The following is a 72,089-nucleotide window of genomic DNA, read 5'->3' as shown; positions in this document are numbered from 1 at the left end:
TATAAATGCAATATATGGTTAGAAAATTAAATAGACAACTTTTGTAAAATTATTTCTTTACTGTTATTTTTGATCAATTTAATGTGTCCTTGCTGAGTAAAAGTATATATATATACATATATATATATATACATATTTGGCTCATAATTATAATGAGATAATCAAACTAAGTGACTTGACCAAATCCCTTGATCTGCTGGAGGGCTGTAGTGACAGATCTATTTCTGCTCTCTCACACTGAGCCAGGCTAAAGCTCCATGATGGCCAGAATGGTTCAGCTAGAGGGGATTAAAAGAGCTTTTTTTATTTATTTATCTGTAAAAAAAAAAAAAAAAAGAGAGAGACATATTTGGATTACACACCGCTGGACTGTGAAAAGGTCAGGAGGAAAAAAGACAAGAGAAGAAACGATTAAGAATGTCCTGTCAAGTAAATCTACTGAACCATTTCACTTAAAATGCTTTCACTACATCGCATCTCTAATATGCCAACAGTAAGACCATATGGAATCATTTGTAACATGGAATGACCCATTTTGTGACATTCTGAGATTTATGTATGTATGTATGTATTTAAACAAACCATCATATAGCCATATGGTACTTGAAAATTCTTTCCAAAATTTTAGACCAAAAAAAAAAAAAAAAAACACGCCTCAATCATATAGCAGTTATAGCTCTATAAATAAATAAATAAATAAATAAAGTCTCAGTGCCAACAAAACAAAAAGGTTACATACTGTACTTCTGGGTCTGCATGCGTCAACCAGGAAGCTGGCATTTGTGATGAACAGGAACTATAATGGATAGTTCCCTCCAGCTTTTACAAACCTCTTACTGTAGGTCACAGCTATCAGACAGGACTTAGTCACCAAGATGGCACAAACTAATCCTGAAGCACAAACTCTAGGTCTTTGATGTGATGCAGAAAATTGTAAGTGGTGTGGTACATGTGCCATGCAAGAGTGCACATCGCTGGTCTGAATCCAGCTCAATATCCTGCTAGGTAATGGCAGAGCAGTTTGCCCCCCAGCTTCTAAGCACTAGTACTGTTTAACAGCACCCTCTGTCCCCGGAGAGAATGGCACAGAGTTGGAGAATGGTTGTTCTGACAGGAAGTATCAAAGCAGAAGTGTGATAGTGCCGAGCCATCTTACAAGGAGCTTACGTCAAAAAATGTAAATGTGTGACAGAGTGTCCACCTTTTTTTTTTTTTTTTTTTTTTTTTTTGGCCTATTTACTAAAGGTAAAGTTCACCCAAAAATTAAAATGTCATTATTTACTCAGCATAATACCTTTCAAAATGGCTCGTTTTCTTCTGTGGAACACAAAGGAGAAATTTTAAAAAACTGATCATTCCCCCCTTAAATAAGGACAAACAGTTTTCAGGTTAAAAAAAATACACAAAGGCACCATAAAGTCTCATAAATCTACTCCAAACAACTAATGCACTAATGCACTATATGTGCTACTCCAGCAAGACCTTTTATCAAAACCAATCTCTGAACCAATCTCTGGTTTTCAGAGACTGTTCAAGTGTATCTCTGAAAATAAAAATCCAAAAGTATTGGAATATTGGCAGCTAATGCTCTATGTTCCAAGTCTTTTGAAACCATTCAGTAATTTGTGGGAAAAACAGACCAAAATGTACAGCACTGTTAATCTTTTCCTTCTTGCAGTGAGCTGTAAATAATTAGGACTGGTTTATTTATAAGTAAAATTTGAGATTAATTTAAAATTATTTTGGAAGAAAATAATATCTTATAGAAATCTTATAATCTGTGCACATGCTGCATTAAAGGGTTAGTGCACCCAAAAATGAAAATTCAGTCATTAATTACTCACCCTCATGTTATTTCAAAACTATAAGACCTTCCTTCATCTTCGGAACACAAATTAAGATTAAGATTTCTATTTTGATGAAATCTGAGAGCTTTCTGACCCTGCATATATAGCAACGTAACACATGTTCAATGCCCAGAAAGGTAGTAAGAACATCATTAAAATAGTCCATGTGATAACAGTGGTTCAACGTAATTTTATGAAGCTATGAGAATACTTACTGTGCACAAAGAAAACAAAAATAATGCGCTCTGACATACAGTAGAACATCTTTATATTCTGGTTCATATAAGTAAAGTTAAGCAAAAAATTACAACTCATCCTCTCTGTCGAAACCTAACACTGACACAAAAGAGAAGAAATTGTTGAATAAAGTCATTATTTTTGTTCTCTTTGTGCACAAAAAGTATTCTTGTAGCTTCATAGCATTACGATTGAACCACTGATGTCGCCAAATATTTGAACAATGTTCTTGCCTTAAACGTGTCAGTCTATGCAGGGTCAGAGAGCTCTCGGATTTCATCAAAAATGTCTTTATTTGTGGTCCAAAGATGAACGAAGGTCTTACAGGGTTGGGATGACATGAGGGTGAGTAATTAATGACAAAATTGTCATTTTTGGGTGAGCAAAACCTTAAAGTTTACACCTCCGTCTTCACACTGAGCTCATTTTAAGGCAGTTGCGGAGCACTTGCTTTCAGTACATGTCCGGTATACTCTTGGGCAAACGTTGGAAGGCACTAGGGGTCACGTCCCTGTGAAGTTCTGTGGTAATGAGCACATGTTCTCTGGTGTCTGACAAATGACCCTCACGGCAACTGAGATTTCTTAGCATGCCTCCTGACCTGTGAAACCGCAGATCAAAAGCACAGGAAAAGAGAAGGCACTCAAGAGAATCAGAGTGACATCATCATTATTGCTCACAGAGGGAGGGGGAGGCTTGAAAAAGCAAACAGAAACACAAACAGGTCCAATTTTAATTAATCCAACTAAATGTAACAATTTTCAACAGTTAAAATAGCAAAAAAGACAGAGTACATTGATTTAATAGAAACTTAAGTTGTATTACATATTCTCATCCTCCAAAAAAACAAAAATTAACAAAACTGCACAGGGTAAACAACAATGCATAGGGCTATAAAATGTGATCCTGTTCTTTGTATGCTATCGCTATCAATAAAAAAATAAAATAAATAAATCTGTGTTCAAGTATTAGTAGTAACTTTAAAAGCATTCTTATTTTGAACAATTCAGCCTTTCGAATTATTGTTTTCCTTTATATAATTTCATTTTGCCTTTAAAATCATGTTCAGACAGCTTTCAATAACAATGGCTGATGACGGCAAAAGAGAAAATGCTTGACAATCAGTTTGCCTCTGGGCATTACCCAAGACTCATAAAAGATTCATAAAGGATTAAATAAGGACTATGAATAATGTGTCGAATAGAGAGGCATTGTGTAACGACGTCCAATTTCGGCACTTGAGTGATGGCTTTTAGTGGAGGATCACTAATGGAAACTGGATTATACATCTAGAAAGAAACCCAGACTTGATGTTGGAATGCACTTTGTGTTTGCTTAATGGGGTCATATCATGAGGAATCAAATTTTCCTTGATCTTTTGAGATGAAAGTGTACTATAAAAACAGAAAGCAAATTTCAACTATATATACTTTTTAAATGACATAGAACAACAACTGGATTGAAGTGAGTAGTTTTGTTTTAGCCTTTTCAGTTTTTTTTTTAGAAGGGCTTACTTTTGCCATGGTCGTGTTTAACATTTATGAAACTTGCATCTCATGAGCACGCTCTTGACTGTATAATTATATGCAGGTTAAATGCAAATATCTGACCCTCATTGATTTGAAGGCCAGAGATCCGAATATTACCTATGTAGAGAGCCTACACAAGTTTCATGTGTTTGCACACACATGCAGATTCCCTTCAGGCAATGGACATTTCAGTCAAGTTCTCCATGAAAATGTACACAGTGGTTTGCTTTAGGCATTAGTAATGTTACTTGTTTTCAAACTCAATGTCAAGCACATTGTATAGTGTTTGGCTATGCATTGCATTGAGAATATATACTGTATATATATCCCACTTTCAGAATCATTAAAAATGTTCATTATTTGACCAAAATAAAGGGGATCATACAAAATGCATGTTATTGTTTATTTAGTACTGACCTGAATAAGAGGATGTTTACATGTAGTCCACAAGAGAAAATAGTTGAATTTATAAAAATGACCCCGTTCAAAAGTTTACATACCCTTGTTTCTTACTGTGTTGTTACCTGAATGATCCACAGCTTTTTTTTTTTTTTTTTTTTTTTTTTTTTTAGTGATAATTGTTCATGGGTCCCTTGTTTGTCCTGAACAGTCAAACTGCCTGCTGTTCTTCAGAAAAACCCTTCAGGTCCCTCAAATTATTTGGTGTATTTGAACCCTTTCCAACAATGTCTGTATGATTTTTGAGATCCATATTTTCACACTGAGGACAACTGAGGAACTCATATGCAACTATTACAGAAGGTTCAAACGCTCACTGATGCTCCAGAAAAAAAACATGCATTAAGAGCTGGGGAGTGAAAACTTTTGAACAGAAAGAAGATGTGTACATTTTTCTTATTTTGCCTAAATATCATATTTTTTTCACTTAGTGTTGTCCTTCAGAGGCTACAGAAGATAGTTACATGTTTCCCAGAAAACACAGTAAGTTAAATTTACCCTGAGCTTCAAATTCTAAAAGTTTTCACCCTCCCGCTCTTTAATGCATCATGTTTCCTTCTGGAGCATCAGTAAGAGTTTGAAACTAGCATGTTGGAGATGAACAACTGTCAAATACCAATGATTACACAAATATTTGATGGCAGAATGCCACGATTGATCAGATTAATGAATTTTTGTACATTCATAAAAAGCCCTTTGAGTAAATGTGGATTTCTTCGTTAACTTGATGGATGCAAAACTTCTGTTGGCATACTATAAAGGCTGTAGATTGTTATGAAACCACAGAGGAACTACAGAGGTCCACATACAAAGGGATGAAAGGTAGAGGAACAAAGGAAACGATAATTCATCTCTTAGAAACTGAGCTGTTGAGATCGAATATGAACAGTGCCTGCTCACAAACCTCAGAGATTAGATGTATATGATAGCCATTTCATTGATATTACTGGAATGTTTAGCTGCCATTGCATGTTCAGTACCATTATACAAAAAGCAGAATGACAGCTTGCACATTATACATGTGCACACAAACAGAGTTTGTGAAGAGGGAGAGGCTGTGTGTTCTTTAAGGTTTGATGCATTATAAATATTTATGGCAGTCAACAGAGGGATGGAAGATGATGAGAGAGGAAAAATGAGAGGGAGAGGAAAGCAGTACTGACAAGGAGAATAACAGAAACAGACAGTGTGAGAGAGAGTGAAAGAAATGGAGAAAACACTTCATCTTTTGTGTGGAACTGATCGTTCTGTTTTCTGATTTGACTATTATCAACTTTAGATTCTTCCTTTGCCGTCACAAACGGCAGATATCGATGTATTTCGTTTTACTTCGGCAGTGTGATTTGAAACAGGTAGATGAGGGAGCTAAACAATATTTACGGTCACACTTCGTATTTAGTTATCCATCTTACATTCAGTGTTGAATTCAATTTACATTATTCCAGTGCACAGCAGTGTACTAAACTAGATACTTTAAAGTGGCCAAGCGTTGCCACTTCAAAGACCGTCTGCATATATTACAAGTAATTGTGTATTAGCAACAACACTATTATAAAAGACTGTAAGTAGCTTCATTAATGCCTTTTTGTTTAGTGTTTTGCTTTGCATTGTTTCATTCCTCTCGTTTAACAGCTTTTTTTTGAATCTGTGTTTAATAAACCCCAGGTCTATCATCTCAGCTTGTGTTTCTTCCTGTAGACAGATGTCTCTCGCTTTGAGTCGGGACACTTCATGCGATGTCGCCCCTCTCCAGATGTCTGCAGAGTGCTTGAAAGAGGTATCGTGTTCGTCTTTTCTTTAAGGGTGACTCAGTCTCTATAGGCTTTCATCGTGGGGTGTAGACAGTCAGTAACTGCTTTTTACTCTAGGAGAGGAGCTGAAAGGGGCTGCACTCGCAGCAATGTTATCTCTCCCCGACACACGCAATTTGGCCGGCAGTTCCTCCAGCCTCCTTCTGATTCAATCAAAACACAACAGGTTTGTGGCCTCCCTCTCTCTCCCTCTCCCTCTCTCTCGTACCTGACATGACAATGTTCGTTCTTGCTTAAAGGAATAGTTCACCGAATAATGAAACTTTTGCAATCATTCCAAACCTATGTAATTTATGTCAGTTTTATTAAGAAATGTAAACATTAAATGATCTTTTAATGTTTAAATGCATTTTAGGATGAACTATTGCTGCTTAACGTATATGTAATGCACTCTCTCTTATTTTGAGCTTGAAGTCACAATAAGCAATGTTTACCTCAGGAAAAGCATTTAATTTCAACCTCATTTAAGGAAAAGATTCAATAGAAAAAAAAAATGTCATAGAGCATAATAAGTGCTAAAATTGTATTATTGTTATTATTATTCATTTTAATTATTAATTAGTAGTAGTATCATTTTTTTTTTACCCTGTGCTGCTTGAATTATTTTGTTGCTTTGAATATATCCACATTTTGTCAGTAACAACAACAAAAAAATATGAAATCTGCCACTGTTTGAATGATTATATCTCTGCAACATTTTGAAAACTTAAAGCGACAGCTCACCGAAAAATTTTAATTCCGTCATTAGTTACTTACCCTCATGTTGTTCCAAATCCATAAGACCCATGTTCATCTTCAGAACACAAATTAAGATATTTTTGATGAAATCCAAGAGCCATTACCATGTTCAAGACCCAGAAAGGTAGTAAGGATATGTAAGGATATACCATCATGGTACTCTCGTGAACCTGCGTCAAAGAAATTGTTTTGTTTTTTTAGCTTCAGAAAATTACGGTTGAACCACTGATGTCACATTGACTGTTTTATCGATTTTCTTATTACCTTTCTGGACCTTGAAAGTGGTGGTTGCGTTGATGTCTATGCAGGGTCAAAAAGGTCTCTGATTTTATCAAAAATATCTTAATTTGTGTTCCGAAGATGAACAGGTCTTACAGGTTTGGAACCACATGAGGGTGAGTAATCAATGACAGAGCTTTCATTTTTGGGTGAAAAATCCCTTTAAAAATTATATCTTTAGAAGCTAAGACTTTTATAATCAGTGCATAAAACTGAAGTGTTTCTGGGTCAAAACCACTCTTTATTATTTTCGCATGCTTTACATTTACATTTCTGCCGACAGAATGTCATTTTGTGTGAACTTGCTTTTGGTGTTTTTTATGTATTGTGCATTTTATACATCATGTATTTTTATTTCTCAAAAACTGCATTATAGACTTGAAAATGTTTTTACAGATGTTTTTTTAAGCCTGCGGCCTATGCAGTTCAAGTTTTTGCGTCGTTGTGTAAAGTGTCATTGTGTCATTCGTTAGATGACGACTGGAAGCCTTCATACATCTGAAATGCTTTCTAAACGATGAGCATCCCAAGCTCCCAGTTCATTTCTGCAGGCCACTTAATCAAAGACTACGTGTCAAGATTGTGACAGAGGTCAGTGAAATGCAAGGCTCATTAGATCTAATTGCACACAGGCATCCACCCACACACACACATACACACACACAAAAAAAACACCACTGATCTTTGCATGAGCTAGATGTTGCGTGAAGCAGTCTGTCACCTGTTTGCTCCAGAGAACACTCACAGAATAACAATGTTACCATGGTGTTGAACAGTATTTCAGCTTTTCTTCAAGGGTTTCTTGTGCAAAACTCACCACTGCAATGTTTAGATTGTTGCTTGTGCTTGTTGCTACAATGTTCTGGGTGAATGCAAAGGTATTCAGTGTTATTTTGGTATTATTTATGTACTATAGTAGTTTTGATTCATATTTTGAATTAGCTTTCATTTTTATATTTGCAGTTGTATTTTAGTTGGGTTAAATGGGTTTACACTCTTTCTGCACAATGTTTCTTTAAAGAAGTCTCTTATGCGCATCAAAAATTCATTTATTTGATCAAAAATACAGAAATAAGTAAAATTATGAAATGTTACTGCAATTTTAAAATTACAGCTTTCTATTTTAATATACTTTGAAATATAATTTATTTCTGTGATGCAAAGCTAAATTTTCATCAGCCATTACTCCAGTCTTCAGTGTCACATGATCCTTCAGAAATCATTCTCTTATGCTAATTAATTATCAGTGTTGGAAAGAGTTCTTTGTTTTGATGAATAAAAAGTTAAAAAGAACAACATATATTCAAAATAAAAATCTTTTTGAACAATGTAAGTCAATGTGAAAATGTGCTGACCCTAAACTTTGAACGGTAGTGTATATTGTTACAAAGGATTTCTATTTTAAATAAATGCTGTCCTTTTATAACTTTTTATTCATCAAAGAATCCTGAAAAAAAGTATCACAGGCTCCAAAACATATATTAAAGGGGTGCTATTATGATTTTTCACTTTTTGAATTTTAGTCAGTGTGTGGTGTGTGTATTTGGGCATAAAAAAAGATCTACAAAGTTGCAAGTCTGAAAGTCCACTTCAAAGGGAGATATTACGTTTTTAAAAAATCTCTTTCCAAGAACTACAACAAACAGCTTCTGTGGACAACAATGTTTGTTTTCCGCATGAAATGATATCACAACGCGGTCCATTAGAATATCATTAAATTAAATCCCGCCTACAGAAATTCCAATTGTTTTTGGGGGTGGGTAGGGACGAGGTGGAGGATTAGCCAAACTTTAGTGATGCTTCAACCGCTTCAACGAGCCACAGTGCGGCGGGTATAAACACAAGCATTGACTAGAGTGACTGCTTCAGAGCCGTAACATGCCACAGACGTGTGTGGTAAGAGATTTATTCCTCATACAGTGTAGATAGCTTCACTTATAACACGAGTGTTTTTTAAAATGCATAAACTTGCACTAGAATAGGCTAGGCTAATCACTGATGATGTTTCTGATAATGTTAGGCTGCTTTTCCCTTATGCTGGAGCTGGTTTCGGCCAATGAAACTAAGTATGTAAAATAATTAAATATCATGTATCTGTGATCTCGCAGGCTGAGGATGGGACTCAACACTACTGTAGCGTATTATTTACTCACCCTCCATGCATCCTATTTGTATATGACTTCCTTCTTTCAGACAAATGCAATAAAGTCTAATAAAGTGCATCCATCCATAATAAAAAGTGCCTCACACGGCTCCCGGGGGTCTACTGTAGTGAATCGATGCGTTTTCGTAAGAAAAATATCCATATTTAAAACGTAAGATTCACTATTAATCTAGCTTGGGCTAACTGTTTTGACAAGGGGCGTGGCTGTACTGAAACACCGTCTAAGATGTTCGCCAATCGCAGTGCAGTGGGACAGCTAACCAATCAAAACACATTTCCTTTTTTCGGAAGGCGGGCCTTCATTAAACCCGGAACTAATCGAGCTATTTGTGCCAGGCTGGGAAAACGGTATTGTAATGATGTAAATTATGTGAAAAATAATGCGTTTTTCAAACAACCAAGCATGAGAGCATGTTCTAGTACACTCCAAAACAAAATCAAGACTTTGAAAAAGAGCATAATACGACCCCTTTAAGCAGCAAAACTGTTTCCATCACTGATAATAAATCAGCATATTCAAATGATTTCTGAAGGATCATGTGACACTGAAGACTAGAGTAATGATGCTGAAAATTCAGCTTTGCATCACAGGAATAAATTATATTTTAAAGGATATTAATCAGAAAACCACTATTTTAAACTGCAAAAATATTTCACAATTGGACAGTTTCTTTCTGTATTTTATTTTTTATCAAATAAACGCAGCATTGATTAGCAGAAAAGACTACTTTAAAAAGCATTAAAAATATTGCTGATCCCAAGCTTTTGAACGGCAGTGTATATATAATTTATTTATTTTTAAATTACAGTATTATAGTGCAATAACACTGGTTCTAGTCAGTATGGCATTGCTAGGGGTTGTGACGTTGTTTTTTGTTGTTGCTATTCTGATCACTGCATGTATTTTGTGGCTATTTTCTGTGCAATCCTGTGGGATTTCTTGTCCATTTTCCTGTCATTTTATTGATTATGCCTGTAGCCCAAATAGTGGGGATGGAATTTTCCAGAAGAAAACGTATCTGCTGTGGCTTGTATAGTGTTCAGCAAGCACAGTCAGATTTCTGCAATTTCCTCTGTTTTTGTTAATGTTCACAGTCATCAAGAGACACTGGAATTGTCCCCGACTGCATTTGTTGATCATTCATGATTCTCTCACAAGAAAAAAAAAAAAGATTTGAATCATTCCCTGTTGAAATGAACACCTGCCATTGTGCTACAGGGCTTTGATTTCCTGCGTATCAGACCTGCTGGGAAATGAATGCATTTGGAAATTCCCTTAACAAAACTCTTAGGTCCTCTCAAGCTCAGCTTACCTGATGTTGTCAAGGCAACAGCAAAAATGTGCTCTTTCTTGAGGAGAGATTGGGCCATGCTGGGCCACCTTCGCTGTTCTGGCAATATTTAAACATAATGAGTCTGGTAAACGCTTGTGGTTGCCATGTATTTGTCAAAGCTCCTCTCGGTGTTTGATGTCGTGGGTAGGTGGGTGGGGAGATAATTAGTAATTGGCATGAGAGTATGGAAAAAAAAATAAGATAGATAAGAAGCGAGAGTGAACATAATTTCACGATTGCAAGAAAGGTCACCCTTTTGATGACAGTGACTATATCAGGTCTTATCCCACCCATCGACACAACCTTTACAGTTCTGATTGTTCAAATGAATATTTAATTAAAAATTACCATAATTACCTGCCCGGCTGTGGGTGGTCTGCTCGAGAAGAAATTGTGCTTTTTAATTGGACCATTCCAGTGAAATTGCTCTGTGTTTTGAAGTCTCAGGGAGATAAAATAATAATACAAAAAAACTTAAAACAAACCACAAAGAACTAAGCTTCCTTGTGCTGATTACTAATTACTCATTCATGTATTTAATTTTTTAATTTTTAATTTTTTTTTTTTTAAGTTTTTAACTTTGACTTGAGTGGATTTTTAAAAACCTTTTTGAAGATGACTTATGAAATTTGTAAGCAAAGACAAAATTGTGTGTGGATTAGGATATTAACATATATAAATAGCACAGTTTTGATTAATTCAACATGATCTGTGGGAATAAACATTTATTTTTCATTATTTATTTGGATTAAATTGGATCTAGCATATCAAATGTCCAAATACTGATAGGATAGATGCAAGTCATGATACTGGGAACTGATATTACATAAAGGAAAACTCCACTTCCAGAACAACAATTAACAAATAATTTACTCACACCCTTATCATCCAATAAGTTCATGTCTTTCTGGTCTTTTATGGTTTTTGAGGAAAGCATTTTAGGATTTTTCTCCATATAATGGACTGCTATGGTGCCCCGATTTCGAACTTCCAAAATGTAGTTTAAATGCAGCTTCAAAGGGCTCTAAACAATCCCAGCTGAGGAAGAAGGGTCTTATCTAGCGAAACGATTGGTCGTTTTTTTCGGAAAATGAAAATTTGTATACTTTTTAAGCACAAAAGCTTGTGTAGCACAGGCTCTGGGATGCGCGTCCACGATGCTACAAATTAGTGATGGGTCATTTTTGAACGATCCTTTCATTTCGAACAAATCTTTAATGTGACTCAGGAAGAACGAGTCATCATTCGCAACATGCTATTAGGTTCTGTACTGGAATTAGTTCACCTGTTTTGAGTCTTGGGTTTTTCAAGTCATTCGTTCATCTTATGGGACTGTCGCGTGATCAACGAACGACTCAAAAAGTCTCAGATAAGAGGTGAGGTGAGCTAATCATAGACTAAAGACCCAGGTAAACAATGAATTAATCTTTTCTGTTTCTTATAGCATTACAGTTTTGCCTTGTTTGTAGTGTAATCAACGTTTGTGTAAGCAATAGATATGTTAGGGAAGTAACACATAACATTTTAATTATATTTTGCTAAAATGACTAGAAAAAAAGATTAGTTCATTTTGCTGAAGGAGACTCAAAGGTCAGAGTTGGTAAAATTATCCGAACTTCCCATCACTACTACGAATCACGTGTAAGTTCATCGTCTGTGTACTGAGTATGGCGAAAAACTCCATCTTATTTTCTCCTACAACTTGAGAGGAGGACATCGTTGTATCTTTTTGTCTGTAAACAGCATTTGACTTACTTGCACTTTCTTAGTCTTCACGCGTTCGCTTTGTAAACACTGGGTTTACATTCCATGTGAAATTTTGATGTGATTCAATAGTACGTAGCGTCGTGAAGGCACATCCCAGAGTCTGTGCTACACAAGCTTTTGTGCTTAAAAAGTATAAAAAGTGTTATTTTCTCAAAAAAATGGCAGATCGTTTAGCTAGATAAGACCCCTCTTCCTCGGTTTAGAGCCCTTTGAAGCTGCATTTAAACTACATTCACCAATGAAGTCCATTATATTGAAAAAATCCTGAAATGCTTTCCTCAAAAAACATAATGGATGACAAGGAGGTGAGTAAATTATTTGTGAATTGTTGTTCTGGAAGTGGACTTCTCCTATAACCAATTATTAAAAATAAACATACTTTTTCAATAAACAATTGGATGAAAGTTGATCTAATAAACATTGAGCAGAACAAATGACCAAATATTTGATGTCAATAAGAAAAGATCATATAATACTTCAAGTAAGATTACATACCTAATTAATTAAACAGTCTCTAGAATCTCCCCCCCATTTATTTCAGCTGAGTTTGATTTGGTAAATACTAAGCATATCAAATGACTAAACATTTGATGTCAATAAGAAAAGCTATAAATCATGATAGTGGAAATAATTAAAGGGATTGTTCACCCAAAAATGAAAATTAAAGGATTAGTTCACTTCAAGCACAAGAATTTACAGATAATCTACTCACCCCTTTGTCATTCAAGATGTTCATGCCTTTCTTTCTTCAGTCGTAAAGAAATTGTTTCTTGAGGAAAACATTTCAGGAATCATCTGATGGGAGTTTTTTGACATACCCTAACTGTCTTGAACCGGAAAAAACAGAGTTCACGCAGACAAGATGAGCGCTTGAGGTTAAAAAGTACATAAATTGTCAATTTGTTTCGAAAATGTCAGATTGTTTTGTTAGATCAGACTCTTCTTCCTCGGCTGGGATCGTTTAGAGCCATTTGAAGCTGCATTTAAACTGCATTTTGAAAGTTCAAACTTGGGGGCACCTTTGAAGTTCACTATATGGAGAACATTCCTGAAATGTTTTCCTCAAGGAACATAATTTCTTATCGACTGAAGAAAGAAAGACATGAACATTTCTGGATGACAAGGGGGTGAGTAAAATATCTGTAAATGTTTGTTCTGGAAGTGAACAACTCCTTTAAATTGCTATGAAGCTATGAGAATACTTTTAGTGCACAAAGAAACCAAAAATAATGACTTTAATCAACAATTTCTTCTCTTTTTTCTTCTCTGTTATTTTTGTTTTCTTTGGCACAGAAAGTATTCTCGTAGCTTCATAATACTACGGTTGAACCACTGATGTCACATGGACTATTTTAATGATGTCCTTACTAACTTTTTGGGCCTTGAACGTGTTGGATTTCATCAAAAACATCTTCATTTGTGTTCTGAAGATGAACGAAGGTCTTACAGTTTTGGAACGACATGAGGGTGAGTAATTAATGACAGAATTTTCATTTTTGGGTGAACTATTCTTTAAATAATACATCAAAATGAACACCTGCAAACGCAGTCTGTCAAGTGTAATATGGAATTTCTACTATATAAAAGCAGCTTCAGCGTGATTATGGTCAGAATGCATAGCCGTAATATCCAGTGATTTGTGTCTAAATTGCATGTCAGAGAGAACCCACTGAGCTGGATGTTCATTTGCAGGTTCACGGCCAGCAGAAGCCACTGGGGCTGACAGTGTTACAGGTTTAGGAAGGTGTCTGAGGGAAGCTCACCTTCACATCTCATTGCAGCATCTGTTTGGAGTCAGGCCTGCCACGCCGTTGCCCTTTCACGGCGGTGTCTTCCTTAATTAGGCCAGAATGCCCAGAGACAACCAATAATCTGTCATCCCTTATAAACACTTTCAGGGAAGTTCAATTATTTTAACCCCCTGTCAAATGTACCTGCAGGCCGACAGGTGCATTGGTGTGTGTCCACATGAGTCTGTGTGTGTGTGTGTGTGTGTGAGAAAGAGGTGTTTAAATGAGGTGCGTATTAGTCTTTTTGTCATGTTAGGTTAGTTTATAATTGAATTAAGCTCCAATTTGGTATGTGATGTTCTTGTTTTAACATTTACTATGTGAACTCTTAATATTTTAACCACAAAAAATGCATTATTTTAATTATTTCAGCATGTCTTATATATATAAGGCATAAAGATATAAAGATCACATGAAGTTCCATTTATAATTCTGGCTTACATTTTTGGCAAACGTTCAAGAACAGCTTAACATTTACAAACTCAGGAAGATTAGTGCTGTACAGATGCTGTGCTGATTGAAGGTTATACAAAAAATAACCTCAGCTTTCATTTAAAAGCAATGCTTTCAAACTCAAGAGATAAAATAACACATTTTGTCGTGAATGTCTCTTATAGCACCTGCAAATTGTAGTTAAAGGCTGTTAATTTGACAGCAACTGTTGTTTTATGACCAACTTTGCTTTTAAATTTTAAAAATTATAGCACACAAATAGCATACAAAGTGAAGTTCTAAGCACTCAGTGATACCTCAGCTGTGAGCAATTACTCTTTCTAAGGTAATTTTATGTGGAAACCTTTTTCTGCATTAGAGTGAGAAATGAAACAGATAAGGATTAAAAGAAGAGAAGTAACATTGTGTGATTTCAAGTTATACTACCATTCAAAAGGCTCATAGGATTTTTTACATTTTTCTTTTAAGTCTGCATTTATTTGATCAAAAATACAGTGAGAATCTCTTTACTGTAACTATTTTCTGTTTTAAGCTGGCAAAGATGAATTTTCAGCAGCCGTTACTCCAGTCTTCAGTGTCACATGATCTTTAAGAAATTATTCTAATATGTTGATTTGCTGCTCAAGAAATACTTCTTATTAAAGGGACAGTTCACCTAAAAATGAAAATTCTGTCTTTAATTATTCACCCATATGTTGTTCCAAATCCGTAAAATCGTTGTTCGTATTTTGAACACAAATTACAATATTTTTGATGAAATCTGAGAGCTTTCTGACCCTGCATAAACATCAATGCAACTGACACGTTTAAGGCACAGAAAGGTAGTAAGGACAGCAATAAAATAGTTTATATGACATCCAGTGGTACAACCTTAATTTTATGAAGCTACACTGTAAAAAACAATTTGTTGAGTCAACTTAAAATAACCGGGCTGCCTTAAAATTTTAAGTTCAGTCAACTCAAAAAAAGTTTATTCAACATGAAATGTTAAATAATACTAAGTGACAACTTAGATATTTGAGTTGAATCAACTTAAAATTTGAAGGCAGCTGGGTTACTTACCCATCTGTTAAGTTTAGCAAACACAAATATCTAAGTTGTTACTTAGTACAACTTAACATTTCAAGTTGAATAAACTTATTTGAGTTGACTGAACTTCAAATTTTAAGGCAGCAGGGTTACAAATTATTTTAAGCTGACTCAACAAATTGTGTTTTTTATTTTTTACAGTGTACTAGAAGCTACTTTTTGTGTGGAAAGAATTAAAAAGTACAACTGTATTCAACAATTTCTTCTCTTCTGTGTCAGTCTTCACTGATTAAATGATTATGTGAACAGTTTACACAGAAATTTGTTCTGCTCACGCATCATGAACGAGGCTCAATGTATGAAAGAGAGGTTATGTTACTATTCGCAGCAATGCAGTTTATTTCATGCTTCTTATGAATCTGCTTAACCACAACATTGCCGTGGGTGTTAATCATATAACATGATTTGCTATTTCTACCAAACTTCAAACAGATATGTACATGTACAGCCCACTCTGATTTTTTACACAAGGTGTGTGTCTCTGTGTGTGTGCAGATTGGTGTTCAGTGACTGAATGGATGTGGTGCATCCTTACATGATTGATGACTTTCATTTGCTCAGGTTCAGGTGCCGTGCGCTGCTCCTCCTGGGTGCTGCCAGCTTCTGCAGGGCTTTTAAGATCCCACACCATAATTAAGACTGTAGCCAGTGCACCGGTCGGGCCCGGTGCTCCACAGCTGCTGCACGCACACACATGCAAACATCAACATCAGAATGAACATACAGACATCACTTAGTATAAGTGCTACTCAGTGGGAGCCGAGCACTCCAGCTTATTCTAAACTGGTTCTCCATTTGTAGAAATGAGTATGTTTTAAATATGAAACCACTGAAAGGTTGTTTGCCAATTGTCTGGCTCTGAACAGCATTCATGATTCACTGCTTAAATTATAAAGGGTGTCCAAGGACAAGGTTTGTTTTAGAGAGTGCTGATGGATGGCACTCCAACAGATAAATTCATCGGCATTCAGTTGCTAGCTCACAGCATTGGCGACTGCACCGGACCTCTTGTTTAGCGCACACCTTAAATATCCTTGAATATTTATATCATAATGTATTTTTTATTTTAAAAAATAATGTTTATTAATTTTTTTTTAATTGTTAATTGTTTCATAATTTTATATTTAGCTACTTTCATTTGACATTTGGTACACCTTTGAGCTTCATAAAAAAGTCTGTTTTAAATGAACAATCATGAGATATTCTATTATTTGTCAGAGATTAGTGTTTCAGAGTAACATCTATATGGCAGTAGTATGTACAGGTTATGTGGCTCTAGTTAATATCATGTAGACAATAAACAATAAAAGCATACACGCTACTAAAGTTAAAACTACTTCAGATCCTTACCAAAAGGAAGACATTTAAGACTTTTTGTTTAATTTTAAATAAGAGGCTCACTGCTGCTTTAGTTTCAATATTTTAATAACTGAACTCCAACAAATGAGGATAAAAGTGAAACAGAAAATACTAAAAAATGCAACTGAACTCCAAGAAATTGGGGAAAACGTGCTTTATAGCAAAACTGCAAAAAACATTAAATTTCTTGAACTTCAGGAAAAAAGGAGAGGCAACAGGAAGGCCAGTGGCATGTTGAAATAAAAAAAAATAAAAATAAAAAACACACATGTATACGTGTAGGTCATAGGATGTATAGGATACGTGTAATATTTTTTCTATTATAATATACATTAAAATCTAAATTATTCCTTTGATCCTTCAGAAATCATTTTAATATGCTGATTTATTATTAGTGTTGGAAACAGCTGCTTTATATTTTTTTGGAATTGGTGATACTTGTTTTTAGGATTATTTGATGAATAAAAAGTTTAAAAGAATAGCATTTATTTAAAATGGAAAGCTTTTCTAACAAAATACATTACTGCAAGTTTGGGGTCAGTAAGTTTTTATTCTTTCTTTTTTTAAAAAAGGGATTAATAGTTTTATTCAGGATGTGTTGAATTGATAAAGTGATAGCAAAGACTTATTGTTAGAAAATATCTATATTTTGAATAAATGCTATTCTTTTTAACTTTTTATTCATCAAAGAATCTTAAACTGATACATTGATAATTCTAATAATAAACAAGCATATTAGAATGATTTCTGAAGGATCGTGTGACACGTCATCACAGGAATAAGTTATATTTCAGAGGATATTGAAATAGAAACCATTATTTTATACTGTAATAACATTTTGCAATATTACTGTTATAAGAGACTTCTTTAAAAAACATTACAATTCTTACTGATCTCAAACTTTTGGACAGCAGTGTATATATTGTGTGCTTATTATATATATATATATATATATATATATATATATATATATATATATATATATATATATATATTTTTTTTTTTTTTTTTTTTTTTTTTTTTCAGGATTTTTTGATAGCAAGTTCAAAAGGACAATATTATTTCAAATAGAAAGTTTTGTAAGATTGTAAAACTCTTTACTGTTACTTTTGATCAATTTAATACATCCTTCCTTAATAAAAAAGTTATTCTGAAAAAAAAAGTCCTGACCCCAAATGATGTTCTCAATTGTGAGATCTAAAGCAATTATGAGCAATCGTAATTGTGTAGTTGTAATTGTGAGATATTAAGTCTCACAGCAAGATATAATCTTATACAATTATAAGAAACAAAGTTTAATGGCGGCAATACTTTTTCAATCATTTCTCATTATTAAAAAGTGTTGTGTTGTGTTCACAACGTCTGCCCTTGTTCATTGTAGACAGTATACTCTGAAAATAATAAAAACATTTTATTCTTTTTTGCAAGCAACATATATGTCATGAATGTAGTTTCATAACCATTTTCCAGTGTCAGATTATTTTTGGGGTCTTTCAAACAACTGAAATGAATCCATATTTGAGAACCATATCTCATGTTCTTGTGGTGCATCAGCCAGTCACTGTTGTCATCACAAATACAGCTCAAGCTCAAAAACAGTTGTGTCCAGAATTGAATGCCTACGAGCAAAGATGATTTCAAAACAAATTTTGGTGGAGTCCTGTGCCATTGACAATAGGAATACTAACAGACAGCTTTCTTCAAGTCTCATAGATGTAGCAGGAATGGTTTATAGTCTTGCGGGGTGCAGACAGATATGCTTGATGTGATCTGCTGTGTTGTTCTTATGAGGATTCTTACAATTCAACACATGAGGGTGCTACCATCTGCTCATCAACATGTCAAATGCTCATGAGGCCACCATAGATTTGGAGCTTTAAATATTTGACACATACTTCATTTCACCAGTGACTTCACTCTCATGACACTGACTGAATGCTCACACGCAACACCGCGTGTACAAACCTCTGCGTCATGCTGGGCCCTGAAGTATCTCCACATTTGGAAACTCATATCACAAACACATCCAGCAGCTGTGTGAGTGTGTGTGAAGGAGACCAATGGGGTGACTAGATGTAATTACAATGAGTTTGATGTTTTCAGAATGGACAAAAATACCATGTGTCAAACATGTAGCAATGTAGCAAACTTCCTAAGGCCTCTCAAGAATTGGACTTTGTGTAACCTGCTCTCATACACTTCTACAGAGCTGTGAAAATGTAATCACTTAATCTAACATCTGCTATTGGCTTTGCTAATAAACACTCCAAGAAACTAAGGTTTAAAAGGTTAATACACCCCAAAAGAAAATTCTTTAATTAATTACTCAAACTAATGTCATTCCAAAACTGTAAGACCTATGTTTATCTTTGGAACAAAAATTAAGATATTTTTGATGAAATCCAAGAACTTTCTAACCCTGCATAGGCAACAATGCAACTACCACGTTCAAGGCCCAGAAAGGTAGTAAGGACATTGTTAAAATAGTCCATGTGACATCAGTGGTTCAATCTTAATTTATGAAGCTACAATAATACCTTTTTGTGCAAAGAAAACAAAATAACAACTAAAAAAAAACGAACTTTGTTATTGTCCAGAATTGGTTAATCATACAAGTTGAGTGCCGATATACCAATATGCTTTTCACTGTGCAGAGTGGAAGTGGAGTCACCCCTTCCCTTTACACAAACTTTATGCAGTGGCAAGCCCTGACTCAATCAGTCTATCTCCTGCCCAGCCTCAAGAGGGCTGCAGACATGGCTGAGGGAGATGAACTTGACCTCCGCAACACACCGGCTTGAAGATGAGCCAAAGAATCATTTCATTTAGGGCTGGTAACAAAGACACCCCCGTTCCCACTGCTCTCCTTTTTACTTGAATCAACCTGTTGCTAAGTAACACTCATATTCATGAAGTCCTGTGCGTGTCCGCCCATGTTTGATGAACCTGTCAGCAACGTGGATCATCCCTCCCATTTCCAGGGGTTGTGAAGAGAGCATATGAATATTAACCAATCTTGATTGCATGTTTATCAAATCAAAACTGAAAAACAACACCAAGTGACAAAGAAACAAAAAAGACCAAGAAAATAATAGAAATTTGAGTGTGCACTGTTAAAAATGATTAATCCTTATGAAACCAGCATCTTTGTTTCCATCCATTTGACTTATGCCAGTAATTTCTAGCATTTCTACTTGATTTCTACTTGAAGCTTTCAGCGTTTTAACTTGATTCTGTCATATACTGTGTTAGTAAACACACTCAAAGGCAATGAAGATGACAGTAAACAGTCTTTAATGAATCTGCATAGAGGTACTGTAATCCACACAAGGAAGGCTTGACACACATGTACGACATTAAGGCATAAAGACACAAAGACACACTGAAAAGACAAAGGTGTGGATCTGGGATGGAAAAAGGTGGAGGTTCAGGGGAATGGTCAACTGGGAGGAGGGCGATAAATAGAGTCCAGGGTAAAGACGATGGAGGGAGGAGCCAGGGAGAAGACAGGAGGGACGTGGAACAGGAGTCGTCGGGTGAGACCCAGGCTGCAGCCAGGAAGGCGTTCCATGGTGGAGCCAATAGAGGAAGGAGCCATGGTGGAGGAAGGGCTGACAACAACAGAGGGCTGACTGACAGTGACGAAGCAGGTGGGAAAGGAGCCCGAGGTGGAGACAGAGAGCTGATGAGCCAGGGTGACGCTGAGGATTCGGAGGGCCAAGGCGGAGATGGAGATCCGGAAGGCCGCAGTGGAGCCGGAGTGACAGAGGACCAAAGTAGAGCAGGAGGAAAGGAGGAGCCTGACAGAGCAGGAGGGACAGAGGGACGAGGTGTAGCCAGAGGAGTGGAGTCCCGAGGCGGCGGATAATCGACGACTGACCAATACAGAGCTGGAAGGAACGAGGGACCTGTATGGTGTGTTGCCCACACACATCATAAGGCCACTCCCAGCACTGGGAGCGCCAGCGATAGGGAAGCAACCTCCATGGTCGTCGTAGTACAGGCAGACAGTTTCAGGCAGATAGAATCCACATAGTGGTAATCCACACAAGCAAGTCTTGACACACATGTACATAGCGACGTTAAGACCGGACACAGACACACTGAACAGACTTGAACTTGAAGGGCTTATCGGATGCCCATTTTCCACAAGTTGATATGATTCTTTAGGGTCTTTCAAATGAGCTCTGCTCTCTGTGGAGTGACGAGCATGTTTACTTTAGCCGCGTTTAGCTACTTTTAGCCGTTAAACTTGCTAACTAGCACATTATTAGCAAAGGCGATCCCAAAGATTTATAAAAACCCCTTATACTCACTTCTGCTGTAAGTGAAGCTGGATCACGAATGATTTGCGCGAACATAGACGGATATATGTAGATCGGGAGGGGCATTCTCTTCACAAACCAACGTAATCCACTGCATCTTTAGCAGCTCAGATGTCAAGAGTAAATGACGACCACTACGTTCATTATTACATCCAGCAACACAACACCTCAATCGCTCAATTCTTGTCTAACTTACATCCCTGCTCCGGCATCAAAACAATGGAGGTGGGACTGTTGCAGACTGTTGCGGAGACAAGGGATCCCACCGCACAGATGGTGGGGATGCCAGGAGACAGTGGAGGTGATGGTGAGGACTGGTGCAGAGGTGATAGGAGAGGGAAGTTGAAACCAACCAGGGGGTTGAAACTGTGTGTAAGGCCACTCCCAGCAATGGGAGCGCCAATGACAGGGGAACAACATCCGTGGTCGTTGTAGTATAGGCAGACAGTTCGGGGAAGATAGACCATTCGGGGCAGATGGAATCCACATAGAGGTAATCCACACAAGGAAGTTTTGACACACATGTACACATTGGCGTTAAGACCGTACAAAGACACACTGAACAGACTTGAACTTAAGTAGTTAAGAAAATGAGGATAATTAATACGACACAGGTGAACCAAATGACACAATCAAGGGGAGACAGAAACTAGGTCAGGGAACACTTGGGAAAACAAATTTGAAGTCCATGATGTATGACAGATTCAGAGAGGCTAGATTAAATTTAATAAATTTAACATTACAGTAAGTTATAAGTTATAACTGTAAAGTGCCAGAACAGTGAACATGTTATGTCGAGGAAGAAAAAATGATCCTAATTTCCACTTGAACAATGTCTTTAGCTTGAAGAATTGCATTTAATTATGAAAATATTCTGAAGCACCAAACAGGACTGACACACACTGTACAAAAACTGAACCTAATTTAGTTAATTTGCTTAAAAAAAAAGTTTTAATTAAAAACATATTATTTAAAAAAGTCCTGCCTAAAAACTCTAAGTAAAAGGTAAAGGATTAGTTCACCTTCAAAGTAAACCTTTCCTAATAATTTACTCACCCCCATGTCATCCAAGATGTTCATGTCTTTTTTCTTCAGTCAAACAGAAATCAAGGTTTTTGAGGAAAATATTCCAGGATTTTTCTCCATATAATGGACTTCAATGGGGATCAGTGGGTTGAAGGTTCAAACTGCAGTTTCAGTGCAGCCTCAAAGCGCTCTACACAATTTCAAATGAGGAATAATGGTCTTATCTAGCGAAAAACAACTGCTCATCATGTTGAAAAAGGTCATACGCGGTTAGTTCTTCGACTGTGTACTCTGGTTCAAAAAAAGTAGGGTGGGTGAAAAACCTGGAATGTTTTCCTCAAAAACCTTAATTTCTTTTCAACTGAAGAAAGACATTAACATCTTATTATCAGGACATTTTTTATTCCAGAAGTGAACTAATCCTGTAAGTGTTTTACTCATTATTTGAGCTTCATATTGTAGAATAGGCTGAGTTTCTGTTAATTATAATTTAGAATAATATTCTATACTATATGAACAATGTAAGAGCACTGTCGCACATACTGTAATCAAAGTGTATTGATTTAATTTTTCTTCAAGGTGAAGACAGTTAATTACTAAATCAAAGTCGGTGAAAGATTAAATGAAAACAGATTTGAATATAGAGGAATGAATGTATCTATCTTCAGTGTGTATGGGAAGGGGGTTGTTTTTGGAGGTGAAGGGGGTCAGCTGTGTGTCATTCCCAAACCACTGAAACAGAACTAATGAGTGTGTAATAGCTTTCCATCAGCAAATCCACACACACACACACACTTAAGAGACCCAGAAAAGAGCATCAGTGTCAGACTAAAATGTCTGTCTTCATTTTATTTCTACAGGAATATGATTACGTTTAAGTCCAGAACTCATATCTGAATCACTTCCAGCCATATAGTACAAATCTAAGTCTTTTATGTTCAATATATTAAATATGGTTCATCAAAAGGTCGCTTCATTTTCTTACGTAGACCTCTGAGAATAGAGAACTGCTGTGTTTTAGAGAAATTTCCCATTGAAATGACTGTGCTCGGCTAAAAAGCTTTATGAGTCTTAATAGAGTGTGAGTTTGAGAGAGTGATCAGTGATATAATGTCATATAAGCAAGTGTTTAACTTTTAGTGTGCACTAAGTGTTTTATGAGATCTTGCCCACAGGCTTTTTACCTTTACTGCCCCTAAATGACACCAGTAGATCTGTGGGTCTCAATACTTCTCCGTGCCACTCAAAACAGCTCCTCCCATTACTGCAGAGATTCAGAAGACATGCTTAATGTATGTTAATGGAAGATTAGTTGACAGTGAGTGGGCTGAGGATATGCGTTTATATGTCGGAATGTACTTTTCATGCCCGTCTCAGCTTCTAGATGCATTAGATGACCATTAGAACCTATTGAAGTGCATGTTTGTGTAGACATTAACACAGTCTGTTGTTGATCCATCTGCCGTCGGGAGGGTTAACGCACATATGTCATTCAGCAATGAGGTTGTTGGCAGCTCATTGCGTTCTAAATGATGCAACACAATCTGTCAAAGCTCAGACCTACAATTCATTAGGTCAAGCAGTAGCACACACACATTTTGGATGAGGCTTGGTCATGCTTGAGTGCTGCTGGAATGTACTGTACGCACAGATCTGACAGGTGTAGCGCTCACCACAAACACCATCTTCCATCATATTTCAAGTAGATTGCTCTATTTACTCCCTCTGTTTTAAGCCATAGAAAGATAAGATGGCACTTTTCATCAGTTTTAGTATCACGTTGTGTTTTTCAGTTATTAGAGATGCAACTACTTATTGTTGTGATGCACTTTGTTTACAAATGTAAAAGTATCTAGCATAAGAAGTAGCTAAGTTAGTCTCACCTCAGAAGTTTTGACCTTTTTGACAGTATCCAACAATTAAAAGTATGATTTTTAAAATAGTCTGTTGAAGTTACAATATGTTCAGTTAACTGCAGTTATAAACTTTATTTACTTACTTACTTACCTACCTACATTCTTACTAATAAAAAATTCACCAAAATATTGTATTCCTTTAAATGAAGACATAATTTAGACCCTTTCTATTATATATATATATATATATATATTTTTTTTTTTTTTTTTTTCTTTTAACAATCTAAATGTAGTGTTGATTGCATTTGTTGTGCTCAACTATTTAACTATGTTGCTAAAGTTAATGCAAGACAAATATGTTCAAAATGTTTTTAATTTATGGGAAACAACTATATTGATATTTGGGAATATCAGTAACATCAAATCACTACTAACCTACTAGGAGGTACAGTGTTCTTCTTCTTCTTATTATTATTAGAATTAGAGTTATTATTAGTAGTAATAGTAGTAGTAGTAGTAGTAGTAGTAGTAGTATTAACACTATGCTTAAAGTTCAAATGTTTAAGGTCATTAGGATTTTATTACAAAAGAAATTTATACTAAATCAAAACTAAATTAACACTTTAATTCAGCAAGAATGCATTCAACTGACCAAACAGGACAGTAAAAACATTTATAATGACACAAAATAAAATAAAATAAAATAAAATAAAATAAAATAAAATAAAATAAAATAAAATAAAATAAAATAAAATAAAATAAAATAAAATAAAATAATAAAATACAATAAAATAAACTAAAACAAAACATTTTTTTTTATGTTATGTATAAAAACTACAGTTCAAATGTTTGAGGTTATTAAAATTTTATTATAAAAGAAATAAATTCTAAATTAAAATGAAATGAATACTTTAATTCACCATGCATGCACCAAAAGTGTAAAAGCAGGCATTTACAATGATAAAATCAAATAAAAATCAAATCAAATAAAATATACCATGTTGTGTAACATGTGGTGTTATTGTTTTTTTTTTTGTTGTTTTTTTGTCCATAAAAAAAAAAGGTCATTAAGATTTTATTATAAAAGTAATGAATTCTAAATTACAATAAATGCTTTAATTCAACAAGGATGCATTTAATTGACCAAAAGTGATGGTAAAGACATTTATAATGATAGATAAAATAAAATAAAATAAATAATAAAATAAAACAATAAATTAAAAAATACAATAAAAAAGTAATAGATACAGTGTTCTGGTGTTTTTTTATGTAATGCATAAAAACTACAGTTCAAAAGTTTGAGGTAATTTTAATTTTAATACAAAAATAAATAAATAAAAAAAAGAAAGAAATTAGTACTAAATTAAAACTAAAGTAATACTTTAATTCAACAAGGATGCATTCAATTGACCAAAAGTAACAGTAAAGTCATTTATAATGACATAAAATTAAATGAAATTAAATGAAATTCAATTAAATTAAATTCAATAAGTACAGTTTAATAGTTTGAGGTAATTTAAATTTTATTATCAATATTGTATATCAAAGAATCCTGAAACAATATTTATCACGGTTCCACAAAAATATGACGCAACACTGTTTTCAGCACTGATAATAATAAGAAATGTTTCTTGAGCACCAAATCAGCATATTAGAATGATGTCTGAACGATCATGTGATACTGAAGACTAGAGTAATGACCTCTATCAAAGTAATAAATTACATTTAAATGTTAAAATAGAAAACATTTCTTATTGATTGTAATAATATTTCACAATATTACTGTCTTTACTGTATATTTGATCAAATAAATGCAGCCTTTAAGTAAACATAAAAAAAAAAAAAATTCTTTGGAGGGGGGAAAAAAAGTTAGTTCCAGGTCCTATTTTGTAGTCTGTTAATGGAAGGCGGCATGCATAACATTTGCACACAGTCATAAACACACGCATAAGCAATTAATAGTCAGCCTACGTGAGCGGCACATCCCTTATGACTCAATAAATCATTGTCACGTTGCGGGAATTTTATTGTATAATATATATCAGATGCCATAATCATTGAATCATGTGTTCTTATAAAAGGATGGTCTGCAGTTAATGATGCTGTTGAGATTTTAGTTTGGTCTGTAGATGTGATTTGTATCAGAACAGCGCTGCTCGGCAGTGGCCTGAAGACACATCCAGGCTCCATAATGAGCGTCAGCCAACACTGCTTCAAAAACAAGTGAGAAAAGAAGTGTTGGATTTATTGGCCATTCAGCTAATTAAATGGCTGGAGATATATGGATGAGGAGAGGAGAGCATGTGTGAAGAGCAGCTCAGAGAGTGCGAGTGTGTTTGGAGGGGGAATATAGTATAGTAGTTGTGGAGTAATACGCTTGTGAGGCTAATAAATCTCTGTCACTTCCTGTGTTCTGCACATGTCAGTTTGTATATGTGAGAGACAGAAAGAGGGAGCTAGTAATTGGCTAAACACTTCAACATTTTTTTTTTTTTTTTCATGTGAAATCTTGACTTCTATTCTTTATCTATTTCTCTTTTTAGCACTTTTTGGGTTTATTTTTCTCTCACAAACACATCACAAAGACAGAACATATTTCAAATCACAGCATCACTTACAGTATTTTCAGGCAAGAGTCAACTATGTAGTCAATGTTTTAATAAATCAATTTCATTTTCAAAAGTTTGGAGATTTTTTTTATAAATGTTTTTGAATGAAGTCTCTTATGATCACCAAAGCTGCATTTAGTTGTTTAAGTAAATTGTGAAATATTATTACAAATTGAAACAATTGTTTTGTGTTTTAATATATTTTATTGTTGAATTTTTAGCATCAATACGACAGTCTTCAGTGTTACGTGATCCTTCAGAAATCATACTAATATGCTGATTTATTACTTTTATTAGCAGTGTTGGAAACAGTTGTGCCGATTAATATTTTTTTGGAAGCTGTTATTCTTTTTTTTTCAGCGTTCCTGAAAAAAGAACTGTGTTTATTCAAAATAGAAATCTTTTCTATCTTTGCTATCACTTTTTATCATTTTAACACATCCTTGATGAATAAATATATTAATTTCTTTCAAAAGTAAGAATAAACATTTACTGACCACAATCTTTTCAAAAAAGATTTCTATTTTAAATAAATATTGTTCTTTTTATCTTTGTATTTATTAAATAAACATTGAAAATAAATCAGCATATTAAAATGATTTCTGAAGGATCATGTGATCAAATATATTCACATAGAAAACAGTTATTTTACATTTGAAATAATATTTCACAATATTACTGTTGTTTTTTGTTTTTTTTTCTCCCTGGATTTTTTATCAAATATATTCAGAAGAAAAAAAAATCCCAAACTTTTGAATGGCATATAATTAGATTTTTAATGTGAAAGCTTTTAATGTCACTTTTGATCAATTTAATGCATCATTTCTGAATTAAAGTATTAATTACCTTATATGATGCCTACAAACTCATGAATTCTAATTATCTTTCTAATTGATTTTCTTTTATTATTTAAAAAGTAAAAGAAAAAAATCGTACTGACTCCAGACTTTTTTAACTGCTATCTAATTTAGTATGATATTTGATGATCAAAACAGTTTGAACAATTTGTGTTATATAAACTGTTGATTCACCCCAAGCCTCCCCTGGCTCCCTCCTCCTTCTTCTCTTTCTCCTCCGTCTTCTTCCCTTTCTCCTCCGTCTTCATCTTTTAAGTAGAGAAATTGACTTAAAAACAGTTCATTTTTTCCTAAGTGGTGGAAACATTGAGTCCATGTGTGTTATTTGTCTGTTGAGAACAGTGCACCCAGGTGGTGCATGTGTGGATAATATCCTGTGATGGGTCTGGTCTAATTATTGTCTGAATACTCTGGCAGTCCAGTTTGTTTATTTCTGATTTGCTCCACTAGTTCTGCCTGATTGATTCCAAGGTCAGGCGACTTCCAGCGATACTCGAGACTTCCCATCTAAACGGGCTCATCATTCTCTCGTCTGAAACAGCGCTGTTGAAATGCATAAAAGCGAGCCCGGTCAAGGCGGGGAAAGAAACACGTAAATTGTTAATCAGCGTAAGCCAGCGCCAAAGTCACCGTGCCAGCAGAAAAATTCCTTCAGTCTCATTAGGGCTTAATGTGTTCTCCGTGAGATGGGCCTGTCTTGTCCATTGTTTCTCTGTTAGCAACTAATTTCAAAAGAGATGTAATTCGCTTCTGTTTACGTTGTTGATTTAACCTGGGAGCCCTCTTGCTCATTTGCGATGTTGTCTCACCAAATGTTCTCCATTGTAGTTGTTAGGCTGAAATAGGCCTTTTTCTGTCAAATCTGCTCTGTGTTTGAATTATCATAAGTGCTTGTATCAAATGACCGGAGTTATGCTAACGCCACAGTACAGGCATGAAATTTGGAAAAATCCACATCCCATCCCAAATGCACATGACTTTTTTCAACACTATAATGCATTACATCTAAAAATTACATCGTTTTTATCAGAGTTCTCCTAAATATTTGAAAGTTAAATCACAATAGAATTCATCCAAACGTGACTGATACTGATACTGATGCTACTGACTCTGTTACTGGTATATATTATGTAAACATTTTGCTTCTTTTTTTAATAATTTGTGAAAACCCTTTTTGTTTGTTAACTTTAATTAGCTGTATTAGTTACCATGAATAATAATATAGCATTTAATGTTAGTTAATATTATTCAAATTTAAAGTTGTATGTGTTAACATTAGTTCAAAATATAACAAATGTTACACTCTAAAAAAAAAAAATGCTGTGTTATTTTTTTTAATCCAAATGCTGGGTTCAGCCTGTTGGGTCATTTTATTGGGTTATTTTTAATATTTTTGCCTAGGTGCTGGGTAGTTTTTCCTGTAACTAAGTTGCTGGGTCATTTTTAATGCTGGGTTATTTTTTCTACCCATCCACTGGGTTAAGCACGTCTCTGACGAAACAACCCAGCTGCTGAGTTGCAGTCAGAGCACCGGGTTTTTGAGTCCTCTACAGGAGATAGCGGTTCCCAGTGCTGGCGATTTGGTGCACTTCTTCAGTGAAATAAAGGTTTGTATACATATTATTTAATTTATAATGTCTTTACTGTGCTGTAAATTGTATTATTATTAGTAACATAAGGATGAGATGTCAGTCAGATGAGTCAGCAGCAGTCACTTCACATTATGGAAACGCCTTTTGCCTTACTGTATAAATGGATTTTATTCATTACAGTACTGAGTTTAATTTAATTTGATGTTTTAATATGTTCTCTAATGTCAGTACTGTTTGTTTGTGTAAAATTAAAATGCTAAATTAATTTTTTATTCCTATAATGGTTGTTAAACAAGTTTATATGTATGTAATATTGTAAACTATGCTGTATTTACCCAAATTTAATTTGTCTTGTATTTTGTCCCTGTGTTATTATTTAATAATAAATGTTCATCTTTTGATTATTGCTGTTGCCTCTAGTATAAGTTCCAGTGCATTTTAAGCAATATAATCATTTTTAATCAATACTTGACTTAAATAAAATAACCCAGCATGTTTTTTTTAAAAAAAAAAAAAAACATTTAACCTAACTAGCTGGGTCAAAATAACCCAGCATGTGTTCTGTCCAATATTTACCCAGCACTGGGTTGCCAAATAAGTCAAGTTGGGTTGGTTTTAACCCAGCACTTTTTATAGTTTGAAAAATTAGACCTTATTTTACCCAATTTGGTAAAGTAGTAAGTTGTAAGTTTTCCATAGATACTCATTCCTAAACACATATGTGGCAAACACACATTTAAACATCTGCAAAAAAAAAAAAAAAAAAAAAAAAATAGTACAAACTTTAGTAAAACACTTTAGTGAAATTGCCATTTTTAGTCATAAGTTGCTGTTATTTTAGTTGTTAGAAATTTCTTATTGTACTCAGTATATATGACAGTACAGCTAGAAAAAGCCATGACACATTAATAGATTTTTGTAGGTTTAAAGTTCTTGAGAAACTCAAAAAGTTAAATTTACAAAAAATTAATTTTACATGCAATTTAAGAAGTTAGTTCAGTGTTTAATTCAGTGTATTACTTGCCATTTCTTTGTAATTGTTTGTGAAATTTACTAGGAATATATGAATAAAAAAAGGTTTCTACATAAAATGTCAGTGTGTTACGCTCTACAAAGGTGATTTTTTTAATCATTAATTTAGTAGCTAATTTGAAATAACAATAAATAATATTTTTACAGCATTTATTAATTTATGTTAATTTAATGGTAATTTATACATATTTTCTAACAAGTTGTATGCATAAATTAACAATATTCATACGTTAACAGTAATATTATGATTGAATGTGAATTAACAATGAGCCATAGCATATTTATATAATATTAAATAAACTGACATTAATCTAGATTAATAAAAGATGTAAAAGAAAATATATTATTTGTTAGTTCATTATACCTACAGGGACATTAAAAATTGTTAACAAACTGAATATTACATGTCAGTATTTTTTTCATTAAATTATTAATGACAGAACCAAATACAGGTCCAATTCTCGCTATTAACAAACCATTAACTATGACTTTTGCTTTAATAAACTGCTAGTTTGCTGCTTATTAATAGTAAGGTATTTGTTAAGTTTAGGTATTGGGTAGGATTAGGGATGTAGAATATGTGCTTAGTAGTAGTTCATTATTAGCAACTAGTTAATAGTGAGAACTGGTCTCTATACTAAAGTGTTACCCAATTTTGTAAAAATTTATTAGTAATCTGTAGTGAATTGGTCTATTTTTAGGTAACTTCCTTATCACTGCGGACAACCTGAATTCAAATGTGTTTCTGGTTGTTTTTCAATCCCAGTCCTCAACCTCTGCCACTTCCAAATTGATTTCCTTTCCCCTCTCCACTGTCCTATTTAATAAAGTCAAATAAGCCATAAAAATAATGAAAAACAGACTACAGATGAAGGACATCAACAAAGAACACAGGAAAATGTGGACAGTGGACAGGAAAACGACTACAGAAGTCACTGGCACCTTCCCAGAGAACTCTGCTGGTAAAGAGGTTGTTAATGATTCACACATTTCTTGTGGACTCTTGGCTGAACTCTTCAACACTTCATTCCCCACAGGGACTGCAGATGGAGTAGTGTGACATACGCACACAAACACACACATATATGCACAATAGCCACATGGCAGTGTCAGTGTTAATCAAATCACACTCTCTCACATTGTACAGGACATACTAATCATGTCAGTACTTCTGCACAGTGACAGCGCTACACCAGGGCTAGGGGTAGCTATAGCCCCGTCAGAAATTTTAATAGCCCCGCTTAGCCCTCCCAAGCAGTGGAGATGGAAGAGTCCTGTCTTGTGCTGTCATGTGAGTGCAGTTTCCTGCATTAAGCTACATTTAATCCATTATATAATCACTAAGATTGTGATGTGGCCCTTGTTCGACAGCTTATCAGAATTCTTGGTACGAGTCCGGCAAGACTCCGACCTGAGCTTGTCTTTTCCCCCCTTCTCCCAAAAGCTATTTCAGCTATTAAAAGTGTTCAGTTTTATATGTAATGGCAATGTGATTATATTTCGATTAGTTCTTTAGAAAAAACGTTTGGGGCATTTTTTGTTCGTTAAATATAAGTTTTTGATTTTTAAAGTATACACTGTAAAAAATAAAAAACACAATTTGTTGAGTCCACTTAAAATAATTTGTTACCTTGCTGCCTTAAAATTTTAAGTTCAGTCAACTAAAATAAGTTTATTCAACTTGAAATGTTAAGTTGTACTAAGTAACAACTTAGATATTTGTGTTTGCTAAACTTAACAGATGGGTAAGTAACCCAGCTGCCTTAAAATTTTACGTTGATTCAACTCAAATATCTAAGTTGTAGTATAATTTAACATTTCAAGTTTAATAAACTTTTTTGAGTTGACTGAACTTAAAATATTAAGGCAGCCAGGTTACAAATTATTTTAAGTTGACTCAACAACTTGTTTTTTTACAGTGTAGGCCTAACGACCAAGCGGCCAACACGGCAGACAGTGAGCTGATCAGCCTATGTATGATCCATTTAGCCTTCTCAAACGATTTGCCTAAAATAAAATCTATAGATATGAAACAGTTCAAGCATATATCACAATGTTAGTTTAAACGTTTAACCTATATAAATGTGCGCTGTTAGACGCATATCCAATCGTTTGTGCGGACAGTGGAAGCTAAAGCGCGCGTTACAGGACATGGAGGCACCAGCACAATCACTTGCACTGGAAACATATTAAAATATGCTGATGAGAGTAATACATTATTCGTAAGTGTAAAGGGTCTACCTTAATTTATGTGCACTCACAATATTAACTAAATGTTTTGCTTTTATAAAATAAACAAAACAAAGAGGATGTGCTTTCTGCCGTCTCCTAGCTTGCCTCACAGACAAGATATCTATAAAATGCTTTGCATTACTACTTTAAAACGAAATAATTTAAATCGAAAATAAAATCTCTTTCATTATGTGAGATGCATTTATCTCTAAAGGCGCGTCCAATGAGGAAATGGCCTGTCAGGAATGAAAACTTTATCTTTACGACACTGACTCAGAAAACACTAGTTTATTCATAAATAATTTAAATATCTCCTTACTATTTTATCTCAACACGTTCTTGGTAATTACTTTTGCCGTTTTTATGGCAAGCTTTAGCCTATTGCGTGCGCTCGATCGCGGAACTTTTCAAACTGCGCTGAAGGCACTTGCACGTGCGCTCACTCCTGCCCATCAGGCTCAGGCTGAAATGCAGGGCTCTGGTCAGCTTGTGTCTATTTCAATGAACATACATTATTTTGCCAAATAGGCTACAATTTAAAACTATACTTCTGTTAAATGTGGTGTGTACCATTGATGCTTTTATTAAAAAAAAAATGACAATTTCTTTATGAAGTAACATTGAAGTCATGAATATTGATTATTTTTGTTAGCACCCCCACATATTGGTCTAGCCCCACCTTAGCCCTGGTAGACAAAAAAAAATCTGGTGCCGTGCCTGCTTCTACATTTCACACTTAACATGCACGGGAAGACGCTTTTTTCCTTTCTCCTGTTAAAGACAGGAAACATACTCAAAATGTAAATTTGTCAGTCTGCCTTGCATTGCCTGTCTCCATCCTCAAGTATTCTTCAGTCAAAACTGTTGCAAATGTCAGCTTAACTCTGTCAGGTTTGCTCTCTATACATCACTCTGACAAAACATTAACTGAAAACCCGCTCGTGCTGTCGTGTGAAAATGCTGAAAGGTGTTGTATTTAAATGTGCTAACAATCTGGTGCTGTCTGTGAGTCATGGCTGTCAGTCAGGGGCAAATCAGCATCTGTGTAGTGGAACTCTTACACAAAATATTGTAGGAATCTATAATTAAGTCACAAGAGTGTGAGGCTTGGCGGCAAATATGTAAAATACTTAAAACCAAATCAACCTAGCAGTTGTTTTACCCCCCCTCTGGATTTGGACTGATACTTTTGGGTGAAACTTCTTTTTTAGTAATTGTCACCTTGGGCCACGATTCTGAAAACAATTATTTGGCTACTTTTGTAATGCCTTGGCTTTCTGCTGCCCTTATTTGGGAGTGTAAACAGCCTCAGTCACTTTGGCCTATAATCGCAGACAACTGACAGATTGTTGAAGACTAGAGAATTACCATAATCAGACTGTGCCACAGGCAAAGATTTAATGAAAACTTAATTTTTTTTTTTAGTTCTTGTTCTCACAATGCATTTTCGGTTTTATGTTTTTATTGGAAGTGGACAGTTGGGTAACATGTCAGTCAGTAAACTGTGTTGTCCCCTTCACTGTGCCGCCCTTTTCATATGACTGAGGGCTGCGCATGAGAAAATGACAGCAATGTTTTTATGTTTTTCTTTTTGCACATTGTACATTTGTCAAAGGAAATGTATTATATAGACCAATATGGTGTTTACAAACCGAGATGACGTTTTTGTGGGCAGAGCCTATTTGGTGGCATGAAAATGACAGTTTTCAAGTAGCAGTCTATGGAAGACATGGAATAATATAATTTTAATAAAGTAAATTTCAAAATTCTGACTTTATTCTTTCAATTACGAGATTATATCTCACAGTTCTGATAAGAAAAATCAACTTGTCATTCTCCGCCTCAGCTCAGAATCATGAGTTAATTTCCCATACTTCTGGCTTTTTTTTTCCCCTCTCAAAATTGACAAACTAGCTATTGTTGAGTTAAACTGAGTTATAAAGTCCAAAATGCGAGATATAAACTTGCGTTTGTAAGAAAAAAGTACATGCAAATGTTATAGATTTAAGTAGTATTTCATGCAGTAACTGTAGGGCTAATGTAATATTTCTCCCATGAACTGCATATGTGAATATTATGTAGACATGATTGTATTCCATGAGTAGAGTAATCACAGCAGGTTTCATCCATTAGGCTGCCCGTTTAAATGTCTGCGTTTAGCTTCAAATGGCTTCTTTAACAACAGTATTCTATAAAAACGATTTGCATTCCGATTCTGACGTCTAAAGGCACATTTTTTCTCTTAATTCATGGATTTTACCTGTTTCCCTCCACCTGTTACCAGTGTTTTTCTGCTGCCACAATGCATGCACAGCTTCAAGTGATGTAACTGTGACGTCTACTCCAAATTGGTCTATATTGTATGTTAGCTGTGGGTAGCATACAATATATATATATATATATATATATATATATATATGGTCATGCATATAAATGCTAATAAACACCCAACATGTTAATAACAGGCAACTAGTTAATAGTGAGAATTGTTGACCTTATATAGTGAAAAGTGTGACCTTATGTTTTCATTTTTATTTAAAATCTAAATATTTTTGGCCTAATGAGGACTCCTATATCTATAGGCCTATGTTTGAAACTTTCTTGTCATTTATTCTTTATAATTAGGAATAATAGTTTAATTTCAGTTCTCATATTGTCTAGACAATTAATTGAATTATTACAAGATTATACTGAAATTCATGTCTTAAGCTGCATTATTTTAGAGCTTTTCTAAATTGTTTATCTTTCCTCGTTGGCAGTACTTCTTTAATGTCTATCCTAGGTCAAGGGATAGTTCAACCAAAAATAAAAATTCTGTCATTAATTACTCACCCTCATGTCTTTCCAAACCCATAAGACCTTTGTTCATCTTCAGAACACAAATTAATTTATCGTTGTGCACAGTGTATCTCCTGTTTGTCAGCACTGTTTGTCAGTTATTTTTGTTCTTTACTGAATTCAAGCACTTCACACTGGATCTCACAGCACTGTTTAGTGGTCGTGTGAACGAGACTCCTCAGCGAGTAAACGCATCTGCTCTAGTAAGCTCGCACCACACCGCCATTTAAACTTTGAGCCGAGCGGATAAACAGTCCGAACGACACACTTCAAATGACTAGCGCACTTTTGTTCCGCCTTTGCCACATAAACAGTATTGAACATTTATCTGAACTCGTTATCGTTTATTAAGGAAATTTGTGTTGTGTGATAATTATCGATTTCTGTGATCTCACATATATACACATTTGACATGCAAAATCCTCCATACATGACCTAGATCGTCTGCCAACCCTTATATATCCAGACTTGTAGTCAGAAGCTCCCCGTCAGATTCCAATATAACAGAACAAATGAAATATTACACAAGAACTGATGTGAGACGCTGTATCTCGGGGCCCACTGGAGCTCATTTCTGGCGAGGAGGCAAGAGCACACAGTTTGGCCCAGCCGGAATGCTTTGGGTCGGGCCCTGATCTCTGCTCTGCTCCCTATGCAGGCCAACAGTTCTCAGCTGCTCCCATCCCGGCCACTGCTCCAGATCGACAGTGGGCCGCAGGTGCTGCCTACCGCTTCATTAAGCCTCAGCCCAAGCACACTGAACCCCATCCGCTTCCCCCTACCCTACGTTACCGATGAAGACCACACACATTCGCACAGAGCCAATGGACAAGCTCACACTCTCATAACATACTTTAAACAAATCAGCTTTTATTCACACTTATCATCAATGCCATTTTTATTGGTCAGTCATGCTTCCACTCAGTGTCTCGTGCTACTTTATTGAATGCCTAATGTATGGAGAAATAGCCGTGCGTCTGGAGAAAATATATCCGGTCTATTAAAGTATGAACACTCACACAAATCCTATTTTTTTCCACTTTTGTATGGCAGCACTTAAGGCCGCTGTGGGCGCTCGGAAGTGAGTAATGAAAAGCCGAGCTTAAGCTTCAGTGACAACTTATTCTGGCTATTAGCGGTCAGCTACCTGACAGAATATGATTCTACATGGTTTTCCAGCTCTGCATTGGCAGCTGTGTCAGAAAAGCTATCTAACAGCTGCATGTCTAAACTAGAAGTTGCAGTATGGTTTAGGATTAGTAGGACAACTGTGGTTTTGCTAAGTGTTGTCATTAAAGGACCTTTATGGACTTAAATACAACAAATAAAACAAACAAAAATAAATATCACTGCAGAATAAAAAGAAACAAATGTTTAATTAAAGATATAAATAGCAAAACAATTAAATATAAAACATGTTATTATTTATATATATATTTTTAATCTTAAGTTATTTTTATTTTATTTTCCAATTATTATTTTGACTCAATCAATCAGTGAATCAATCAAACACTGGGAAAATAAAATGCAATATATAAATAATAATTAAATAAAGAGAAATGTATTTATGGGCAAATAAAACAAACAGATAAAAATATTGTGAAACACATGTACACTATCAATTATTTTACACTACCTTAATTTCTGCTCACCAAGTCTGCATTTATTTGATTAACAATACAGCAAAAGCAGTAATATTGTTAAATATTTTTACTTTATGAAATAACTGCTTTCTATTTGAATATATTTTAAAATGTCATTTATTCCTATGGGGAAGAAATTGTAGAAATAATACATTTTTTTTTTTAATTAAAATTTAAAAGTGATGATGAAGTGATGAAGACATTCATAATGTTGCAAACTATTTCTATTTCAGATTAATGCTGCTCTTCTGAACTTTCTATTCATCAAAGAAACCTGAAAAAAAATTCTATTCAGCTGTTTTCAACATCAAATAGTACAAATATTTTCTTTCTTTTTTTTTTTTTTACTGTTTTTACTGTACTTCTGGAGCAGAAGAGACTTAAAAAAAAAAAAGTTACAAATCTTACTGTTCAAAAACTTTTGACTGGTAGTGTATGATAAAAAACAATATTAATAACAAAACAGTTAACCTCTTAACTAAATCTAATCATGTCAAGCTATATATCCCTGGAAAGGTCTAATATATATATATATATATATATATATATATATATATATATGTTACCATATTTTGGTGTTACAACTTATGTAGGAAGAGTAATATATTAATATATGACGAGTGCACCTCATACATCTACATCAAAACAAGAGTTCTGAACTTGGTCACAAAAGACTTTCATCTTATGCATCTTATATGCATTTTGTGTTTTTTCCAATGATTATTTTGCCTGTTGTAGCAGCAGATATACAGAGATACAGTGTTTTACTACTATGACTAAGTTATCTGTCTAGCATGTATTAATTATGTTGACCAGTATGAGCAATAGGGAATAAAATACATGAATGAAGTACAGAATAGCCTACAGCGAGAAAAAAAAATGCTATTAACTTCAGCATTAGTGTAAACATATGTTTCTCCTGAAGCATGTTGTTGCTTAACTTTGCATACAAGAAAAAAAAAAGACTATGATACAGCAAACTGTTTGCTGTGTAAACTTCACGCCTGTGGTGCTGACTCCTCTAATTTTATATTTTTAGAGCGTGTAAAGATGTTATGCTGACGTTTTGGAGAGAGCAAATATAGCCTATGACTTGGCAGTTCTGAAAATTTAAGAGGTCCTTGGCTTGACAGCAGATATAGATAGCTACAGTGTGTCAGCAGGCTGCAAGAAAAAAAAAAGTGAACAAAACTTACTTTTCATTAATTTCACAGATGTTAATTATATATAAGGAGGAATAGGCACCAGCAGTATTGTTGAAGCTGTCTATGTAGGGTCAGAAAGCTCTCGGATTGCATTAAAAATATCTTAATTTGTGTTCTGAAGATGAACGAAGGTCGTAACGGTTTGGAACAACATGAGGGTGAGTAATTAATAACAGAATTTAGATTTTTAGGTGAACTATCCCTTTAAATAAAATAAATACCAGTTTATTATGTAACCAAAGCAGGACTTTTAAAGTTCACAAACATGTATTTTTTGCTAAAGTTGAACTGCGTAGTTCACTGGTTCTTGTGTGTTTAAGGTTTAAATATGATTATGTGAATGAGATTCAAGAATTTTAATTTTTCTATTCCTTCACTGGGTGAAACAACAGCCTCCTGCAGTCAGTTTCTTCTCTTATTTACTGAGCCCAGGGCTGTCACAGAGACAGATGCCATATCTCAGAACACCTATTTCTGTTATATCTGTCAAGTAGGGACTTTTTCTGTGTGCTATTCTATAAAAAATTGTTTACAGCACCTTAAATGACCAGGTGAAGGAAGCATTTCTAGAAAGCCAGCTCAGTATGAGCCAAAATACACATGCACAAAAAAAGCTCCTTCAATCCTAAGCGTTTTGCAAACAAGTTCAAAGGTTTAAAACACTGCATGAATGCAATCATGCTTCGCAGAATCAATACGCTCTGCTTCTCATAAGAGCACTTTTGTTCGTAAGCTTGTATTTTTCGGATTGGCTTGGTAACGTTGGGTATTACCTATGTGTGTGTGTCTATAAATATTGCTTAATGACTCTCACCTGTGATAAAAGGATGGCAAAAGGGTGTGTAACTTAATCGGTGACCCTTTTTATGTCCCGCTGTCACCGTCTGTCCCTCTCCAAAAGCTAAGACACAAAGACAACTTGCATATGCTAAACGAAGGTAAAACAATATGACCTCTCCAGCCCTCATTTCCTGACTGACGGACATTGAGCCTCCTATTGTTTTGCTCATTAGGCTAATTAAGCCAAATGATTCCCTGCTGCTTCCCAGGTGGACAGCCGGCAGCAACTGGCAGACGTGCGTGTTTGGCTAGACCGTGCAGGTCGTCTGATGTATTAATAGAGCCGCGGCCATCTGTTTCTGGGCCGCGTATCGGCCGGTCACTGTCCCGTCGGACCCCGATTCGAAGCGAAACGCTGGAGCTAATGCTAATGCTAACAGACACTTGAATCTGTTCCCGTTCAGACTCTCGGTGTGAGCTTCACCTTTAAGTGGATGAGGCTCAGTTTGTTGAGGATGGTGTTATAATTGGATGCCTGTTTTTTGGTTAAGTGTTTCTGGTGGAGTCTGTGCAGTTGCTAAGTGCTGCGCTCCTCTGAAGTGATTGCTGTAATGAACGTTTAGCACCGGCCTGTTGTTTTCCAGTCTATTCGCTCTAGCGCTGCTGGGTAATTACTCAGGAGAGCGATGTAGGCTTCTTCTCGAGGGTTAGTTGCTGAAGTGAGCTGCGCTCAACACCACCTGCATATCACACCTCTCCGAGGCAGGACAGAGGGGAAATCCCTGAGATGCTTAGAAGAAGTCTTCAGAGGGCTTAATCTAATGACAACATACAAATGCAAGATACCTCACGAATTAACCTTGCGAACACAGTGTCTTTCCGCTAGTGAGTCTGTATTACTCAGAATAATACAGGCTGGTAATTAATTTTGGCCACACAGACTAAACGGAATGATGTAAACCTCAAAGGAGTTTACAACAGGCTAAAACGGTTTGTCGATCATTACAAACATTATCCAGAGGATTCACAACAACTAGCTTTTTAAATAACAGTAATAGTGTGTTATTAAATGAACGACCTAGTATATTATTTAAACTGCACATCAGTATATGTGTTGTTCAGCACTAAATTCTGAGTTAAATACAACCCAGCACTGAGTCGAACATTTAACCCAACCTTTTAGTTTTATTTAACTGCTGCTTTTAAAATGAACACAAAATAGGTTGTAAATTTAAAAAATCAGATACAAACACTTATGTTCAAAAGATTTTCAGTGTTTTTTAAAGAAGTCTCTTCTGCTTATAAAGACTGTTTTTATTTTAATTAACAATACAGAAAAAGCAGTAATATTGTAAAATATTATTGCAGTTTAAAATAGTGGTTTTCTGTTTTGACATACTTTAGAATATATTCCTGTGATGTAAAGCTGAATTTTCAGCATCATTACTCCAGTCTTCAGTGTCACATGATGCTTCAGAAATCATTCTAATATGCTGATTTATTATCAGTGTTGAAAACACTTGTGCTACTTATTTCATTTTTTTTTTTTGATCCTGTGATACTTTTTTTCAGGATTCTTTGATGAATAAATTGTTTAAAAGAATAGCATTTATTCAAAATAGAATTATTTTGTAACAATATACACTGTTTAAAGTTTGGGGTCTGTAAATTTTTGTTAAATTGTTATTTAAAGTGTTAAGCTGATAAAAAGTGACAGTAAAGACTTACAGTGGCATGCGAAAGTTTGGAAACCCCTTGCGAATCTGTGAAAATGTGAATAATTTGAACAAAATAAGAGAGATCATGCAAAATGCATGTTATTTATTATTTAGTACTGTCCTGAGTAAGATATTTTACATAAAAGATGTTTACATATAGTCCACTAGACAAAAAAAATAGCTGACATTTTTTAAAATAACCCCCTTCAAAAGTTTGGGAACCCTTGGCTCTTAATACTGTGTGTGGTTACCTGGATGATCTACGACCTGGATGTTTTTTGGGGTTTTTTTGGTGGTTGTTCGTGAGTCCCTTGTTTGTTCTGAACAGTTAAACTGATCACTGTTCTTCAGAAAAATCCTCCAGGTCCTACAGAGTCTTCAGTTTTATAGTATCTTTTGCATATTTGAGCCCTTTCCAGCAGCGACTATATGATTTTGAGATCCATCTTTTCACACTGAGGACAACTGAAGGATTCAAACACAGCTATTAAAATAGGTTCAAACATTCACTGATGCGCCAAAAGGAAACACAATGCATTAAGATTTAGGGGGTGAAAATTTTTGAACAGAATGAAGATGTCCAAATTGTTCATATTTTGTTGAAATTTTCCATTTAGTACTACCCTTCAGAAGCAACAGAAGATATCTGCATATTTCCTGGAAGACAAATTACGTACAGTTTACCTTGATCTTCAAATTCAAAAAGTTTTTGTTATATTTTAAAGTATATTATATTTTAAAGTGTATTAAAATACAAAATGTTATTTTAAATCGCAAAACTGTCATAATATCACCCTTTTCTGTATTTTTAGTAATATAGTAAATATAGAAATATAGTAATTTATAGCTGAGTTGCAGCTTTGGTTAGAATAAGAGACTTGTTTCAAACACCTAAATGTCTTTTCATTATTTATATATTTACGGCATGTAGCTCAAGAAAAAGACAAACCAAGTATTAAAAAAAAGAAAAAAAAAATCATGTTTAATTCATTCAAAATTAAATGTTTTGTTGCTTCTAACATACTTTGTGATGAAAAGTGTTTAGAGTACTATTAAAGTATTTATTTAGATAAATGCAAATTAGGAGCATTTTTCCCTAGTGACCTCAGACTTTTGGACTCCACTGTATATTCATTTAGCCTGCAGATATTCTGTTTCACTGAGCAACCTCAATTCTCTTACTCTCATTTGGCAGAAAGCTGATTCTGGGGCCATTAAATTACCCATCGCTTGTCGTTTGATAAGTGAGATGTGTAATGAAGAGATTACAGCCAATGTGGCCAGTTATATTGCCTGCGCCTGTAGTATAGTGCCTGCCCTTATTCATTAGTCAGTGGATGCCATCCCACCATAGCAGAGAATTAACATGTGGCTTCCTGATAACCCACTCTCCCACTGGGACCGATTCTATAACCCATGACCCTACACCACCCACTACGCCACAGATTACAACACTATATTGCACCAATTTATTATTAAAATCGCTAAAAGTACATGATTAATGCACGAAAAATCCAGATTATGGTGCAAAAAATGTTTTAATGCTTTTCCTGATAAAGCTTTATATTCTCAGAGAGAGCTAACATGAGCAAATCTGTTAACAGAATGTGTGTTTAATGTTATAGAGCAGACCGGCTTATGCGATAGCTGTTAAAATATAACTATATATAATGGTTGCATACAGTATGCATTTGTTCAAATCTCCCATTTCGCCTTACATCTTTTTAATTTGTTTACAAATTCTTTTCCTTTCATGCTGAAACATCACAAAATCTATTACTTGATGGGCAAACATGTTTTAGTGTGTGAGTCATGCCGAAGTACCTCAGGGTCATTTTAGCGAAGCATTGCTGATCATGAGGTTTAAAAGAAGAAAGGAAAGGGACATTCCCAACAGGAGAGATCCCTCTGGACAGACGGATTTAATTCCGCCTTAGGAGCTGAATTTATCTGTGCTGCTGGCATATCCCCAGTTACAGAGTCTTATAGGGATGGGGGAAGGGGGAAACATTGCCTTATCCGTGTTATCTACTCTTCCTCTAGAAGGGAAATTTATTTTAAAAAATAAATATGCCATTGCCTGCAGTGTCTCTTTTGTTTCTGTCGAAGAAAGACAAAGCACATCTCCATTTGATGTATGAGGCACAGAAAAATGAAACTTTCATAGTCTGAGCGATTGCCCAGAGACTCCTATCAACCTAACAAATCTTATATAAACAACGTGGAGATGAAGGGAAGGAGGAAAAGATGGAAGTAGCAATGGGTAGAGAGACAGGGAGGAATTGGGTAGAAAAAGAAAGGAGGAATGGAGAAGAGGATTTTAAAGGTGCCAAACAATGGAGGATCCAGCTTTCATCTCAGCGGAGAGCTCCATTAGCCTATCCTATAGTTATACAAGTGAGGATAGGGGAGAAGGAGGAGGAGAAACCTAGGGGGAAAAACTGGTGAAAGAGAGAAAAATGCTGACTTTGATTTCTGCTAGATCTGCTCTGTTAAACATGCGTTGAAACCTCTTTATACATGGACGCCCTGCGGCCCATTAGCCTGACAGGAAGTGAGAGTACAGTGGTGACAGCAGCGTCTGGATGCTATGCATTGCTGTTCCAGCTTACAGTGTGTATTTTAACATGCACTGCCATTTAAAAGTTTGGGGGCTGTAAGATTTTATATATTTATTTTAAGAAAGTTTTATTCTGCAAGGGTACATTAAGGTCAAAATTGACAGTTAAGATGTTTCTAATGTCACAGAAGATTTATATTTCAGATAAATGCTGAAATAGAACAAAAAAGAATTTTAAAAAAGTTTAACCTGTGAGTTTTTCCTCACAGTTCAAACTTTTCTTGCATTTACATCTTGCAGTTTTGACCTTTTTTCTCAGAATTGCTTAATGCAAACTTACAATTCTGACATTTTTCTCAGAACTGATATAAACTCGCAATTGTGAGTTAAAAAGTAGAATTTTGAGATACAAACTTGCATTTGTGAGAAATAAAGTCAGAATTGGGAGATAAAAGCTTGTAATTCTGATGTTTTTCTTGCAAAAACTCACCTTTCTGACTTTTTTTTATCAGAAATGTTAGATATAAACTTGCTATTGTGAGTTATAAAATCCAATTCTGAGGGCGAAAAAAAAGAGTGATATGTTCTCAAAATTGTGAGATTATATCTTACAATTCTGACTTAACTCACAAATGCAGTTGCATGTAAAAAAAAAAAATAATAAAATAAATAAATAACATCAGAATTGTGAAATTTAAACTTGTTATTCTGAGAAAGAAAGTCACAGTTGTGAGTCAAAACTGCGATTTTATATCTTACAGTTCTAAGAAAAAGTTAACTGTTCTTGAGTATCAAATCAGCATATTAGAATGATTATAAAGGATCATGAGACACTGAAGAGTAATGACTGCTTAAAATCTTTGTCAATTACAGGGATAGATGACATTTTAAAATACATTAAAATAGTAAAAAGTTCATTTGCAATTGTCAGCATATTTCACAATATCAGTGACCTTTTCCAAAAACATTAACAAACCTTGCAGACCACAAACATTTGAGCAGTGCCTGCTTTTCACTTCAGACAAGTCGGAGTACAGACATTATAGCAGAAAGTGTTACAACTATCCAGCAAAAAACATATACAGAAACAGAATATGTTTAGTTTAAAGGGATAGTTTGCTCAAAAATGAAAATTCTGTAAGATTATACCACTGATGTCACACGGACTATTTTAATGATGTCCTTACTACTTTTCTGGGCCTTGAATGTGTCAGTTGCATTGCTGTCTATGCAGGGTCAGAAAGCTCTCAGATTTCATCAAAAAATATCTTAACTTGAGTTCCGAAGTTCCGAGATGATCATAAGTCTAACGGGTTTGGAACGACATGAGGGTGAGTATTTAATGACAGAATTATCATTTTTGGGTGAGCTATTCCTATTACATTTTAGTATTTATGTATTATGAGCATAGTTCTGTGTTAATGTTTTGAATGTGATTTTATTTGATACTCTGAAGCAAAACCTATTTATTTGATTCAACAAACAGAAAAGAGAACACAATTTAAACACTTTCCATCTTAAAAAAATAAATAAATAAATAAATCAAAATGGAACATAAACGAGGCACAACTCCAGCTGACAATATCAACAAAAAATAACATTTCCACTGCTGTTTGTTCCACATTGAAGCAGCAGGCTATTGTATAACAGAACTCTTTGTTGAAAATGAATCAGTGCATAACAAGTAGTTTTGGCTGGCTGGCTGTGCACTATCGCACAGTCTGATTGATCCCTTTAATGTGTATCAGCATCTAACCAATGAATGCTAAGGAACACATCTCCACCCGAAAACTGAAATAAAGCTAGCTGGGGTCACGCAGAGTTCTGGAGCATTTTGGGATCATGGGCTTTTTACTCCATAAAGCCAGCAGCACCACCAGCCCAGTTATTACACTCATGTGGTTATTTATAGTTGCGCTGTCATACTAGACCAGAGTGGCCCCCTTTCATGTTACAATTAAGCCCGTTCTCCCCTCAGGGTAGCGGGTGCGAGAGCAGGCCACCGCATGTCTGTCTGTTTCCTTTCAGCGTGTGGCACCCAGTGTCCAGTCTGCAGCAGAAGGACGGTGCCCTTATCTGAGAGGACAGAAGCGCCTGGTAAAGCATCGTTAACTAAATGGAAACCACTGTGGCTGTTTTTTTATTTATTTATTTATTTTATTTTTTTTCTTTCATTCACTCAGCTCTCAGCATGGCTTTCAGTGGTAATTCCCATTATGTTAAAAGCATACTCTATAAACAAAAGGGAGATATGTGAACTGTTGTTTTGGTAGCTTATTTTGATACACTGTGTTATTTATTTTTAATTATACTACGGGGCCGCTGAATGCTTGAATCTGATTGGCCGACGAACGTTCTGAATGAAACGCATGGCGAATGTAGTTCCAGGCACCTCTTGATCGCATTACATGTCTGTATCACTTCGCCACACCATTTCAGTTATTTTAAAGGTCCCTAAGAGCCTAAAACTTCAAAATAACCAAAACCCACAACGACAGTGGCCCAACAAATAAATACAGTAAACAACAGGATAACAACCACAGATTAGTTACATGGTTCTGCCACAAAATTACGTTTTATTATGTATGGAAAGCACATACTCTATTTCTTCCACTCTCTCCCTTACAGACGCACACATACACTTTTCACATGTTAGCATACGTGTTAATGCTGTTAGAACTGCTCTGACATTTAACAACTTAAAAACTGCATGACATTTCTCACAAGCGAGTTGACAACGTTGTTCTTGAAGACAATGAACTTAGTTTGACTGTTAGTAGAGACACTGCTGCCGATCACTTTTGAGAGACGCACAGCCTCAGAGAAGCATTTCACAAGCTCTCTCTCTCTGTCTGCTTGTCTGTCTGTCTGTCTAAACGTAATTATTAACTGCATTAGTCTGCTATCAACGGCTCAAGTGTCATTACTAGGTCCATATGACGTTTTGAAATTAGCAACGGAGGCGTTGAATGAGATGCGTAAGAAATTAATCCTACTCACAGTAGCATTTTAAAGGGGTCATCGGATGCCCATTTTCCACAAGTTGATATGATTCTTTAGGATGAAAATGAAATGTCTCTAATATACTTTGATTAAAAATTCTCAATGGTTTTGTAAAACAACACCCTTTTTACCTTGCCAAAATCAGCTCTGCAAAAATCATCTCATTCTAAGGGGTTGTTCCTTTAAATGCAAATGAGCTCTGCTCACCCCTCCCCTCTCTTCTCTCTATGGAAAGACGGTCTTGTTTACATTAGCCGCATTTAGCCGTGTTTAGCCGCTAAACTTCCTAACTATCACGTTATAAGGAAAGGCGATCACAAAGATTCATAAAAAAATGCTTATACTTACTTCTGCTGTAAGTGAAGCTGGATCATGAATGATTCGTCAATCGCTCAATCTGAGATATTCTTGTCTAACTTACATCCCTGCTCCGGCATCAAAACATGAAAAGTTACTGGACTGTGATAGCTGGTCTAAGGTAAGAGCTCATGTCAATCAACTATTGTGGGAGCGGCCTCTGTCGGTGTGACGGCACACCGAAAAGCATCTGAGAACGGCTCGATTTGAAGAAGGGGATATTATTTTTACAGATTAATTAAAAACCACTGCATGGATTTTTATAGGGTAGATTTGTACATACACTGCCAACACACATTAATGTTCAAACAAGATGAAAAAGTGAACTTAGCATCCCATGACCCCTTTAAGGACAAAAACCGGACGAATGCCTTGAATGAACTGTAATGCCTCCGATTCGCGTCATGGCCGCATCACCACCTCGGGTGTGCGTTATTTTCTAAGAATTCAATGGCCCGTCGTCAATTATTCCTTACTTAAATAATGCTTAAAAAAGGGAAAGATTTGAACAGAAACAAAGTGTGCTTTTCTATGGAAGCACGTTTTTATGATGGCGTTTTAGTGCCACATTAAAAAAAAAATTTAAAAAGAAAAAATCTAAGATTACCAAATTAAAGTCGTAATATTTCTAGAATATAGTCGAAATATTATGAGAATAAAGTCAAAATTACGAGAATAAAGTCGAAATATTTTGAGAATGATGTCAAATTATTTCGAGAATAAAGTCAAAATTATAAGAATAAAGTCATACTCTCAAAATATTATACCTTTAATTGCAACTTTATTTTCAAAATATTTTAACTTTATTCTCGAAATCTTACGACTTGATTCTTAAAACACTTCAACTTCATTCTCGAAACATTTCAACTTTATTCTCAAAATATTTAGACTTTAATCTCGTAATATTTCAACTTTATTCCCGTAATTTCGATTTTGTTCTTGGAATATTATGGCGACAATCTGGTAAATTTAGCACTTTTTTTTCTGTTCAGAAAGAAAAATGTCCATAATAATTTAAAACACTGTATGTTTCTTCTACTGAATAAAAACATTAAAAAAGGTTATTGTCACTTTTTATCGTACAACTCTGACTTTTTTCTCAAAATTGTGATATAAACTCAAAATTGCAGGTTATATTATTTAGAATTTCAAGATATAAACTCACAATTCTGACCTTTTTCTCGAAAATGCAGGTTTATATCTTGTAATTCTGACTTTTTGTCTTGGAAATGTGTAATACAAACTCGCAGTTCTGAGGAAAGAAAAAAACAAAATTGTGAGATATAAACTGCACATCTGCAGGAAAAAGTAGTCAGAATTGTGAGTTGCGAGGTTGTCTCGCAATCTTGACCTTCTAACTGGCAATTGTGAGTTTCATATCACACAATTCTAAGGAAAAAATCAGAATTGTGAGTTTATATCTCAAAATTATGACTTTATTTTTCAGAATTGTGAGCTTATATCTCACAATTCTGACTTAACAGCTTGCAAAAAAATCTGAATTGTGAGATAAAAAGTCACAATTACCTTTTTTATTTTTTATTTAGTGGCGGAAACAGGCTTCTATACATTTCTGTTGTCGTATACTCCAATTTTTTTTTAGACCAAGAAGCACAGCAGGGTGAGTTAAATTATTATTATTCGTAGTAGAAGTAGTAGTAGTAGTAAACAAATAGACCTAAAAAGTGTTTCAGGCCCATTCATCCTTTTCTCAGCATGCTTTGAGGCATAATTAGTATGCTTGCATTGTTTGATTGTCTTACACTTTTTTTTTACACTATATTTAAACACATAAAAAACGTTTTAAAATTTTGAGTTAACAAACATTAAAAACAAGTAAATAATGTGGACAATTTGCATAGAACTTTTTACTTGACTTAAGATACATAGATATAAGATATAAATATATACAGATGCTTTTTTAAAAATATATAATTTAACTAAGATTATATTATATTTAAATCACAAAAATTCACAAAATTTAAAATCAGTCAAGACATTAAAAATAATTAGGTAGATGAATTTCAAAATAATGCAAACTGTCGCTTTCATATTTTAAAATTATTTGAACGTTTGATTTTTCACAGGGTAGATTTCATGATACAAAGCCAGTGGTGGTTGTGTTTCCAGCTGGGTAGCTGATGCCCCTGCCGTGAGATGTTTAGAGGCTGCTATATTGTGTGACAGGTTTATCTTTATCTGAAGTGTAATTTTCCACCTCAACTCATTTGATGATCTTGTAGCGTAAGTGCTCTCACAATAGCACAGAGATGAATAACTGGTATTAACACCATTTTGTGCCTCACCTTAGACTGCCATTAGCCCACACTGTTTTCAGAACAGTTGCCCTCTCACCTGTGAGCTCTTTTTACAAGAGGAACAACATAGAAGACAAATGATATTCAGTTAGGACCTACAATGTCTATGTACCCAGCAACATCTCTTTCTTTCCCTCTCACTCCATTTCTGCCATGTACATTAACACTTTCTGCACCTGTACAGAAAATTCACTAACACTTCACTGCAGCAGTTCTGAATGCAAGCAACAGTTAAGACGTGCTCAGACACATTCTGCCATTAATTTGTTTTCTCGGGTGTATAAAATTTTATATTACCAACTAAAAGTGTTTTCAGATATGAAGCAAAACTCTGTATAAGCATAATTCATTTAAAGTGTCTCTTGTTTTAAAAATGTCTAAGAAAATAATGGTCCCTTAAGCATAAATAGGCAGTGTAATTTTGGTTTAAATGCATACAGAAAAAAGGACAAAATACATTTGGATGACTTCTTGTCTTGTGACAAAAAAAAAAAAAAAAAAAAAAAAAAAATGACTTGTTTAAAATTGTAGAGAAAGACAAATGTGTTATTTCAATGGGTTTCATTTATACTGGATGCCAGAGGGCGCCCTTGTGCAGAAAATCCACATATGCATCAAAGAGATAATACTGATGACCTTCCAGCCAGGAAATATCTAATATGGATAAAGGCATCGCTATTGCTATGACTGAATAAAAGCAAGCTATAACGTTAAACAGTTTGAATGATGAAATGTAAGGACAATAAACACTCGTCTGCAATAATATATGGTTTATCTGTGTTCTTCAAGCCATCTCGGGCATTTTCATAATGATTTAGTATATTTGTAAGCCATTGTTTACAGTATAGAATATATTGTCTGACTCATTTTATGATAAGAAGTCACATCCAATCAGAAAAGGAAGTTATTTCAAATACTCGACTGCTGCTGTGAAGTAAAAATAAGTTATAATGCTCTCTTTTGTTGGATAACAAGTTTAGAAAGGATTATTATTGCATTTCATTAGAAGGGAAGATGCTCTGCAATTGTTGCTTTTTAAAATGTAAATGGGGAGGCGTTTCCTCATCTCAGTACATGAAATCACGGGCACACAGCGAATTTCGAAAGAAATAAAACAAAAAAAAATATTTAGCTAGAGGGCACTTATTCAAAACAAACAATAAAACAAAGGTGTAGTTTGATGACATTTTGATTGAGTGTGGAATCATGGGAGTTGTTGTCTTCAATCCGTTGGGACTCAAACAGAAATCATGTCCATGGATGAGCTAATGTATTAAAGACCTATCAAGGTCACTAGTATGAAGCAGGGTGGGGCTGAAATTCATGAAAGCAAAGGACCAACTGCTAATGAAGGACGAGTGCGATACACAGCTTGAAAGCAGTAGAGCTTTTATTATGCCATAGACAACCGCTTCCACTTCTTCCAGTCATGTGTATTTAGAAAAGAACAGCGCTGTTTTGTCATACTAGATACATTTGAGTGTGTTGAAAGTTCTGTTATAATGCTACTCTGTGCATTCATCATCTTATGAAATGCATAACATTGAAGTGTATTTGGGGTTTCCATGTTTTCTACAAAATGAAACTGGAAAATTGAGGGTGTATGATATTAAATCCAGGCAATTCAATGACACGGTCCATTGAAATTGTTAAAATTGCTTATTTCTCTGGATTTAAACATTCTTCAAAACATTCTTCACACGTCAGCAAAATAACACTGTTCTAGTGGTTTTTGGATATCTTAAAAAAAAGAAAAGAAAAAAAAATCCAGATATAGGGTACAATGTGGCTAAAGGCACCCTGGGTTAAAAGGCGCCTTTGATATTATTTTCCTCTAAATCACTAGATGGCACAAAAACATAGCGTAGCACTTTCCAAAACATCTGCTTTTCAAGATACATGTGTAAATTTGGCTGATGCTTGACGCGATCGCTTATTTTCACCGAAAATCTGTTGCTCCATAAATGTTCAGTACAAACGTATACATTTTTCTGCAATCATACACTTTGGGCACAGTGAAAAGCACATTTTTCTTAGGGTGTGCCTTTAGACCCGTTGTACCCTATAATGCAACATTGGAAAACGGTCTAATAATGCATTTCATGGATTCTCGTCTGTGGAAGGCACCATGTCCGGTATTTTGTGAGTTACTCGACATGGGCAAAATGTAACCCTGGACCACAAAACCACTTTTAAGTATCACTGGTATATTTGCAGCAATAGCCAACAATACATTGTATGGGTCAAAATGAGCAATTTTTCTTTTATGTCCAAAATCATTAGGATATTACTCTAAGTAAAGATCATGTTCCATGAAGACATTTCGTACATTTTGACTATAAATATATAAAAACCTAAATTTTTGTTAGAAATACACTGCCCTCCAAAAGTTTGGAAACGCCCTCGAAAAGTGGGGTTTTGGACAATATTGGCATGAATCCTTTTTAATTTGTGATTATTTTGCACTGATAAGGGACAACACAAACTACAAAAACATATTTGATTACATTTTATACGTAGTTTATACATAGAAAAAACTTACATTTTTGATTCATCAAAATATCCACCATTTGCAGCTATTACAGCTCTGCTTAATCTGGGCCTAAATTCATTGGATTCTAAACTTAATTGCCAATCAATTGTTGAAGCTATTAAAGTGTGCTGACCTAAAAATCTTTTAAAAACCTGGGCCAAGTTTAAACCAGTAACCAGGCATCACAGCTGGCAAAGGGGCATGTCTGACTTTGACATGTATATTTTGCCATTATTATGTAATCAAAATGAAAATTATTATTGCTGGTCTTCAATGATAATGTCAAGTTACTTTAATGTATTCGCACTAAAAAAAAATGATAAGGATATATGCTGATATCGTTCAAAACCACACTTTGCCGGGGTGTTTCCAAACTTTTGGAGGGCAGTGTATGCTTTGCTAAGAATTTAATTTGGACAACTTTAAAGGCGTTTTTCTCAATATTTGGATTTTTTTTTTTTTCACCATCAGATTTCAGATTTTCAAATAGTTGTATCTTGACCAAATGTTGTCCCATCCTAACAAACCATACATCAGTTTATTTTATTCAGCTTTCAGATAATGTATAAATCTCAATTTTAAAAAATTGACCCTTATGACTGGATTTGTGGTCCAGGGTCACAGATGAAATCGAGTACTCAAACTGCATTAAGGGATTTCGTGACAACTGTAAAATAAATTAAATTGAAAATATGTATGATATAAAGTCACATTGTAAAATATAAAGCCACAATTTTAAGAATGTCAAGGGTGTAAAAACCTAAAGTGAAGATTACAAGAAATAAAATCACAAATTAAGTTTGTTGAAAGTCTCAGGCTCTAAAATAGTCACAGTTTTCACAATGTTAAAAGTGTACAAACTTAACACAAAAAAATAAATAAATAATAAAACCACATTGCATGTTTGATGGAAATTTGTGAGGTATAAAGTCAAATTTTGATGATGTCAGTATGTGTATAAATGTTAATAAAGTCAAGATCACAAGAAATAAAGCCATAATTTTAAAAATAAGTCACAAGGTTTTTTTTACTCTGATGATGAAACTGTCATACACTCAAAAAAGGGGGTATAAACCTGTCACAGGTACTGTGAAAAAGCTAAAAAGTACATCTTTGAGTCTTAGTTACCCCTATGATATATACAGTAGTACTTTAAAAGTACACATAGTACCTAAAGTATACCTATTAGTATCCTAACTTTTAACTTTTGTACCTTATAGGGTACCACACCAGTGACAGTTTTGTAACTTTTTTCTTTCTTTCCTGACAGTGCAAATGTGGGTGCTTCCCAGCATCTCCTCAACTTAAACTCTGACCCTAACTCTAGTGTTCGCAACTTTGTTGTATCTCATGATTTATTCCAAAACACCGCTATTTAATTTAATTATAGTTTAAATTAGGTCAAATTTTTGGCAAAGTGTCCAGCTTCACTCAGCAGAATGTAGGCCATGTGCTTGAGCTCCCTCTGCGCATTGTGTATGTGTCCACTTGTGTGCTCCTCTCCCTTTGCAGATGGTCCTATATGTTTAGTACTGCATTTCCACTAAAGCAAATCTGTCTAGAGAAGACAGAGAGAGACAGATATTCCTGAGGGTCATTTGTGACTCCTTCTGTTAGCACTTCTCTCTGGAGAGATGGGAGATGATGAAACGGTATTTATTGCAGACAAACAAGCCCTGTCTCACTTACCATTAAGTTACTCTTTCCCCATGCACTTATTCACTTTGATTTATGCCATGCATTGTCAGATGGCCTCGAATTGAATGTAGAATTATGCATGTGTGCGGAATAAGGTGACATGTTGAATTTGCCTTCGCCCTGCAGTTTATACAGGAAAAGAAGAAAAAATCAACATTGAGCGTGGATGTATTTTTCATGTGCCGTTCTGAGGTATAGTCCTCTTTATTAATAATAAAAAAAGAGCTAGCAATGAGTAAAGAGCTAGCAATGTGGAACAAGAAAATATTAATGAAATTCAATTATTTAAACGTGTGATGAATCAATGATTTAATTCATACAACATACAAAAGGTAGTGACAGATACTTTTTTTTTACCATAACTTTCTCTTTTCATTATTGGAGGATAAACATGCTGAAACTGGCTCTTATGTAAATCAGTCACAGTTATTAATAAGAATTCTAAACTTGTAATGCTAGTTGTTAAATATTTTAAAGTGGTTTTATTTATTCTATAATGTATTATTGTTATGCACTTTGTCTCATGCTTCTATGAGAAGTGTATAGTTTATATCATGATAAGAAAAGTGCTGTCTTAAACTATTGACAATAACACATGAATACTCATGAGTCAAAAATACCCTTGAAAAACATTACATGCCGACCTCAACAAGACAATAAGTTATTGAACATGACAACAAAATCAACAACAATGTAAATAAAACTGGCAAGCATAAAACATTAATTATTCATACCCTAGAGCATCCTGGGAAGAGGGCGAATGGGACCAAAAAAATTAATCCAGCTCACCTGCTACGCTTGCATTTCTATCTTAAAAAATCTTTTGGATTAGTATACTAATATGAAATTTGCATCTGTGTTTCTGAAAGTTAGTGAATGACTTAATTATTGAGTTTAGAATTTATCTTGCACTGTGTTCTTCAGAAAGTCACACATCTGGAACAACATGAAGATGTAAATGACAGAATTTTCAGCAAATATAAAATGCACCATGTATTAAATCTTTGGTCATTTTTCAGCATTATTTACTTGATCTGAGAATCATTTTGACAACTTGTGATTATGATGGCTCTAATTTATGTTCACACAACAGATTGTTTATTTGGTGACCTGGTTATTTGTCATTTAGTGCTAAAGTCACTTACAGTCACTTCCGAGACAGGATTGGGTTACATCTAGATGATCGGTCCTATTACAAATGTACCTTGGCATTCTAGTATGAAGGGACATCCGTCTGGCAGGCTTTTTACGTGGGACAGCAGCGCCAGAGCAGGATCGTTCTGTGCCAGTCATAGTGTCCCATATGCTGGGAACACATGCAGACACCCCCCCTTTCAGCATCTGCTGACAGCGGACATGACAAAGCCAGGAGACAGTGCTGAGTCATAAGAAACCGAGAAAGAGGTGGATGACGTGGTAGTGAGACTGCAAAATCAAGACATTTCACTTCAATTTATCATGATACTGAGCAAGGGGTTTATAATTTTCTTTTCCGATCTTTAAAGGGGACATCGGATGCAAAGTTCACTTTTTCCTGTTGTTTGAACATTAATGTGTGTTGGCAGTGTATGTACATATCTACCCTATAATGATAAAAATACATGCAGTGGTTTTTAATTAATCTGTAAAAATTATATCCCCTTTTTCAAATCAAGCCATTCTCAGATGTCACACTGACAGAGGCCACTCTCACGATAGTTGATTGACATGCGCGTCTTACCTCAGATCAGCTGTAACAGTCCGACCTCCATTGTTTCGATGCCGGAGCAGGGATGTAAGTTAGACAAGAATATCTCTGATTGAGTGATTGAGGTGTTGTGTTGCTGGATGTAATAATGAACATAGTGGTCGTCATTTACTCCCGATGTCTGAGCCGCTGAAAATGCAGTGGATTATGTTTGTTTGTGAAGGAAATGCCTTCCAATCTACATATATCCGTCTATGTTTGCGCGAATCATTTGTGATCCAGCTTCACCTACAGCAGAAGAGAGTATAAGTATATTTTTAAAGAAATCTTTGTGATCGCCTTTCCTAATAACGTGCTAGTTAGCAAGTTTAGCGGCTAAATGCAGCTAAAGTAAGCAGGCTCGTCATTCCACAGAGAGAAGAGAGGGGCGGGGCGAGCAGAGCTCATTTGCATTTAAAGGAACAATCCATCAGAATGGAATGATTTTTGCGGAGCTCAGTTTGACAAGGTAAAAAGGGTGTTGTTTTACAAAACCATTGAGAATTTTTAACCAAAGTATATTATAGACTTTTCATTAAGACCCTACAGAATCATATCAACTTGTGGAAAATGGGCATCCGATGACCCCGTTAACTATAAATGAAAAGCTCTATTGCTGATTCTTCTAACACTTCTTTGGAATAAATGGTTGCAAAATCAGAAAAGCAATCCCATCATTTCAACAATAAATAATGTAAAACAGTTCATGCAAAATGTGCTTACACAAATGTTTTCTAAACCCGTAAGGAATTTATTTCCATTCTGTTATATGAACAACCCGTCAGTAAGTAAATTGATTTAAAGGGTTAGTTTACCCAAAAATAAAAATTCTGTCATTAATTACTCACCCTCGTTCCAAACTCGTAAGACCTTTGTTCATCTTCAGAACACAAATTAAGATGTTTTTTTAAGAATGCATACGCAGTAATGCAACTGACACATTCAAAGCCCAAAAAGGTAGTAAGGACACTGTTAAAATAGTCCATGTGACATCAGTGGTTCAGCCTTAATTTTATGAAGGTACGAGAACACTTTTTGTGCGCAAAGAAAAAAGAGAACCATAAAACCATAAAATTACAGTTAGAACACTGATGTCACATGGACTATTTTATTGATGTCCTTACTAACTTTCTGGGCCTTGAACATGGTAGTTGCGTTGCTGTCTACAGGGTCTGAAAGCTCTCGGATATCATTAAAAATATCTTAACTTGAACAAAGGTCTTACGGGTTTGGAACGACATAATGGTGAGTAATTAATGACAGAATTTTCATTTTTGGTGAATTATGCCTTTAAGCTGTACTGTATGTGTTCATTTAATTATAAAATGCCAGGTTATAAGAGTCGTTAATTCAGAGTCACACTACACTCCGGTGAATGTTTTTGATTTGCTAAATATAAGCAGCCTGTAAGACTCATTCTTTTTGAAAATTGGACTAGACTGCCTGCGCTGTAAGTTTTTGAATTACTAAAAATAACGACCACATGAGAGTCATTCATTTGGGAATTGGACTAGAATGTTTGCATTGTATGTTTCTGGTTCATTAAAAGGCACTGATTACATTCATTATTTTGGGAATCAGAATAGACTGTTTACGCTGTATGTTTTGGATCCACTAAAGAATTAACTCATGTAAGTCATTCATTTGGGATTTGGAATAGATTGTGTGTGCTGAATGTTTTTTATTCACTAAAAAGAACCAGTTCATAGCAAATCATTCAGTATTCAGAACAGACGTTTTGTGCTGTGTATTTCTGATTTATTAACTTGTGCATGAATGTTTCACCAATCACTATTATATATTCTGGTCTTTAGCAAGCGGGACCAATATATCCAGCACGAATGGATCTGCTGCAATAGCAAAAAACTCTCTTGATATTTTAAGAACGATTACGGAACAATTAAATACAGCATATTTGTTACCTTTTAAAACTTAGAAGGGTTCAATTTGAGCAGATGAATGTACCATCGCTGTCATCATCAGAGCGCACTTCACAGTACATTCATCATCTGGTTCATATTCGTGATCTCAAACATATTTGCAAAACTACCGTTTTCAGTGACTTCAAAATGAATAGTTTGATTGCTGGCAGCTTATTCACCACATCAAATGACAGTGACATTCATATTTTATGGCACACAGTAATTGCTCTGCAGTATAGCCATTCAGAGCAGTTAAATTTTTGCTGATGATATTCTTTTGTTTTATGCCTGCAATAATTACAAGTGAAGCATCACGTCATTATTGCCTATTAAACAGTGCCACCTCGAGGAATAAAACTGAATTGCATGTATTGAGTCATCAGATATTTGAATATTTTAGTGCAGACAAAATATACTTACACCAATAAACACCTTGCGACCCTATTCACTTTTTATAAAAGATGAATCAGAAAACAGACATTCTTTTAAATGTTATTCTTTTTTTCCTTGTTAAATTGTTAATAATAAATGGATTGAGGAATACTAAGAAAGTTGGTGTCTAACTTTAAAAAAATGAAGGAGGGAGAGGGTAGAGAATGATGTTCCGGGTTTCTAAAGACACGAGGTATGCATTAAGGGTTAAAAGGAACCGATTGCAGTCATTAGGGGCTTTCACACCGCGTAGGAACTCAGAACCAATTTTCCCCTCAGGCCATTTCCCTGGTTTACAAATGACGTGACCGGAGCTGTTTTTGTTGTGTGTAGGGGGTTTCGTGATTACGGAAATGGAATGTAAACGCACAAGAACAATATCCGACTAAATCTCCAATGACAACTTGCAGTGCAACTTGCAGTTGCAGTGTTATCATTGAGGCTGAGATAAGAACACAACACTGCAGTCAGACGTTATCAGTGTTTTCCATGTCCGTGGAGTAAATGTGTTTACATTGCTTTTTAAAAGTGCCAAGTAGCCAGTGTTTCATATGCATTTGGCCGATCACTTATTTTTCCCATGAGTCATTCGCGTTGTGTCTTTTGCACAATCAAGTTCGTTATTTCATAGATGTCCTCAGCATGCTTGTTTCGAGCACATCTAAACAGTGAATCCAGCTTGAACTATCTGATCTCTAATGTAGTCAATGTAGTGGAATAAAAATACGTACTCGTTTCTACTACACCTTTAAAGGAGGCAAGGTAACGTTGTCCAACCTAGCGCTGAATTCCTGAGGTAATTTTATGTTTTTCGTTACATTTCATGCAATGCCTGCTTGCTTCTCTAAAATGTGATCCGGTATTTCAAATGTGCAAGCCCTTTAAATCTGAATAAGGTCTGAGTAATTGTTCATCAGCTGTGAATTCAGCTATTCTCTTAAATTTAAAACGATTTTTAGAATCTTATCTTTATAGTTACAGTTATCGTTATCATTCTGTGTAAACGGGCCTTAAGAGCGGGTGCAGCCATTTGTAAATTTTATGGGTCTGGCTTCCAGTCTCATCTGGGTCCAGCTATTTTTAGCTGTACAAAACAGCTCGTTTTGCTGCTTGATATTGCAAATTGGTGTGTCTTAACATGTAATTTAAATGTATTATCTTAATTATGAACACACTGGTTTGTAGTGCCATGTTTGCCAGGTGTGTGAGCACACCAAAAAGCGGATACTTCTGCCAATAGTTCTAGGAACTATGAAATGGTTCCTTCATTGCAAAAGACCCTATTATTTCACAAATCAGATTATACTGACTGCACTCTGTTTTTGATAAACTAAGGCCCTATCCCAAATGGAACGCTTCATGTGCACTTGCGGTCTTCTGGACTTACAATGGCTGCGCCTGCGCATGTCCGTTAAGTCCACAAGACCATAGGGTGGCCCATTCGCCATTTTAGCATTCAGGCCCTTTGTGGCCATTATGCGCCCTCGGTACCAATTCTGCCGAGCCCGCATTGGTGTGAGCTTCGCAGCAGACTTCTACCCGACAGTCAAAGCGGAATTACGTCACGAAAGTGCGGACTCAGAGGAAGACTGTGAGTGTTTAGGGTGCTATTTGGGACAGGGCCTATATCACCTCATGATAGTCATTTGTTCGGTATTCAGACTACACTGGTTGCACTATACATTTATTGATTGACTAAAAAGAACCAGCTCATAGAAGTCATTCATTTGAGAAGTGCCTTATTCATTCTGTAATCAGATTACATTGGACATGCTGTAGATTGAGTAACGGTGTTGGGGTAGTGTAATTTTGTACGGTATTCCAGCTTTTCCCCATCATTTGATCAATATGTTGATTAAACATTTTCTCGGATGCAAATAGCACTCAGTTTTGGGAATAAGCACAATCTAGAATAAGTCTAATTTACGTAAAAAGTAAGCTTACCTTGCTAAAATGGATGACATTGGTTTAATTTATAAATTTTGGGTACATTTCAGTACTCAGTTCAGATGGATTGCTAGTGGTTAGTAAATTGGATAGGTGTTTGTGATGAAATACTGTGTGCAAAAGTTTAGTAAATTCAACCTTTTAAAGCCTTGTTTAGTTTCTTTCTCCACACCCCATCCAGTCATCTTCATTTAAAGTTCCTCTTGACTGGGGTGAGAAAGGTGTTCCTCTGCCAAGCTCGGTTGGTCAAAGCAATTCTCTTCACTAAAGAGGACCTTGCCCTCCGCCTCCCTGCTCTGTCCCCAATCAGTCCACTTCCCTTCTTCCTGCCACCGCCAAGCCAGAGAATTCCTCAACCGGTCCGGGCATTACAAACCCCCTCCCTAGGCACTGCCAACAGCCTGTCCCATCTGACTTCAACCACATCTGAGTGTAAAGCAGATCATTAACTCTAACAATGACTTTTGTACATCCCTATGCTCTGGAGAATTTGCCATATCATCATTACAGAGTTGCAATTAAGAAATATACTGGTGTGACTTGTTATGCTTTTATAAGAGAGACAACTACACCTGTCATTATTACTGCTCCATTTACATGAGTTAGAGATGCTCTGTTTGCTGCTTGTCTCAATGAACAAGCATAAATTGCTCCATAAAACCGCCTTTAAGGTACAAACACCTGTCGTATCACCAGACGGAAGTGTGGACACACATATTCATTCTTTATTATTACTGTTTTCCACATTTGAGAATAATAGTCAAGTGTATAATACTATATACTAACAATGCTGTGTGTTAAATGGATGAATATGAATATACTTTTATATACACATCTAACTACAAGCATTTTACAATATGCCTTTACATACTCTGTAATTGATTATCATAACACTTGCTGCAAAACATCTACCTCTTTTTTTCTTGTATTAACAAGCTTTAAAACAAGAGGTTCCTGGTTCAAGACACATGTCCACAAACAACATGTTCAATTTAATAACAAACAGAACACTCTTGATTGATCAGGTAGAGTGGGTTGATACTCAAAAACAGCTTTCACAGACGCCTGTGATGTAGCGGTTCAATTAAAAGAGGATAGAGGTTACATCTAAACGGAGACTCACAACCATCTGTTTCCACTTCAACTTAAAAGACATGTGTCTTTGGAAGTCCAGGTAATGAAAATGAGTCATATTAGGGCTTTTATGTTAGAATGGATTGTTGGAGGTCAGCAAAAGTCTTATAAAACCTTACAAAAATAGCAGTATTGCAGAAATACAAGATTACATTTTATTTAGCTAAAATATTGATTATAGGAACATACAATTAAGGGCAAATGGCTGAGAACACTTTGGAAATGTTATAATAATAAAATAAAAATCTTGTGTTATTAAAAATCTAAGATTTTAAATTACGTTTTGTAATATTGTAAATCTTTTACATAAAATGACAGAAGTGTAAATCTGAATATATGAGGGTATGAATACTTTTGCAAAATAATGTTTTAGTTTTTCCTTTTCAGTAAATTTGAAAAGGTGTTAAAAACCTTTTTTTCTACTTTGTCATTGTGCTGTATGGAGTGTAGATTGATGTGGAAAAAAATAAAAAATAAATAAAAGAAAGCAGTGTAACATGACAGTAACATAACATTTGAAAATGAAGGGGTATGAATACTTTTGCAAGGCATTATGTTTAATATGTATATATACATTAAAACTGACCGCTGATGATAAAATATAGTGGATCTCTCTTTGTAAAGTTATAATACAGTTCTAACCTTCAAAATATGCAAAATAATAAGTGTTTATCAATGACTTACTAATGAACGTTATTATAGAATGGGCATCAAAGCACAAATAGGTCTATACATAATTATGAAAATAATATGTTATTACATTTTACACATTAAATTGGCATGTTTTATCAAACATGTCTTAAGTTTGCTGCCCTTTGTGGTATTTATCAGGGATTGTAGGAATGTGGAGTCTATACAGTCACTGACAAGCCATGTTTTTAAACCAGCAGCTCTCTCTTTGTCCCTTTGTTGAAATCTCATCTCTGCTCCTGCTCTCTATCTCACTTGCTTTGAGAGGAGGTTGATGCCTGTGGACAGGTCTTAAAGTGCTTGCTCATTATTTTGAATGATTAATTCAGTGCTTGTGCTCTGGTCTTGTTGCTCTCCTCAACATTGATCCATGTTTTAACCAAGACACTGCAATTAAGCGATCAATACAGCAAAGGGGTGTGGGTGATAACAGTTTTGTTATCCTTTGTTTGGACATTAATACAGGTGTTTTCTTATTTTTGGTAATCCATCAAGGAAAATGGACCTCTCTGAGAAAAAAAAAACTGGGTGGCTTAATTAGAGTCAGTCTAATTACAGTAGAGCAAACATCTAAAGACAGTCTGACAGCCTAAAGATATAGTAGCCCAGACCTTAAAGTATATTGACAATTAAAAAGAGTAATATAAAAATGTATTAACTTTGCAAAATATAATTAATGAATATGTTTACACAGTATTATCTTGACTCTGTGAAATATGTGCACTGTATGCTCAAAAAACAGTGCAGTTAGTTTTAAGAGTGTATGTTACCTGCCATGTGATTGACATGTCTTATTGCAGTCCTGATGGGGGGTCTGAATGATGTTGGCATGTGTCAGGAATGATTGACGGATGAGATAGTCACATGACCTCATGATCTCCACCTGAGAGGGAGTCTGAATATATAAGGTATTAAATAATTGAGTGTGAATTGAGTATCTTTGTATATAATAAACAAACAAACAAACAAACAATAAATAAATAAATAAATAAATACGCATCTGAAAAAAATCCTTGATCTTTCAGACATCATTCTAACATGATTTGCTGCTCAAGAAACATTTATTATTGTCAATATTTTTTGTGGAAACCAGTAGTATAATATAAATTAACACTTTTATTCAGCAAGGATGTTTGTTTGTTTAGAAGCAAAAATATTTTAAATAATAATAATAATAATAACAATAATAATAATAATAACAAACATTACATAGTAAGATTAATCATTGACATTTAAACATCAGTAATTAATAATTATAAAAAATAAAAAATAAACATTTTAAACAATAAATACTGATTATTATTGTTATTATTATTAATAATGAACATCAGTAATTGATAATACTAATTATAAAAAATAAGAATTATTTTCAACAGTTATTATTGAAGAATAACAACAACAACAACAACAATAATAATAATAAAATTAGAATAATCATTGACATTTGAACATCAGTAATAATTGATAATAAGCACAAAATCAGCATAGCAGAATGATTCTTCAATGATCAAAGCCACAAAACTAATTTTAGCAATGAATATTGAATAATTGAATAATTAATAATAATAATAATAATAATAATAATAATAATAATAATAATAATAATAAAATTAAAATAATCATTGACATTTGAACATCAATAATATTTGATAACAATACACACAAAATCAGCATATTCCTTAAGGATTAAAGCAGCAAAATTGATTTCAGCAATGAAATCTGAATAATGAAATAAGAATAAGAATAAGAATAAGAATAAGAATAAGAATAAGAATAAGAATAAGAATAAGAAATTACATAATAAGAATAATCTTTGACATTTAAACATCAGTAATTTATAATAATAATTATTATTAAAAAAAAATAAACACTGAATAATAATAATGATAATACTAATTATTATTGTTTTTTAAATATGCAATGGATAATAATAATAATAAGAATAATAATAAGAAGAAGAAGAAGAAGAAGAAGAAGAAGAAGAAGAAGAAGAAGAATAAGAATAAGAATAAGAATTGACATTTGATTAGTAATAATTGATGATGATGATAATAATAATAATAATAATAATAATAATAATAATAACAAGCACAAAATCAGCATATTAGAATAATTCCTCAAAGATCAAAGAAGCAAAAATAATTTCATCAATGAATATTGAATAATAATAATAATAATAATAATAATAATAATAATAATAAATCACATAATAAGAATAATCATTGACATTTGAAAATCAGTAATTGATCATTATTATTTAAAAATAAACAATGAATAATAATAATTAACAACATAGTAAAATTACATAATAAGAATAATAATAGACTTTTGAACATTAGTATTAATTGATAATAATAACAATACTACTACTACTACTACTACTTCTACTACTACTACTAATAATAATAATAATAATAAGCATTAAACCAGCATATTGGAATGATTTCTGAAAGATCATAAGACACTGAAGACTGGAGTAATTGCTTCTGAAAATTCAGCTGTCATCACAGGAATAAATTACATTTTTAAATATATTAAAATACAAACTGTTTGTTTTATGTATGTATGTATATATGTATGTATATATGTATTTATTTATTTATTTATTTATTTGAAAATCTGCCATCTCTCTTTACTGGTAAGAATTGGATATTGAAACCACTTACGGCATATGTTTATTAATACTCAAAATGAACCAGATCATGTATGTAATGGAAAACAACAGCTAAATGCGCAAGATGTTCTTTATTTGTTTATATGTCATTTAGCAGACTCTTTCCATTCTCAGTGACTGAAGTGCACTTATTGCAGTCGTAGGGCCCCTGGAGCATCCTGGGGTTAAGTGCTTTGCTCGAGGGCACATTGGTGACTGGGGAACTTTTACATTGGCTTTATAAACAGGAGGTAAGTCAATGAAAGCAAAGGCAAAAAAGCGAAGTTTATTGAAAGAATCAGGAAGACACTTTAGACTCTAGAGACTAGTTTTCATGGTAACATGAATTATCTCTCAACTACAGATGGTTTTATTAATTTAAATCAGAATCTGAAGAGTAAATGGCTGCAATCATTTTCTTTTTCCCTTGGCATTTCATCTGAACTATCATTTAATGTTTGGTTATTACCAAAGACTGGGTAAATTTATTAGCACAAAAGTATCTCCATATTCATTGAGCGCATTAAGCAGTGGTCAGAGCATAATTTTTATCCAGTGAATAGAATATAGAAAACAGTAATATTTTACACACAAACACACACACACACACACAACTCTAGGCTGTATGAATGTTATAAAATAATAATAAAGAAAATTGATATACATAATATAAATTATACAGTATCTTCCTTCATACACATACATACATATGGCAATAATAACAACAACAGTAGTAATAAATAATAATAATAATTAAAATAGTTCATGTTGTTTTGAATGTTCCACTAATTCAAATCAGTGTACAAAAAGTAAAAAAAAAAAAAAATGGCTGCAAATTTCATGTGGGCATTATGATGTTGACATAATATATTTCCATTACGGCATCATAAGATAGAAAATGAATATATAATTTGCCAATGTGAGATAGAGGCTGTGTGTTGCTCCATATGCAGTGCTTCCATCCTACCATTCCTCATGCTAATTACTCTTTGATCCATAGCTTTTCCTTTTCTATTTCCTTTTCCTTTCCACTTCAAGCTGTCAGTACTCTATACATACTACTGTACTCTCATCTGCTGTTCTGTCCCAGTGATTTATGTTCTATTTGCAGGCTCTGAGTTAATGTCACCCCTCTTTTTGAGTCTTCGTACAAGATTCTGCAGCCAGTTTGCACCTGTGGAGGAAACCCGGCTATTAGTTAACTGGTTCCACAATCATGGAAGAGTGTGTATGTTTCTCTGCTGTAATCAGAGCCGATTTCAGAAATCACTTGAGCAGGTGTGGAGGAGTGGGAGGGGGGTTGTTAGAACAGGCTGTGACTTGGTGCAGAGTGGACATTTCTCCCTAGTTTGAGGACAGACGATCCTCTCTTCACTAATTTCATTCCACCTGTGTCCTCGTGCTCAAGAGAGGCCATTTGAAGTTAGAATTGGTATCTTGACGCGACCATATGAGGAGAGGAAATGGGAAATGAGATTTGTGGCCACTCTAACACCCACAAACGCCGATGTGACTGATCGTTCTGACAAGTTAGCAAGTTATTTGTGTGAGTTTGTCAAGTGGTTTTGATAGTTTCTCTCACTTCATACAGCATGCACAGAATTGGTAAGGACATAAAACACTCATCTCTTTATTTTAAAGTTGACACTACTCACTGATAAATGCTGCTATCTGTATTTCATATTTATTACAAAATATGGGGATGTTTTTCTTTCTTTCTTCCTTCCTTTTCTTTCCTTTTCTTCTTCCTTATGCCAACTTACCCAAGCTTTTGAATGATAGTGTGTCAAGGTTTCCACAAAAATAATAAGTAGCAAGTAAAAATAATGTTTTTCAGCAGTGATATTAATAAGAAATGTTCCTGAGCTGCAAATCAGCATATTAGAATGATTTCTGAAGGATCATGTGAGACTGCAAACTGGAGTAATGACTGCTGAAAATTCAGCTTTAAATCATGGGAATAGATTACATTTAAAATATATATTCCCTCTGGGATCTGAGGGGGTTTCGGGGCCCTGGATAAGTTTGAACATGCCCTGACATATTAGTATTTTTTTTTTTTTTCAGTATCTTAAAGACATATTAATGGCTGAAGTCTGATAATAGTTATATAGGAAAAAGTCAAACTAGTAAAATGTGTACAAGTTATGTCACAATAACACAATAACAACTAATGCAAGTAGTCTACAAAAATATAAATGATCTCCTCCGCTGGATCATGCTGCCTTTGAATAGTTTTTCTGAGGAAAATTCTGGCTTATTTCTCTCAGCACGTCTTCTTCCAGAAACGAAAAGTTGCTGAGATGAACTTGATGAGGTGTCTTGCTGCTTTGTTTATGGAGGTGATGTGGGCGTTTACATGTTTTCGCGTCTCACATGGACGATTGTCATATCAAAAGCCGATCGGCTCATGGGCGTGATCACATTAGAGATAATAAGCTCAGATGGGAAAGACTGGTCATCACGTTTTAATAAAATTTACTTTATCAGAGAATATTTGTTTTCGACATGGCTTACTTTATTTAAAGAGTCAAGCTTTCTCTAGATATATCTGTCGTTTCTGCGTGTCAAGTATTCTCTGAGTTTTGGTTCATTTTTGTGACACGTTTGAGGTGACAAAAAGCACACCCTTTTTTTTTTAATTTTACAAAAGCATAACGTTTTGTTGTTATTATGAGTGTGTATGAATAAAAGTAGACCCTTTACAGATTCTAATGATGTAATGATGGAGTAATTTAAAGGAGTAGGTCACTTTTCTTGAACTAAAATTTACAGATAATGTACTCACTCTGTTGTCATCCAAGATGTTCATTCTTTCTTTCTTTAGTCATAAAGAAATTATGTTTTTTGAGGAAAACATTTTATCATCTCCATATGTTGCCCGCAAGTTCGAACTTCCAAAATGCAGTTTCAGTGCAGCTTCAAAGGGCTCTGAACGATCCCAGCCAAGGAATAAGGGTCTTATTTAAATGATCGGTCATTTTCTAAAAACACTTTATTTTGATAGTCCACTTTAGACATTCTACTAACAGTAACTTTGCAACTGCATATCAACTGTCTGCTTAATATCTTTTAACACTCTTCTAAACTTTGCAAAGATCTTTTTGCTAGATTAGACCCTTATTTCTTGGTTGGGATCGTTTAGAGACCTTTGAAGCTGCATTTAAACTAAATTTTGGAAGTTCAAACTATAGAAATAAACCATAGAAATCCACTATATGGAGATATTTCCTGAAATGTTTTCCTCAAAAAGCATAATTGCTTTACAACTGAAGAAAGAAACACATGAACATCTTGGATGACAATGGGCATCCACATACATACAGGTGCAGTCAGTGTCACCGACTTCATCTCTTAAGCCCAAAACAAAGAAAGCACTAGTTTATCAAAGCACTAGTTAATTAATAGATTATTAAAATGTTAATGCAACCTTCTTATTGTTTTTCTCTGAGACATTCATAATCATTAGTTCTGCCGGTGTGCTGTGGCAAGCTTTATGTTGTAACGCCATGTCAGCAGAGGGAGCCCTTACTCATGAACTGTTGCCGCTCCCTCTGCTGCATCGTTGGTTACTTCCTGTTTGGTGACCATAAAAGGAGTCCATTATCAAACTGACTTTGCGAAGTATTGTTTTGCTGTGCGGACTCTACTAAGCGTTTCTCCTATTTCATTGCCCTGTTTTGTTATATTCCTCGGTTTTGTTTTTTGTCATTGTTTTGCTTTGTTTATTGCCATTGTTTGATTCTGTCTCATTGCCATAGTTTTGCCTTGTTTCATAGTCTTGTTCATTTGCTACTTTGGACTGCTTTTTCTGGTATTTTGACCCATTGCCTGTTTTATTGGATTTACGCTCTCACCTAGCCCAGGATATTACTGTTTGTTTGGTTATCGACCCTGCCTGTCTTGACTACGCTGTGTTCACATAAAGCTCGCACTTGGATCTTATACGCTTCCCACGAGTCCATGTTACATATGTGTGCGCTTGAATGCTTATTAGGCTATGTAGGCAATTAAAGGCTCATTATTATGATTTATATGTTTTAGTCGACTAATCGCTTAAAATGAATACTAGTTCACCAGAAAAATTTATAGTCGAGGGCAGCTCTAGCCTTTACTGTATTTTTGATCAAATAACTGCAGCCTTGGTGAACATAAGAGACTTCACTTAAAAACATTACAAATAAAATCTTAATGAATTAGGTCACTTCCAAATTAAAAATGGTCTAATAATTTACTCACTCCCATGTCAGCCAATATGTTTATGTCTTAATTAAGGTTTTAGAGAAAAACATTCCAGGATTTATGGGGACCAAAGGGTTGAAGGTCCAAATTGCAGTTTCAGTGTAGCTTCAAAGGGCTCTACACAAACCCAGCAGAGAATAAGGGTCTTATCTAGCGAAACAATTTGCCATTTTCCTGAAATTAGCAAAAATAAATAAAAAATTAGATGGACTTTTTCACCCTACCCTATTACACCAGAGTATGCAGACAAAGAGCTAACCACACATGACCTTTCCAATGTGATTACTTAATGCATGAAGTCACACGCAGGACTAGTGCAAGACGAGCATTTGTGGTTAAAAAGTATTTACATGTTTTTGGTTGTTTTTTTTTTGAAAATGGCCAATCATTTCGCTAGATAAGACCATTATACCTTTTGAAACTGCACTTCCATTGAAGTCCACTATATAGAGAAAAATCCTGGAATTTTTTTCTCAAAACCTTAATTTCAAAAGGAAATTTTTATTCTGGAAGTGAACTATATCAGCGTTCTTTTACTCTTACTTAAGCTTGAGCTACTACAAAACAGTCTTTACAGTCTACTGTAATGATTTACTACAGCAGACAGCGACAACCCAATGTAAAGGCAAACGAGAGCTACAACTACTCTATGATATTTGTTTCCTATTATTTTAAGCCCTTGCACTTATTACTTATGTGCAACAAAGTGTTCGCATGCTTTGCATTTTTATCAACATGGGAAAAATTTATCAGTGCAGGAATATCCTGGAACTAGTTTAGAAAATGTGTTTGGCTAATTATAAATGTGAGGGGACAGTTAAAATGAAATGTCTCGATTTAATGGAGTTGCTCCCAGTGTTAAAAGATTTGCTAGTGAGGGCAAACTCTACTAATATGACCGCATTTAATGACTGTTGCTTCATTATCTGTTCAAGAAGCAATTAAAAATAACTTCAAAGTGCATTTTTTTTTTAAATTGGGGATATGGGAAAAAGAGAAAATGGAAAAAATCTTCACAAGGATAAAATGGCATAAAATTAATCCCAAAATACGCAGATAGCATTCAGGAATATAGCATATTCACATACAATATGCACAGTCGCATACAAGAATGAGGAATATTTTGTACAGTTTGCCTCATTATAATCCAAAATAGATCTAAAGTTAAGCCCGATAAATTATAAACAAGCTAATTTTCATCTTTGCATCTGGCTTACTGGTGCTTGATTGCTTTGTGAGCGCTGTTAATTGCCAATTAGGAGAGGCCTGCTACACCAATCACAACAGAAAGGAAACGACTCTCCGGTTTCCAAACAAAAGCACACAGCAAGGACAAAATAAACTGAGATAAATAGACAATGCAGATGACATCTGACAGTTCAGCCTGAAGAAATAGTAACACAGTACTTAGAGTATATATCAAACTGAAAAGAACAAAATCAGATCACATTTAACTTTTCACAGATGCCTGTTTATTTTACCTAAATGTGTTTCATATCATTATCTGCATACATTGCATACTATGTATGTTCTGGAGTGGAATAAATAAATGAATAATAAAATAAAGAGGCTGAGGAATAAATCAAATTTCCTGTGCAGATACCAGCTTTACTTTTAGATTTAGATCTTTTACTGTTCGGATGAATATTTGTTGGCACCCATCCTAAAATGCATCTCCGAGACGTATTGATCTGTGGATCAGATGTGTTTGGCTTTTCTCCAAAGTCAAAGCAGGCATGTCAACAGCCTACCATCAAATTACAGCTCGCAAAATCCTTTAAACAATAAACATTGTCAATAACGTATCGATTTGCTACCTTTCTACCTAATAAGCTACGTATCCGTTCGATTCAAGTGAACAAATTGTATTGTGTCATTACACAAATACGCTAACTCAAATGCAGTGTGTTAGACATGTCCAGATTTAACAGCATATGCTTGCTGATTTCCCTGTCTACCAATCACTGTCAGCCTTCCTCTCAGGACATCCCTGCTCTCATTCATTTTCATCCATTTCTGACTATCTGCCAGCTACTGTCGGTCTGGGGATTTGTGTGTAGGTGAGTGGATGAAAAGAATGGATTTGGAATAAGTCTTATGCTCACCAAAGCTGCATTTATTTGATCAGAAATACAGTAAAAACAGTAATATTGTGAAATATTATTACAGTTTATGTAGTATGCAATGACGTAAAACCCTCTAAGGATTGAAATCATGGCAGAATTTTTCACATTTTGCTACATGTTCGTAGCATCGTAAATATTTTTCAGAAGTGGTTCATAAACTGTTTGGTCCCTGATGAAAACTTCAAACTCCTGTAATCCATGCATCACTTCACTTTTGATACTTTGGCAAGCCACAAACATTAGTAGAGGTCTCATGGGGGGAAAATATATATTGCTGGAAGTATGAAGATACTGTTCTTCTTGACACTCCTCCAGCTCACAAGGGAATAAGGCTTTGGTGGAGAAGCTTTGCTCATGTGGGAGGTTAGAAATATGATAAAAACTACAGATCAAGAGAGCTGAAAGATGGGCCTTAGCATCTGGTGATATATTTTTAATAACATTAATAGACTGCTGGCTTTGAGGATGATGACCCAGAAAGAGGCCAAATGAAGGATGTGTGTGTGTGAGAGAGAGAAACAGATAGAGTGTATAAGACAACAGCAGGCTTTGACAAGGGAAAGGGAGAGTGTATCGGAGTGTGTTAGAGCGTGCTTGTGTACTCTAGAAGAATGAATGGATGACCGAGTGGGGTCGCGGAGCGTGAATGAAGCCAGGCAGGCTAAGAAAAAGAGACAGGGGCGGGGGACTGAACGGCCAGATCTTCCCAGGTCTAAACTGCTGGCTTCACACTGGACGCATTTTAATAGCAGCCCAGAAAAGACCTGAATTTTACATGAGCACACAGACAGAGAAAGTTTTGACTTGAATTTCGAAACATTCTTCATCCCAGTTCAGTTCATTAAACAGATCCTTTTATGATCTGCTCACAGTCTGAGTATGTAATGAGTGACCACAGACAGCCTGAGGCTAAATGCGGTTGTCGCTCCTATTCTGAGTTCGAAAATCCTGTTCTGAACACACAAATTGTGGTTATAAAGGAGACTGACAACCACATTTCTTTCTAGGGATTTCATAAATGTTGTTCAATCTAATGTGTATAATGCAAACCGAACATTCAATTCAATTCAATTCAATTCAAATTTATTTGTATAGTGCTTTTCACGATACATATCGTTGCAAAGCAGCTTTACACCAAATTGACATTTTTACAATATATGTAGTAGTAGCTTGATGTACATATGGCAGAGATGTGTGGTAAAGATCAATTAATGACGTAATCAAACAGACAAAGAACACTATAAATTAGTAGCAGGATTCGGTAGTGCTGTATGTTTTCAGGGTTGGCATCATCTGAAGTCCTCTGTGGGGTTGGCATCAACTCTTCTTAAGTGTTCTGGATCTACACTGGAGCTTGTGAATTCCTAGTTACCATGGGATGTCAATCCCATGGCAAAAACAGAGAACAAAATAGGAACATAATTAGTTGAACATCTAATCATTAAGTGAGGTGACTTAATTACAAAAATAACAGAGACTTAATAGTCATTTTTTTCTCATTAAAAATATTTGAAAATATATATGTTTAAAGAAAATATGTTCAGAATCATGTACACATACAGTACATGCAATGATCACTTGTGAGGATTCACATGACCTGCTGAATACTACCCACTTTTTCTTAATAAATTTCAGAGATACAGTGGCATGCGGAAATTTGGGAACCCCTTGCAGAACTCAAACACAAGGTTCTAACATTCAGAGATGGCCCAGAGGGAAACACGATGCATTAAGAGCTGGGGGGTGAAAACTTGAATTTTGAATTTGATGATCAAGGTAATTGTACTTAATTTGTCTTCCAGGAAACATGCAAGAATCTCCTGTTGTTTCCAAAGGGGGGAAAAAAGATATTTCAACAAGAAAAAAATTGGACACCTTCATCCTGTTCATCGTGTTTCCTTTTGGAGCATCAGTGAATGTTTGAAGCTTTTTAATAGATATGTTTGAGTCCCTCAGTTGTCCTCAGTGTGAAAAGATGATCTCAAAATCATACAGGCACTGCTGGAAAGGGTTCAAATTTGCAAAAAATGCTGGAAAAATGAATAATCTGCAGGACCTGGAGGATTTTTCTGAAGAACAGTGCTTAGTTTAACTGTTCAGAACAAACAAGGGACTCATGAACAACCATCACAAAACAAAAAAACAGTCATAGATCATCGAGGTAACCACACACAGTATT

Source organism: Labeo rohita, chromosome 19 (assembly GCF_022985175.1).
Source record: "Labeo rohita strain BAU-BD-2019 chromosome 19, IGBB_LRoh.1.0, whole genome shotgun sequence".
NCBI lineage: Eukaryota > Metazoa > Chordata > Actinopteri > Cypriniformes > Cyprinidae > Labeo > Labeo rohita.
Note: the sequence above shows the minus strand (reverse complement) of the source record.